The sequence below is a fragment of the Musca autumnalis genome, unplaced genomic scaffold (genome assembly GCF_047663935.1).
Source record: "Musca autumnalis isolate F117 unplaced genomic scaffold, ASM4766393v1 scaffold_4, whole genome shotgun sequence".
Lineage (NCBI taxonomy): Eukaryota > Metazoa > Arthropoda > Insecta > Diptera > Muscidae > Musca > Musca autumnalis.
The window spans coordinates 92,499,871-92,566,820 of NW_027411977.1; the positions used below are offsets into that span (position 1 = coordinate 92,499,871).

The 66,950-nt window shown below is 35.6% G+C and overlaps 1 protein-coding gene across 50 annotated transcripts; it reads right to left on the minus strand.

The window, feature by feature from the left end:
* Positions 1-10,675: 10,675 nt before the first annotated feature.
* lqf (epsin homolog lqf) lies at positions 10,676-50,747 on the minus strand. Of its 50 annotated transcripts, none has more exons than XM_073983379.1 (12): positions 50,060-50,739; positions 49,710-49,844; positions 37,156-37,290; positions 26,455-26,543; positions 25,714-26,375; positions 24,959-25,628; positions 21,550-21,652; positions 21,225-21,481; positions 21,041-21,133; positions 18,796-19,641; positions 11,602-11,638; positions 10,676-11,264 (listed from the first exon to the last, which is right to left on the minus strand). In XM_073983379.1, coding segments are annotated over exons 3-11 (2,751 nt in total). In that variant the 5' UTR covers positions 37,157-37,290; positions 49,710-49,844; positions 50,060-50,739; the 3' UTR covers positions 10,676-11,264; positions 11,602-11,608. The 50 variants fall into 50 exon arrangements, with proteins under 50 accessions (XP_073839480.1, XP_073839485.1, XP_073839481.1 ...); XM_073983384.1 differs by having other exon boundaries at positions 18,796-19,638; positions 37,156-37,217; positions 50,060-50,727; XM_073983380.1 differs by having other exon boundaries at positions 37,156-37,217; positions 50,060-50,727.
* Between the last annotated feature and the right edge of the window lie 16,203 nt (positions 50,748-66,950).

Sequence of the window (66,950 nt, forward strand, 5' to 3'; positions counted from 1 at the left end):
AGGAGTTTAGCCTTTCGCAAATTACATTAGGGAAGGTACCTGCCGCAAAGATAGTAAAATCATCCACATACGTTACAATCTCAATACGACTGGAGGGAGCGGAATACAGGAGAGGTGGAGATTAAACAGTTCCGGAGATATCACCCCACCTTGGGGAACTCCCTGTTTAATCAACGGGGCTTGGACTTCTTGTTCCTCATTTCTACGTACGACTGGCATCCACACATATAATTGATTATCCAACGTTTAAAATTTGGTCGCAGGGTTGTCTGCTCTATGTCCTCATGCAGAGTGGAGTGTCTGACAGTATCAAAGGCTTTTGATAAGTCCAGCCACCATCACTGTTCTATCACACTGCTTGCCCTGGTTGAGTCCTTGACTAATATGTGTGGAGATGGCGTGCAGCGCTGTTGTCGTGATGCGCTGCTTACAGAATGCATGCTGATAATAGGTCTGTACGATTCACCTTTGCTGGCATCCTTGCCTGGCTTCGTAGCGAGAGTACCCTGCCCTAAATCTAGACTTCGGAAACGATGTGGAGGCTAGCAATAGATTGAGAACTTTGGTGAAATACTCGACTCCTGTCGCATCTAGCTGTTTCAGCATTACCATGGAGGTTCCACATTGTGTGGAGGTGAATGAATGGACTGCGGTCTGAAGAAAGGAGTGACTTGACAACTCGTCATTTCCTTAGGACCAGTAGTGGAATTCTGTAACTAATTTTTCGAGTTACCGACAAAAATCGGTAAAATTAAAACGCAAAATTATGAATGAAAAGTTCAAATAAAAGTTGACAACACTCTTGCTATCGGAAGAACTTTACGACTGGTTTTTATTCGTCGCTAATTTAAACCTCGTTAATTACCGAAATTATAAGCAGTTACAGGCGAGTATACCCTCAGCCTTTAGCCTAACGAGGGTACATACACTTTGATACGACCGAAAATGTGCTTCATCGAAATAACGGTTTTAGACCCCAAGCATGTTTGGACGACACGTGTCTTCTCTTTTTTGGTATCCTATCATTCTGCGGCAGTGTTAGAATATGGTTAATAATTTTCGTGTCGCATAGTGTAAGTTTCAGTTTTTTCCTTTCCATGTAGACATTTTTGTCCACTGTATGGGGTTGGTATGTTATATCTTAACTGTACTTTCTCTATTGACGTCCTTCCTCCGAAAATTGTCTATCAAAAGCAAATAAACTATGTAATTGTAATATACGGAGCAGATTCATTTGCATAATCTTGCCGATATGTTGTGATTTTTGTGCTATTTACAAGCGGTTGCTGGCTATGATGCATGATGATTTAAGTAAATGGAGAGACCAAAAGCGGTCGGTGTAATACTGAGCACATATTTTAAGAGGTTGTTAAGTCTTTTTATTCCATATAAATATACATACAAACATGTATATGTATGAGCATCGGAAGTCAGCCTATTTCAGCGATGTAAAACCGTTCTACAAGTTGTGTCGTAAAAAGTAGGTCCCTTCCGAGATGTTTGTGGAAATATTTGCCGAAGGACCTATAAAGTATTTTATTTTTAGTAGGCGTAACAAAGTCCGTCCGTCAGACGGTCACAAAGATAAAGCTCGCCATATTTAAGAAAGAGCTTCATAACTTGGTACAGAAATTTATATTACTTCTACGATGTTTGGTATTGAAAATGGGCTATTTCGGGCCTACGTTTTGATAAACCGCCCATAGAACGGTGCCTCCCGACTTTTGGCATTTTAAATGTTTTAGCCTCAATAACCTACGGAAATTGCAGGTCTTCGTTGATATAAAATATTGCCGAAGAGAATGGTCAGTAAAGTAACATGTTTTGATATGGCCCTCATAGATGTTCACTGTCGCACTGTGGGCGAAATTCAAATCTACAGGGAAAAAGTCCGAAAACTGACCAAGAGCTAAGTAAAGCAGCGTCAGGCACCATACTTTTCTATTGCATACTTTACGGGGCGTCATTGTGTGAGTGCCCAGCAAACACAGAGTCGGACGTCCGACGCGTCTGCTCAAAGTCGGAATTTTTTCCGACGCGTCTGACCGACTTCGCTCCGAACTCTGTCCGACTAGTCTGACGAACTTTTTCCCGTCCTCTCTCCCCTTTCTGAAGGGAATTTTTCTATTTTCCCTTGTTCTGCTTTGGCAAAATTAAGTGCAAATAAGCAGAGAGAAAAGAATTGTACATGTTTCGTTCGCACATTGTAAATGTGTAATTGTTGATGTGCCGACGTTGATGCAGTACGAACGAAAAATTGAGTGCTCGGGTTTTAATTTCTGTATCGGAGAACAAATTTGGTTTGTTTTTGTTATGCGTGTTGATGCATGATAGTGTTTAAATGTTATTCATAGTGATCGGTTGCATACATATTTCTTTATTTTTATGAAGTTAATGGAAGTAAAGATTTTCTTCGTCAAACTTCAACACTATTCCGTGGAAAGTCATATGTTTTACACATATTTGTACATGGCTAAAGTTTCTTAACATTTTTTGCATGTGAAGACATGTATTTTTTCATATATTAATAACAATTGTTTTACATATTTCACAGATCGTGTTGACGAATTTGTTGTTCTCCACAGTTTGTTTTTCCACCAACTCGCGCATTTAACACAGCATAATATGATATTAAAACCTTTAATATGTTTATAGTTGATAAAATTTTATAGGATTTGGATAGGATATTTTCAACATCTTTAATGGGTACTTTACACGATATGTTTTTTACATATGAGCTGTCACTTTGCGTATACATTTTCTATATAAAAAGTGACAACCCATATGTAAAATACATACCGTGTAAAGTACCCATTAATAATAAAAACAAAGTCTGGCCGAATGCTTGTAAATAAATCAGAAGTTCATACGATAGTTCATCTGACTTCGGACCAAATTCGGTCCGAAAGTCGGCAAACACTTTCGAATTTCATAAGATTTTACTTCCGAATTCGGACCGATATCTGTCCGAAAGTCGGTAAATAAATCAGAAATTTATACGATAGTTCATCAGAGTGCGAACTGAATTCGGTCCGAAAGTCGGCTAAAACATCCGATTTTCATCGGAATTTCGGTCAGAGAACACGTCAACCACGCCATATGACTTTCGGTCAGAGTTCGGACCGAATTCGGATCCGAACTCGGACGTTTCATCCGAATTTCGGACCGAATTCTGTCCGAACTCTGATGTTTCTTCCGATTTTGGTTTGCTGGGTGCATGCTTTTTCAATGGGTTGAATTGTGTGTGTGGAGAGATCAACGTTAAATGATCATTAATGCAGTATTTTTTCAAACATACTGGCAGACCTAATACACCGTCTTAACATTTCCATACTTGTTACACCCTCAACATTTATGCTAGCTAGGGTATATACACGTTCATACGACCAAAATTGTGCAGAATCGAAATAATGGTTTTAGACCCCAAGTATGACTGACTTCCCCATTCTCAGATGCTTTGTAGTTTTTTAAGTTCGTCAAAAATTTCTTTTGCATACACATACATTTTTCTTCGAAAAAGTAACTAAATGCAACAGAAATAAAAATGATACATGTTTGCTTTTTACCTGCGCACAGTGGTTCAGAAATCGATTTTTCTGGCCAAAACCCCATTTTTGTTGCCACCGATTTTTAATTTCTATATGGATTTCGATAGTAATCATATTGAAACTAAGGAAAGCCAAAAATTAGATCAAAATATTGGAAGATGTGTGCGTTACAGGGATGCCAACTGTTCCGAAGTAAAAATCGCTACAGCCACATACGCACCATAGGTCTGTAGCGATTTTTACCTTAAAACAGTTGACATTCCTGCAAAAGCAGTTGTTTTTCTACGTCAAAAATCACCACAAGTAGCGGGAAAACCACCAACTTGGCACCCCTGGTGCATTACGTGCTCCTAAAGACGAAAAATGTGTCCCAATTTTGGAAAATACGTAATTTTTGCACATTTCTAGAAAAAGAAACAGCTATATCTCAGAAATTATAATTTTTGTTAGGTAGGGTTGATGCCTTTAAGAGTCGTAAATTTCCGTAGCGTTTACACGAAGTTAGCTATTTTATTTTTCCTCAGGTACTAAGGGGTCGATCATCGATAACAATTATCGTTGAGTGGTGTTGCCAGTTGTCAAAATTGATCCACGTATGGCAACTCTCAACTGAAGTTGCGAATCTCAGTTGACGAAGCGGCTGTTTTTCAGCAACCACCAATTTTCAGTTGCAGTGAACATTTTCGAAGAAACAAGAAGTAAAATAGAAGGAAAAATAAACATTTTGTTAACAATTATTGATTCTTTGCATCATTAATTAATTTTGTGTATCAATATGGTGAAAATAACGACAAAGCAGCAGTTCGAAATATTAATTGATAAACTGAGTGAAAATCCATACTTAGCCCGAGGAGTTCGGGAGTTTTGGTGAAACCAAAGCAACAGCGGATGAAGCGTGGAGGTCCATTTCGGACAGTTTAAACAGCCATGAACCTCCAACACGAACACCTGAAGAGTGACAGAGTCTGGATTCACTTTAAAGCAAAGTTGAAAAAGAAAATGCCTCAAAATAAAATAAACTTCAACGAGACTGGTGGTGGTCCATCCAGTGTTGCCGAATTTGACGATTTATCGTCATTTTGACGATTTTTTGGCCCAAAATTGGAAAATGACGATTTGACGATTTTATGGTCCAAAATGACGATTTTTCACGTAAGCCAGAATTGCATGAATTAAAAGGCGATAACTATATTTTTACCAAAATTTTACGAAAGACTTTAAGAAAATTAATGTTCCAAACTCGATTTTATGGGCTTTTTTAATCGGGTATGTAATGGAAAACGATTCGACTCGTTTTGCCATAAATCGAAACCGTATATCTCTTATTTTGGTGAATATTTTAATGAAATTGAAAATGGTTTTTAAAAACATTATTCAAATAGGGGACGTTTGCGAAGCAAAACTATATATGTCAACAAAGGCACCCCGATTATATAACATTTCGATTCTGCAAATCGAGTCGATTCGGTTTTCATCACATACCTGAATGTTTTATAGCTAATTCAAGACGAATTGGCTATATTTAGACACATATCTGCAATACAGGTATTTTCATAGTTTTTGTCTAACCTTCAAATTACATCAGAAGAAAATTTTCGTTTAGAATTGTTAATGGATGAAAATTTTCCTTGAAAATTGTCGAGATAAAATAGGAATTATATCTATATCGTTGTAAAAAAATATAAGTACAGCTTTCTTAACTTCCTACGAATGCCCTCTTTAAGCTGTAAGTCAGTTTTGAATGACAGTTTTTGTCGATTTCCGACAACCAAAATGAACGTGTGCCGACAAACATGGACGGTCACACTGTCAAGCAAGCGATCTGCCATGCAAAACCGGCAACGTGCACCCAGCTTCACCTTTCTGCATTACTGCAAACTCGATAAACATAGGGAAAACTATCATATTCTGAAAGCTGTTGTTATAGCCGTATTTAAGTGAGATTGGGTTAGATTTATTGCTGTGGGTTGTAGATCTTATGTAGTTTGTCTCATAGCCATACTATCTGCTAAAAAATCGCATTAGCCAAACCTAGTTTTGGACTATACTATGTTGACGATTTTTTGACGATTTTCCAAATTTTGTTGACGATTTGACGATTTTTTTGACGATTTCCAATCAAAAACTTTCGGCAACACTGGGTCCATCACAATAAGTGAATTTATCGCCTTTGGAGCGGACAGCAGCAAATCTTTTGCAAATGAATTTGGTGACAAAAGCAGTAGGTTCAGTTTAAGTACAAATGACGAACATCCTCCATTGGACCCCCATAATGTGCACATGTGCTCCATCTATATAGCCAACTACACCAGGGAATTTCGTTTTTGAATAAAAATGGTTTTTATTTTGCCTTTTTTCCTGCTCTGTCAACTTCGAAACACACAATTTGTCCTCTATCAAGGGGACAACTTCCTTCAATACTCTCGACAATGTAGATTGAGCCATGCAATTGTTGAAATCATTGCCATGGGACTTTTGGAAACTTCCGTCCGCAAAGAATCTCAACGCTGCGCACACTTTTAAAAGTGGGGGTATTGCTGTTGATCTGTAACTTACTTTGAAGTCATCCTTTAACGTTTCCACAACGTAAACTACGGCATCCTTTGGCAATCGAAAATACGCCTTAAACCTGAAATAATTTACTGATTATACAGATCTTTCCACATGATCATCAGCTTACAGGGCAGATGGCAATTCCAATGGATTCGACTTGTCCCTCAAATTTCTTCTAATAGATGCAATGTCCTGTACATTTTCATCATCAAAAAATAATTCCGCCGAACTTATCATTTTTTAGGACAGCAAATAAAACTTGACGATCCGAAGATTCAATGGGCAGGTTATATTCCAATCTTGGGTTATTTTCCAAATTTGCTCGAAAACTCAGCCAAAATATTAAAATATTGTCCAGAATACACAAAAGAGTTATCCAAAGCGCAATTATTTTTAAAATGTTTTTTTTTTTTTTTTTTTTGGCGAATAGAGGTCACAAGTTCGAAAAAACACTGTTCGATAACATGTTTATCGACCACCCAGTTGAGTTGACATTAATGGTACAACATTTCGTCTCAGTCGCGCAGACAACTGACAACGCAACTCAAGTTTAGTGGCAATACAAGATAGACCCAAAAATATTGACTTTTTCTCCAAATAAGTTTTTTGCCCATTTCGACACCTGATTATTATCCGACCATCGCCAAAATCAACAATGCCAAACCTTCCCCACTAATAATCTAGTTGTTTTAAATATTAAAACAGCAACAATGGGATTAAGCCAGACTATTTTGAAAAATCAAAATTGTAACAGCTATCCCAATAAAAAACGCCACCAATGTTCAATTATTTATTTTTGCAACAAATTGCTAATACATATACCTTAGTCGATGTTCAAAGTTAATGGGAAAGAAAATTGAGTTTATGGGCGAGGGAGTAGAGAGGAATAAGAGGGGGTACACACATCCATGTACTCGCAAATTCTGTTTTGTTTCTTTATTCTTTGCTTATTTTTTTTTTTTGCATTTTCTTTGATTTTATTTTCTCCGCCGGCAAATAAACAACAACGCATACGTTTGAATTAAAAACTTTTGTGATGAAAAATAAATTGAACAAAACATTATCTTTAAAAGTTAATAGTAAACATATACATATGTATTTATTTAATTTTAAATGAGCTATAAAGAACTTTAATTTAATTTCTATAAGCAATATCTAAGTATTGCCTTTGCATGATCAAACGAGAAAATGTTTGTGAAGAAGAATCAGAAAGATTACACAAACAAACATTATCCCTGCTCGATAATTTTGCAAGTAAAAAGTATTTGCAAGTTCTTGCAACTACTTCTCATTTCTTATTTACTGAAGAAGTTTGTTATCGATATTTCATTTCAAAAAATCGATTGCTATCGATATTATCGTTTATTTTTAATTGGAAATGAAAATTACGGAAATGTCTATGCTTTTGTTTACATTTTGCACAAGTAGTTCACAGAAATATATGGACTGTTCCCGTACTTTACTAAGTGGTAAAAGTCGTAAAAGTTGTAAAAGTCGTAAACGATTTTCATATAAATTTTGTGTACTGGAACGCAAAATGTGTAAAAGTGGTAAAAATTGTAAAAACTTTTTAGTTCTGGAACAGAGCTATAATAAAGGAGAAAAAAACAGTTATTTTTATTTAATAAAAATACACAAAAATACATTTTTCTTTTCCGAAAAAATTGTACTTGTGACTACGGACTTACTTTCTTACATCCACAAAACCGAAAGCCGCGAAATTTCTATTTATTTCAATGAATCTTAAGTGTGGTGCACTCGATCAGTTTTGACTGTCAGTTTTGCTCAAATAATCGGTTGCTTTCCAGTGTGGCCGTTCAGTTTTGTCAGTCAACAGGCAACCACAAAATATTTTGTAGTTGCTGGACAGTTTGACATTTATCGATATTTCCGAAAAATCGACAGTCAAAACTGGGGCCTAATTATGTGATTCGATATCGAGTTGTTTCGACCTGAGTACTCAAAGTTGGGATGACAACATTCGTTATCGAGTAAAATTATCGAGTAATTGAGCATAAATTTACGAGTAATTTCTCGAGGCCAAATTACCTATCGTAAACAAATAAAATGAAAGATTTCCTTATTGTTTTTTTGTTTAAAATGTAAAAATTGTTGTTTGTTGTCGTTTTATAGAAGAAAAACGATGTTAGTAAATGATTGGCAGCATTTTTTAGACAATATAACAAGAGAAATTGGGAAAAGTCCTTTGCAGTCGTTTTGAGAAATTGTGATAAATTTAGAATTAAAATGCATGCAATCATTAACCAAAAATTACTTTTGCAGTCGTTAAAAAATAAGTTGAAAAATAAGCATTTCTGGAAAAAAGAAAAAAAATATTTAATATTAATAGCCTTTATTGTATAAGGGAAGTACATTTTAAACATTTCATCCCCCGTTGTTTACCAAAGGAAATATTCTCTCAGAGAGGCTAATGCAAAACATCCACCAAACTCTCTCTCTCATTTATTTTGAGAGAGGATTATTAAGGTAGATGTATCAGCAATCCGTTACAACAATGTCAAAAAGATTTTGCAAGAATTAATAATTTTCTTATTTTCATAGCACAACTTCATTCCGAAATTATTATTGAATGTATTGTTCAACAAATTCCACAAATATTTACATTTTTTCATTCATAATTTAGTTTTTTTTTTGGTTCTTGCTTTCAAAAAACACCTTTTTTACATCTACCTTCATAATATTCCCTATAGTACACATAGGTTTTCACAGTTCGATTACCGGTTACTCTCGAAACATTCGATCAACGATTTCGATCGAATCTCGTCATGCCGCTTTTTTATCGTGTCAAAATCTTTTTCACGAGCAAATAGTCGATCGAATCGAATCACGTAATTAGGCCCCTGATCGTGTGTACCCCGCTTTAAATCGATTTCCCCACTACTGCAATTTAAGAACCACTAGTTTCATGCTCGAATACAAAGCAACTGACAATACTCTTGTGTCAGACACTGAAAATAACATATGAAAATTTTTTAGCTTTTAGGAGAGAGCGGAGGTGAAGGAGCTCCCTTTCTCCCTTCTTATCCATAAGCTCAAAACCTTTTCATGCAAATTTTCATAGTCTGGCAGAAGACTTATACCCTAGACAGACGACATCGTTAATTTGCATTAACTGCCTTAATTCAAATTAATTCGTACATTATCCACATTCTTAATGCACAAAATCAAAGGAAATTTAAACTGAATTTAGCAATTTCAATATGGCAATGCTGTTGAAAATCAATTGTCTTTTGTCAAATTTCCAGGTTTAAGAAAATAAAAAGGGAAAGCAAATCAGCAATTTTCGCGTTTCTTCAAAATAAGTAGTGGTCTTTCGCGAGTAGAATAGCAGCTAATCGTTTTTCACGCCTTCTAACAAATCTCTTTTTCAATTTTTATTTTCATAAAAAATTTCATTACCCACCATACCAATTCTATCGAAAATTATATCTTCCTCAAATGTTTTTTAAAGTTTTGCAATATTTTTATAATATTAAAAAGACTCAAAAATCTCGCGAATAAATTAAATTTATTTTTGCTTCATCGTGGTGAAAAGATCAAAGGTAGAAAGTGTATTTGTTTCGCATATTTTGGCGAACTTTTGTAAAGCTTTATGAAATGGTCTGCTGGGTACAAACAAACAACACAAACAGCTGTTTCATAAATGCAGATAGTCCCAATTTACATTGGGCGAGTTTACTTGCGGCAATTGTCATTTTGAAGGAGAGAGAGGTGAGGCATATGGTAACCCTTTGCCTCTCAGCACCCTCTCTCACCTACAAACTGACAATTGCCGCAAGTAAACTCGCCTAATGTAAATTGGGACATACTATCGTCTGTCAGGGTGAAAAATTAATTCAAATTAGGACATTTTTAATGCAAATTAACTCTGCCGTCTGTCTAGGGCAGGCCTGCTCAAGGTGCGCACCTGAGCTGTCGGTGTGTGTCAATTTTCTCACACACACAATTTAAAAAGAGAGCTTTTGTTTTTGTTTTGAATATTTTCAAAATTAAAAATCAGTCTCTATTGAACATTCAATGAGAAAGGTTCTGTTTTCGAGTTTGTCTATGAATTTATATGCGTACACTGAAAAAATGAATGAAGATACTGAATACGAATTTTTATTTGCCTAAAATTTTTACGGCAAATTAGAGTGTTTGGTTTGTCAACGCACTTTGGTTTGTCACGAACTTGATTTGCAACAAATTATAACATCAACAGTCACATTTGGTCAAAATAAAATAATTATTCTACTCTATATTTTGAAATATAAAATAAAAAAAAAAAAACTGTTACGATATTTCTCACAGTATACAGAGAGACAAAGGAAAATTGAAATTTGTGTATTTCAAAACCAACACAATTACAAAATGTGTTTGTATGTGTCTGAGCAGGCCTGGTCTAGGGTATAACGGAAGTCAGCCAGTGTTGCCATATAGACAGTGTTGTAATACGTGGTGCCACACCGCTAATACGTGATGCCATATTGTTATTGTGCGATGTGTCCCTAACATATACCTACCGGTAAATTAAAAAAAGAATATCCACATTAATTAAATACACCACTCATATGTACATATGTAGGCTTTCTTTATTTTTTTTTAGACTTAATGATTTAAGCTTTCTTTGTTTCGTTTGTTTGCTTTATCTTTTTCTTTAATTTATTACAATTATAATACTTATTGAATAAAAAAATAATAATTTATCATTATGTTGTTCTTTGTTTTATGTTTTGTTTAGCTTTCTCTCAATCTTTCCTTTGCGTTGATCAGTTTAGCTTTAACTGCATCCATTCTAGGCTACATTTTTTCCATAAAAAATATTAGTATTTTTTTTATTATTATTGAATTTGATTTTGTTAATTTATTTATATAGGCATTTACGTGTGTTTTTGTGTGGGTGTTTGTTATGTATGTATGTGGTGTATGTATGAAAGTGAATCTTCTAAAAAATTTCGATTAAATTTGTTTTCTTTTAACCGCATGTTAAAAATATAAAAAAATCATGTCGTATTTATTAAAAAAACGCCGTTTTAGATTTCCATTTTTTCACTTTGCTTTTCTTTTCCATCCCTCTTTACGGTTGGTGTGGCTTAACATTTATGACAAAAATGGATTCGATGCTGCAGCTTCTGGTTTTAACCAAGGCATATTATTGTTATTCTGTAAGATAAAGGCAAAGAAACATTTAATAGGTGTGAAATATAAAATGGATTAAAGGAAATATAAACAATTATTAAGAAAATTTCATGCAAATATTTTCTTATTTTTCTTGGTTTGGAATAGGGATGTTATGACAAATCTATGTTTATCCAATAACGATTAACAACTACTGCAACATCTACATTAAGTTATTTTTTTATTTTCATTTCTACAACAATTAACAGTTAGTATTAGTAAATTTCGCTATGCGTGTTCTACAACGGATATTGTGTAAAAAATAAATTCAGTTTGTTGGTAGTAAAAAAATTGTAGTTAATAATGTTTTAGTTTTTGTTACCCATTTCTTATTTAAGCGTCCAAGCTTCCATTGTTGGCTACAAGATATAAAATTGCAAGGAATATTTAAATTAGCATTAGCAGTTCGGATTTCTTGGTTTCGAAAAAGGTTTTTAAAATTAGTAAAGCAAAAGTTTATTTTTTTTAGTTTAATTTCACAATCAATAGCACGGCATTCATAATAATTTCAAAATCGTCACATAATGTTAAAGGAGAACACAAGCAATATTGCTTAAACTTAGTTTGTGGGATATGTTATGCATAGAAGATGATATCGGAAAATGGCATTGTAAATAATTTTTAATGACTAGCAGAAATAAACAAACTTTTCAAAAAAACATGAACACATTACTTTTTTTAGGACGAGGACGTAAAAGATTTTACAGATATTGGCGTATGTCCAAATTTAAAAATGTGTAGGAAAGAAGCAACATGTCTTATATTTTATTCATTTGCATCTGTCGATCATGAGCGGTATAACCTGTATAACCCTGCAGGGAATTCGAACCGGTATAACCCTGCTGGGCATTGGAACAATTAAAAAACTTAAGGTAACTCTCAAACCCTCAATTTTAACAACCGAGAAGAATGTCCACACGTTGTATAAAAAAATTAAAATTACAAAACGGATATTATTGTTCAACAGGAAGGTGATGGAGCGAGATCGGCGTAAAAACATTAGAGCTACCATGAAATATGGAATGAATGCGAGTTGGGTTTACTATGGTGCAACAAAGAAGGTGATACAATAATACCAACTGATGTCTTCATTTGCTGTCAAAACACATTTTTTTAATCAAAAATAAATATCAAATTTGTCGCTTCTATAAAGAATATCTGTATACAACATCTTTATTTAAACTTCGCGAGGAATATTTTACAGTTTTTGTTTACCTTTTGTGGATATTTCGCGCAAAAAATTTTGACAGCAAATGAAGACTACGACCTGAATTCGCCTTTTGGATCGCCTTCTTAAATTCGCCTTGGTGTTTACCAGAAAGTGGGGAAAAACCCCGTTAAAAATTCATACTATTGTGCCCAAATAGTCCTTGAAGGACATGCTATGATCCATGTAAAAGCCAAGCCTCATTCGGCACATACACCGACTGAAAAACAACAACAATACTACTCATGTTCTTATACATTTGTTTTGTTCTTGTTGCAGCAACGCAAATACATACATATGCTCGTTCGTATGTCGTTTTCAGTTACCAGCTGCTGGTTCCCCTGTGTCCAGATTAAAAAATGCAGTCTGTACTGACTGTGCCCAAAAAGAAGCACGATACAGGTGAGTGGGGTGGTTACCAGGGCAGTCGTGCGGTCCCAATCCTCACGCAGGGCATGATGCTCTGCTCCATCCATGGCAGCAGTACGGCAGAGAGAGAGAGAGAGAGAGTACGGCATGAACACTGCACCTTTGTTCTGCCTGCCAAGTGATCTCTCTAGATCATGAAGATGTCTCCTGACGTATCTGGGTGTGGGAAACCCGTCCGCTAGATTGAGGTTGGAATATTCAACTTTTTTCTGCCTTGTCAAGTGCATCAGTGTGAATGCTGTTCAGGCCTATCTGTTAGGCTCAGGTTTTCCCTCTCTCTCGATCATGAAGATCTCTTCTGACGTGTCTGGGTGGGGCAGCCCGTGCAAGCCCGTGCACTAAATGATGGCAGGGATGTTCACGGCGGTAACGCCCAAACAGGTGCTGCATCGACAACATAACGTTGAGCTGATGCACTGGTGAAATCTTCGGTTCCTCATAAATGTGGTCCACTGGTGTCTAGAGGAGGTACCCTATTGCAGTCCTCACTGCGTAGCGCTAAAATTTGCATACTAAAGTGGCGACGCACAGCTAACCACAAACTGCCCTATTGCTTTATAAGAGGTCAACAAGGTTTCTTTGTCATCACACCAAGTACTGCAGGCCAGAGACTTAAGGAACTTATCTCCCTCTGATCTTGTCGCAGACGGCAACGGCTTGTGTAGACTTCTTAAACATGCTATCAATCGTAAAACCCAATATCTTGAGGTAGTTAATGGTGGGGGTCAGGGCTCCATCGCCCATTATATTCGATGGGAGCCGCATTTCTGTCGTCTATGTGGCGAAGGGTGTGGTAGTGGATTTAGCCGAGAATATCTTCATATTCTTCAGATTAAAGTATTGCACTAAGTCTGCTATGTAGATATTTAACCTATCACATATGTCATCGACGATAGAACCCAACTCCAAGTTCGTACAATCATTCGCATACTTTACGATATATGATATCTCCGGAACTGTTTAACCTCTACCTTTTTGAAATCCCAGATCCTCCAGACGGCATGGACGTGGAATTTCGAAAAGGTACAGTTTAAACAGTTCCGGAGATATCCCCCGCCTTGGAGAACTCCCTGTTTCACTCTGCGGATCATAGACTGCTATTTCTAAATTCCTCAAGAGACTAGCATCCATACATATACATATGTAGTTGTTCCAACGTCACATACACGGCTGGAGGAGAGTCGTAATAGAACACGGTTTACGGTATCGAAGGCATTCAATAGGTTAAGAGCCATCATGAAATTTGGGAAATTTGCTCTAATTTCGGTATTCGACCAGCAGGTAGTGGCAGAAGCTGTGAAGATGCCCCGGAAAATTCTCAGCTAACCGAGGATCTGAACGAATGGGCAGCACTTTGAAGTGGTGATGGATAAATTTTCTAAACTCATGCTAATCACTTTTCCATGGTTCAGAAATGTAGGGTTATGAAGTCGGGTGGTCTGTTAAGGGAGACGATAGTAGGTAGATGGTCTGAGCCAAGGGAAATGACGGGTTGTCAGGACACATTACACTGTGAACCGAAATTTTGGGGGGTGGAAAATTCCTTTTGGGGATGAAAGCTCTTGGTGAATATTAACAGAACCCAGAAGGACAGATCCGCCGTGAGTCGAACTTTTGAGATATGGCGTGATGAATATTTTGCTGAAGACCCTATAAGCCCTCAGATATTAGCGTTATATCTTTGTCCGCAGTTGTTTTAGCTTATTTTTGAGATCACATTTCTTCAGCCAAATCAAATGAGCATTATTTTCGTAGAGCATTTTGACCTTCTATCTCGCTTCCTTCAATGTCCTTTTCGTCCTTTATTTTAAGAGCCGCTATAAAAGTACCACAAGATGACGTTTTTCAGCTTCGAAATGTTCTGCAAAAATGTCGGCCAATAAATGTTAGGTACGGCTCTCATTGACAACAAATCGATTTTGTCGCGTTTTCATGGTCGTTTTGTGCATTTACCCTGTTTTTGTTCAGAAAAAGACTATATTTTGTTTTTTGTATATTCGTTACAGAAAATACAAAAACACAAAACACAGTTTTTTTCTGAGCAAACAGGGGTAAATGTAAAAAATGACTATGAAAACGCGACAAAATCGATTAGTTGTCAATGAGAGCCGTAACTAAAATTTTCTGAGCGACATTTTTGCAGAACATTTCGAAGCTGAAAAACGTCATCTTGTGGTACTTTTATAGCGGCTCTTAAAATAAAGGACTAAAAGGACATTGAAGGAAGCGAGATAGAAGGTCAAAATGCTCTACGAAAATAATGCTCATTTGATTTGGCTGAAGAAATGTGATCTCAAAAATAAGCTAAAACAACAGCGGACAAAGATATAACGCTAATGTCTGAGGGCTTATAGGGTCTTCAGCAAAATATTCATCACGCCATATCTCAAAAGTTCGACTCACGGCGGATCTGTCCTTCTGGGTTCTGTTAATATTCACCAAGAGCTTTCATCCTCAAAAGGAGTTTTCCACCCCCCAGACTTTGAGCTTCATTTTGTTGCACAGTGTTATTTATCAAACTGGGTGTCACAATGGTAATATCTAGAGAGCTGTGGCAAACTCCTCATACCCTCGTTTAAGTGTCTTCATCTATCGTGCAAAACGTGGAGCTATCAATTTGCTCGGCCAGCGCTGTATCCATCTGGTCATTACATAGGACGGAATGTCAAAGCTCATGGTGGGCCTAGCACCAGACGGTTACTGCCCTCTAAAAGCGAACTAATATCGGGAATATAACACAGGGCACTTTAACATTAAGCAGCTCTACCTCGGCAGTACCACACATTACTGTTACCCCCATATATTCCATATATGGGTACTGGACAGACTGGTGTATTAGGAAGGCAAATCCTCCTCCTCCGCTTCATGTGCGTTCGTTCTTTAGAACGTTGTAACCATCGCAACGTAGCAAGCTACAGGTTGTTGTTGTTGTAACAGTGTTTTTGTTATGTTTATTTGTTCGTTCCTCTGTTCAATCTGGCTCTGGGTCTATCTCCAGTTCCAGAAAAGTGGCTGCTTCGATGGGATGTAGCCACAAATCCACTGGAGTTAGATGGGTAGGTTTGGCGGGGCAGTTAAAAAGGTGTTGTGTGTCGTGCAGGCTCATGCCGCATACTGGGCATATGTCTTGCACGGCGCGATCGATTTCCGCCCAATACGAATTTAGGCGACTGCAATATCCCGAGCGTAGTTGAACCAAAACTACTCTGGTTTGTCGTGGCAGCTGACGCTCCTCAGCTGCGATAGATGGAGGATGTACTCCGAGTATTTTATTCACACTATAATTGCTTAAGGCCTTGGCAACTGCGTCTGTGTGAATGCTATTCAATCCTGCTTGATATGCTTGTTGATCTAGGGGTTCTCTCCTGTATCGTTGGACCTCTCCCTCTAGAGCATGGATATCCTTCCTGATCTCCCTGAATGGGCCGGGCCTACCCACAAGATGGAGATTGGGATGGCTCACACAATAACATCCAAGCAGGTACTGAAACGAAAGCATCTCATTGTGTTGCTTTACAGGAAGAATTTTTGCCTCCTCATGTAGATGGTCCACTGAAGATTTGAGGAGGCACCCTGTCGCTGTTCTCAGGGCGGCATTCTGGCAAGTTTGAATCTTTTTCCAGTTCGAATCACACAATCTCGGGGACCAGACTGGAGCCGCATAGCTTACCACAGACCGACCTATCGTGTTATATGTGGCCAACAAGGTTTCTTTATCTGTTCCTGCTTTTCAACTTGTCGCAGATAGCTGTGGCGTGTGCGCACGACGTGAATGTAGTGTCGAATGTGACCCCTAAAATTTTAGAGCAGTTTGTGGTCGGAATTCTGCTACCGTCGACCACGACATTCAACTCACGTCCAAACTGCGCTGTCCATGTGGTGAACAGAGTGGCTGTAGATTTTGTGGGGGAAATCTGCATATTCCTCTAATGGAAAAAGGTGGTAAGATCGGTTGTTCATTCTCAGTCAGCTACAGGTAAGGTAATCTTTGTTTCCTGGATCGGCGACCATGATGTTCGTCCGACACAAAGTCTACGATTTCTCCGACTTTGTTGAGGAACCCATTGCAATTGATGCAACGGAATGATTCATTTTCGGTATGTGGTATTAGATACTGTATTTGTTATTGTTGGAGTGTCTCGTCCTATAATGCTGGGAAATGATCTGCCCAGCAAGCAGCATCATAACTCATATCGCATTAGTCCTGGAGACCGCTTCAGGTCATTCCCTACATCCATTACATCTCCGCCGATGTTGAAATATGGTGGACGCCGATCTAACAAAGAAACAGATCCATGGCACATTTCCATGACAGTTTTGAGTCTACGATAACGGCTAAGTATTTGGCGTGATATAATAGGGGTATTTTTTGACATCGGAGTCGTGGTAGATTGGGGATTGCGTATTTGGTTTTTGGAGTGAATACCAACAGCATCTGAGTTTTACCTGGGTTCACCTTTGTGCCAAGTTTTCACTGATTTCACAGCTCCGTTCACGATGTCGCGTACGAAAATAAACCAGAGACAAGTATCGTCACATCGTCCGTATAAGCAACCACTTTAGTTGTCATGTGGTCAAGTTTGACCTTCAACAGGTCTTCTATATTTAAAAGAACTAAAAACTATAAAAACAGGTCTGCTAAAGGTACACAGCAACATATTTGATTCCAAAGAAGTAGTTGAATAATGAGTGCAAGTGATTCCGAACAACATCTTTTCACGTTAGAGAAGTCATGATATTCATAAGGACGATTTATACCTCGAATAGCCAGGCGCAGACGAGTAAAGTGGGAAGTAAAATCAATGAATGTAAACAAACAAAACGATTCCCGTACCAATCACACAACGCCACAAACTTTTCAGCTTCTCTGAATCGTTTCATTCTCACAGCCATGGTACAACCAAAACAAACCCACAAACTTTTCAATGTAAAAAGATGAAAACTGTACGATTGCTCAAATGTACTTCGGCTATGCTTTGCCGAGTTGTTTCATTCACCACCGAAACAAAAAGATTTTTTGGCAAACGCGTTATGGTCAATGACACACTCAGTCACACACACATGTGATTGCTTAACAACCCTATAAGTTAGCATCAGCATACCACAGTGAATTTTATCAACCACCAAACGTTTTTGATTTATTCACATGTGTTTAGTACTATTTAGTTTTCTATCTGATCTTGTGAAGTTGAGTACTTTTCGCTAATCGTTTTGTTCGCACTCACGAATGTAAACAAAACGAAACTAAACAGCGAACTCCGCCAGCGTGGGTTATGTTTCGTTTTGTATTGTTCCTATGGAAAATACGAAACAATTGGAAATGTTATTTAAAGTATTTTTACGTACGTTGAGTAAAATACCGATGTTAACGCCTCACAGGAAGTGCGATGAAACGATAAAAGAGCCACAACAACACTTAAATGTGACGCCTTGTATTACAGCAGCTATGAAACAAGACATGACTTTGGTTGCGGGCTCGTACTTAGCCGAAGGTAAATACATATCATCTACATATTCACCCCGGTGGACTAGCGACAGTTCAGATAAAACTAAACTCTTCAACATCTTTTGTGTCTGCACCCGTGCCCTGATAGAAAACAACAATGTTTGTTGAATGCTTTCAAACCAACATGATCGTCGCTTACAAATTAGTTATTAAAATATATGCTAGCTTAAAAGCGCAAGTCATTACTCATCAAATCTGCTTAAATTTCAAATTTAAAAAAGAAGTATCTAGCAATAAATAACAAATAAAAACAAAACAAAGTAAAAGAACAAACCAAAAAATAACAATAAAAAACAACATAATAGCAGAACTCAAACAAAATCAATCATCAAATCAAATCATACTATATAATCCCATCACTTGCATTTACTCACTTCCAATTTACACTGGGAGCTATTGAAATCATTACCGGTGTCATAGAAACCATAACCAAATAGATTAGTGGCCACATTCGACTGTTGCTGTTGTTGTTGATTCAATGGCCGTATAGTAACTCCCGGGGTAGAAGCCAAAGTGGCGGACAAAATTTGACTATAATTAGAGGTGTATGTGTTAGATGCCGAAGATGGTGGCATTGAAGTCGACGACGACAAAGATAAATTTTGATTTAAAGTTCCAGTAGCAGCAGCATTTGATCCTAAAGACGTGTTGTATGAATAGGTATTGTTGTTGTCGAAGTGGAAGTTATTATTGTTGTTGTTGAGATTATTATTGATTTGATGTTGGTTCAAATTTAATACATCCGGTTGTGTAAATGAAAAGGGTGCAGCAGGTACAGAAGAATATGATGCAAATGATTGGGGAACAGGGGAAGCCGGCGAGGGAGATGACGGTGGAGATGACTTTAACGACGAATAAAAATCATTGTTATTAATGATTTCAACATGAGGATATAGAGAAGGATATGACAAATGTGTTGTAGTGTTATGGGAATTTTTGAATATATCCAAAGAATCCATAAAGGAATCATTGCCTAATGTAATATTGCGTAAATCATTGACAGAACTATTGAAAAAGTTGTCGATATTTTGATTGGAATTTGTATCAACATTAAAGGCATCATAATCACTTTTCGAAGTTTTCATTGTACTGGGATGAATGCTGTTAAAAACGTTACTATTACTGTTATAATTGAAACGATTTGTGGTGTTCATATTGGGATTTGAATTCATATTGAAATTTGAGGTTTTCTCATTAAAAGTATCAGCGAGACTGAACTGCTGCATGTTGAATGGAATGTTGGGAGTGGTATGGGGTTTTTTCAAATGACAGACGCCAAGTCAAACAATTGAAAGATTAAAAATTCCAATTTGAGTTTGTGTAGAAAAATTTGTAATAATTTAAAGATTTAAAATGCATGGATTTTTGTGTTAAAAATATAAAGAGAAAATAAAAATTAAATAGTTTCAAGTTAAAACAACAAAACACAAACAAAAAGAAAATGTTTAAAAGAAATTAGAAAAGTAAACTAAAATAATAAAAGTAAATCATTGCAAAACAAGACAACACTAAACTAACATCCCTTAAACAAATTCACAGTCTAAACAAGTACATCACAGTGGCCCTAATGTCTAAACATGCTAAATGCCTTTTTGGGGAAAATTGCCTTGCAAACACCTTTATCTGGCAAATCAATCAGGGCAAACATGAATAAAAATTCCGTGTGGAAATTGTTCCCTATCCCCAATTTCGTAATTTGTTATTTCCGTATTTATGTCCAAAAAGGGAATATTTTATTGGATTAGGAGAGAAGTCTCCCTTGTCCCGTATGGGATGTTGTGGAACAATGTTTCTTTTTTTTTTTTTTTTTTTGTTTTAGGAGAGAATATCCCATAATTAGGCGATTCTAGTAGTTTTTCCCACGTTTTTTAAAGAATTTCACATTTTTAAATTATTTTCTGTGCGGAAATTTCGTGGGAAAATATTTATGATTGTCCTGAATATCAATATTTTAAAATATTTCGCAAAGTTGTAGCTGGACATAATATATTGGCAGATATTTAAATATTTTACAACCATAATTGTTTAAAACATAAGAGTTGATGACATTTTGCTTACCCAGCAGGTTTCGAACTTTAGCCACCTAATCTAACCATGATTATGATTATTACAAAACCTACAATTGTCGGAATGCAACAAACGACAGCCCATCGATGTTAAAAAATCTATAGAAAAAGGAAACTGTATCGAAGATGAAATTCTTAATAAGGATTTTCCAAATGCAAAAAAATTGTTCGCGTAAAATATAAATAACTATGTAGAGTATAATTCATAAATATGTTAAAAATGTGCGTAATGTCATAATTAAAACATATTTAAGAGGGGAACTTAATGTTTCACCAAACCAAAATACAAAAAACTCACTAAAGACTCCCTTATCATTTTATGTCCCACTAACACTACTCACTCTATTAGGAAATTTTTCAGTATTGTTCATCTACATGTTCAAAAATGTGTGCCCATTGCCATAATAATTTTAAACCCCGATATAAAACGACCTCAACCAACTCACAATACAAAGCACAAACTCACTCTAAACTCCCTTACGAATTTATCTCACCGCTAATAAAACAGTTTATAAAGGTCATTAATAAAAATCATTATTTAAATTTCACTTACCTGTGACGCTGTAATATTACTAGCTGGTGCCCATGGATCCTGTTGCATAGTCATTTGGAAAGATTGTTGTTTCAGTTGATTTATGGACGGCACCTTAAAGAAACAAACACACACAAAACCAAATAATTTAGTTAGACACCAACGTAGGAGGGGGAATACTATTTATGTATGTTATTGAACTTACTGCTGGTTGTTGTTGTTGGAACAAATTTGTTTTTGGTGGTATAACAGTATCACTAAATGGATTATAAGCTGCGGCATTTGTTGTATTCTGGGGCACTGCAGGTTTTATTAAATTATCTAAATTGACCAAACTTGAATTTTCACCCAAAAATGATTGAGGATCTTTTAGAGGTCTCTTCGATGTAGCTCCTGTCGATGCATTAACTGTTGATGTATTTTTTGTAGACAGAGGATCCAAATCATCTAGGAGGAGATTAGCTGTAAAAAGGTGGAATATTTTTTTTCCTTAACATAGGGTACAACTAAAAGGCCATATTGTTACTTACCATTATTATTGCTGGCATTTGATTGTGTAGTGGTTGCAGTCAAAAGATCACCAGTTTTATTGCGATTTGTTATTATATCGAATTCATCTAAATCGGGTGATGGCTGTAATGGGAATATAAATTAAATAATTAATTTCAAGATATGTATTGAAATTTCATGTATATGTTTTAATAGAAAGGCCATAAGCCTTAAATTGGCCGTTAAGCCTGTTCGTCTATTTCCTCAAGGTACAATTTCATTTTGAATAACGATGGCCATAAATCCAAAGAAAATGTGGGAAAGTTTGTAGTTTCTCTGACTTAAAGAAGTCAGTATACTGGGGATGGGAGGGCTACAACAAGTATATAAGGCATCTATTCTTAGAGACACTCGGCAATACATTCAAATTTCACCTTTATTTGGAAATAATAATATTAAAAACAGTCAGAACACCAATGAACTACACCTTTTTCAGATGTAATTCGAATCATTTTAGTTGTAATTCGTAACATTTCATTTGTAATTCGATTATTCTATTTGTAATTCGTAACATTTTATTTGTAATTCGAGAATTCCATTTGTAATTCGAATTATTCCATTTGTAATTCGAATTATTCCATTTGAAATTCGAATTATTCTATTTGTAATTCGCATTATTGCATTTGTAATTCGAATTATTCCATTTGAAATTCGAATTATTCCATTTGTAATTCGAATTATTCCATTTGAAATTCGAATTATTCTATTTGTAATTCGAATTATTCCATTTGAAATTCGAATTGTTTTATTTGTAATTCGAATTATTCCATTTGTAATTCGAATTATTCCATTTGAAATTACAAATAGAATAATTCGAATTACAAATAAAATAATTCGAATTACAAATGGAATAATTCGAATTACAAATAAAATAATTCGAATTACAAATAAAATAATACGAATTACAAATAGAATAATTCGAATTACAAATAGAATAATTCGAATTTCAAATGGAATACTTCGAATTACAAATAGAATAATTCTAATTTCAAATGGAATAATTCGAATTACAAATGGAATAATTCGAATTACAAATAAAATAATTCAAATTACAAATGGAATAATTCGAATTACAATTTAAATGTTTCGAATTACAACTGGAATTCTCGAATTACAAATAAAATGTTACGAATTACAAATGGAATTCTCGAATTACATCTAAAATGATTCGAATTACATCTGAAAAAGGTGTATTCATGGTGGTCATATCGCTGCACATTTATATTGACTTTATGACCGACAGACCGAATTAATTTTACACGTTTTGTGGGCCGTAAGGTGTTATGATCACCGCCAATGGGCCATAAAGCCCATTGTTTATATTTGGAAGTAACATTTTTTAAGCAGAACATAATTTGGATATTCTAGTCAAGCATCCCGAGGTGCTTTGAGGCTCAGGGAGCAGGGCAGGTCACTTACTGATATCCTTTCCATCTTCACTGTTTGGCCGGAGAAGGAAGGCGGCACAGTAGATGGTGTGTATTGTGAGGAACTGAACATCAGTAACTCTTATGAACCATAACGTCAACTGCAGTGTTTTTCAGGCAAAAGTCTTTGCAGTGTAGAAAGCTACAAGTGGGAATGACAGACTTTACAGAAGAGATAGTGCATGCATTAGGTTGCTTCACTACTAAATATAAGACAGTCCAAAATTGTAGGTCAACTCTAAAGTACTTGTGGTATAATCGTTAATTTTTGTTGGGTTCCAGGCTACTCCAATGTTGAGGAATATAAGAAAGTTGATGAGCAGGCAAGACGAGGTTCCCAGTTTTCCGACCGCTCGAGCCACCGCTTTGCTGCTGCCTCGACAAACCCAGTAACCTTTACAGAGAAACCCTTAAAGTTAAAAGCCTGAATGTAAGGTATCGATAGAAGTCAATCTGGGCGACGATTTCAGGGCCTAGAACTGCGTACCTTCTCTCACTTCACAAATCAGAGATCAGAATTTTCGAAGGGGATTACTGATTAAATGGGAGGACAACAACATTAAGAATTTCAGGCAGTGTAAAAATATAGAAAAGAAAGAAACAATCAAAAGACACAGTCCTTGAAATTGTATCCCTCTCTCCTACTTTTCTTTAATAGATTCTGCGGCCCTGTTAACGTATTACTGTAGCCTTAGGTGGCTATAGGCGGGTCATCCTATACTCCGCTTGTCTCCGAGTGAAGTGGTTGCATAAAAGCAAACTCAGCTGCGCATCCTATCTTCTTCTTCTTTATTGCTTATTCGATTTTCGAATGTTAGCGATCATATTACAATTGTCAAAAAAATTACATGTTTATGTGTTTATAAATTATTAACAAAATAGGAAAATATATCTCTATTTCTCGCTATGCTTATTAAATTTTCGGCGTTCTGGAATTCTGTCCATTGTTGGATATTTTGTATCCATGACGTCTCTTTTCTTCCTCTGGTACGTCTTCCTTCTATGTTTGCTTGTAGTATTTCCTGGAGAATGATGTATTTACGGTTTCGCATAATGTGCCCTAGATATGCCGTTTTCCGTTTCTTTATGTTGTTTAATAATTCTCTTGTTGTATTCATTCTTCGCAATACGCATCCTATAACCTAACTCTAAAGCCACAAGTTGAAATTTTCATACGAAACGTTCAAAGAGAAAGCCGAGATGAAGAGGCTCTCCACCTCCGCTCTCTCCCCAAAGCTGTGAAAGTTTCGTATGAAAGTTTCAACGTGCGGCTTTAGAGTAACCTAACCTCCTCCAGAAAATGTAATGCAAAACGGCCTGCGTTAATGGCCTGTGTTTCACTAAGACGATTCGAATTCAAATTCGTTCGAATAGCTAACAAACTCCTGTTGTTATAGACAATTTTATTTATTTTTTTAATTTTCTCGTTTAGAATTAAGCTTGGTGATCGGAAATTTTTTGCAAGTGAAAAAGGAAAGCCAAGGACTCGAAGACACACAGTCACCAAATTACGTTACCTGGTTTCGCTGTTGGTTAAGCAGCTCTTCAGACGTATCGACTGTCGAATGGCTTCTCTGTCCTACGACTTTTCGTTTTTCAAATGCAATTGTGTTTTTATACATTAACGGTTATTGGGCCGTTGAAATGTATTTCTTCGTGACAAACGCTATTTTGCGCTGACTTTTATTTTTTGTTTGATTGAAAACACAAATGAATCAAATATTTATCAAAAAACAGAAGTTTGGTAGTAGTTCGAACGAATTTGTATTCGAATCGTCTTAATGAATCAGGCCATTAGTATCCCAGAATAGAACTTAAACTTAATTTATACAAAAAATAAAAATAAATCGACTCCAAATTGTCTGAAAAGGATTTGAACAATTCAAGGCGTATATTCCCTCCCTTTTTAACAATAAGGCTAATAATATAATAAATTATTAAAAAATATGTTAATGGTACAAACCTTAACACTTTGATTTTCTATACTCTTCCATGGATCACTGTTAGCATCATTAGTTTTGGGTGCCCAAGGATCATCGTTCACCAATGTCTTGGGTGGAGTTGGGGTCACAGATGGTTTATTATTCTCCGTTAGCCAAGCATCTACCGATGAAACGGCTGCAGCTGCTGTTGTTGTGGGTTTTGCGGTAGAAAGCCAGGGATCGACTGTAACAGCTGCAGCGACGGCATGAGCATTGCCATTTGTTTGTAGCCAACCCTCTGTCGATGAACCCGATGTAACTGACGGTGATTGTGTGCGCATACCCCATGCTTCAGCACCATTTGTACCATTGCTATTCATTGCCAGTGTTGCACCACCACCACCCATGACACCAACAGCTCCCATGTGAGCGGCACTTAATGGTGTGGAACGTGAAGCCGATGCTGGCTGCCAGGGATCTACAGGCGGTGAGGCTGTACCAGTCCATGGATCGGACATTTGACTGGCTGCCCTAGCAGGCGTAATCCAAGGATCCGTTGTTGCAGTTAAACCGCCAGCGGCTAAACCCAATGGTGGACTTGAAATACTGGTTGCTCCCAATTGTATATCCAAAAGATCCAGCAGATGTGATTGAGGTTCCTCTTGTTTTTTAGGTTGTTGTTGTTGTTGGTGTGGATGTTGATTGTTTTGCCTAGAATGCAATTCGTTTCTATATGAAAAAATGTTAATTATGTGCTCTTTTTGTGCTTTTTTTGAAACACATAAGAATAACCTACTTGAAGTCCTGTTCACTTTGACTCAAAGCCAGTTGGAGGCGTACATCGTCACTACGACGTTTAGCTTCCTCCTGTTCGGCTTCTTCACGTGACATGGCCATGGCCAGTTGTAGCTGTAGTTCTTCTTCGCCGGCTGTTTGAGGTCGTACCATTTCCAGTTCTGAGGTGGGTTTAGTGGGTTCCTCCTGCCAACCAGGTGGCATATCTCCTCGGGCAACTGGTCCATCGATATAGCCATCACTACCAAATCCACTGGGATACTGGGCAAAACGTTCCTTTGCCTTTAGGGCCTTAATACGTTCATTCTTCAGACGTTCATCATCCTTAAGAAGATTAACCAATTGTTTGGCTTTTTCACGCACATGATTACCCTGATCTTTGCCTTCTTCATGATAGACAAATTCCCGTAATGTCTGTATGGCGAATATGTTCTCTTTACATTGTTGGGCAACCTTTTCATTTCCAGTTTTGATGAGATATTCCAGAAGAATTAAGGCTTTGTAGACATGACGCCAATTCTTGCCATGATCATTCAAACGTTTCCAGATCATTTGCATAATTTCCGAAAAGGCTACAACATTGTTTGTTAGCTCGGCCAATTCAGCCATAATGGTGGCCGAAGGACCCCATGGGTCATTCGATGTAGCCTCTCGTACTTTAACCTAAATATAAAAGGAAGAAAGAAAGAGGGATTAATGGAGAAGTTTTACGCAAATGTCATGGAGGCTGGGTAATTCTCACCTGGGCATCGGAATAATTATGGGCTAAATTTTTGATATTGCGTCGTAGACCTGCCACATTGACTTGCATATCGTCCTTATGTTTTCTCACTTGAAAAATAAAAAGAGAAAAAAATAGACAAGTTAATTTTTTGTTTTTGTGTGTTAAGTCGACAAATAAAATTAGTACATAAAATTTTTATAAATTCAATAAAAGCTATGTTTATTTTATTTTGAACTGATTTACTATGAATTATGGCTGAAATATTCAACACCTCACGAACAAAACTATTCCCTTGAATTATTATGTTAAACTGAAAAATATAAAAAATGGGCCTATGAAAATGACCACTAATAAGGAAAAGCCTTACAAGTTGTTTTGTTTCTTCTTTTTTTTTGCAAATATTCACACTGTCTGACAGACACTAAATACTTTACACGTTGTGCTGTCCATTTACGTCACGTTTCGTACAGAATACAAAGTTTATTTTCTTTGCCGAGTAACAAACAATATTGCGCGTACCCACACCTCCCTCATTTGTTATATGAATTTGTTGTTGTTCGGATATGTTGAATATTTTCGTTGGGTATTAAATTCGATTGACAATTGTCCAATTAAAACATAACTTTTATGGATTATTGTTAAATAATTAAAATGGGCATTAGACATTTTTAAATTGACATGTTTGTAATTGAAATTTAAACATATTTGTTTCTATGGAATTGAGATAGTAAGGTTTGGTTATAAAAATCTGGATTTTTTTTTTTTGAAAAAGGGCCAATTTAATAATGTCTATTGTTTTCCTGTATCAATAAATGATTTTTTTAATAAATAAGTGTATGTATTAATATTACATTTTTTGTTAAAACCATTTTGTAACTATAACATAAATGTTTCGAGTGTAAAATTAAAAACAACAATAAACAAACAATTTAACATAAATACATAAATGGTGTTTCTGGAAAAAGTTTGCATTTAAATGAAAATGTTGATTGGAATTTCATTAGAAAACCATTGCGAGCGAGTCCAAATAAAAAAAGAAAATCAGAACTAAACAAAGTATGCGTGATATCTTCAATGTATTACGCCAATAATTGCGGTGATAGTGTGAACGACAATTTGGCTATGACATGAATCTGATTATGGTAGGTAGATTATCTTGTTTGTTGGTGGGTGGGTGATAACCAGTAGGTGTTGTAAGGGTTGCCAGATGATAAATACAACTAGTAAAAGAGAATTATACGGCTTTGCCGACAACTAAATTTCTCCGCCCATAACTGTAGAAAAAACGACAGTCAAGTGTTGGATCTAAATCAAATTCTTAAGGCCTCGACACATAAGAAGCATGGCATTCTTGCTGAAGTTATATGTGATAAAAGACTAAAGACCAAGTTCGACCTAATAAAAAGATTTCAGAATCACATTTGAATTATGTCGAACTTGGTCTTTAGTCTTTTATCAGATATAACTTCAGCAAGAATGCCATGCTTCATATGTGTCGAGGCCTTAACTCCTTCATATTACAAGAAACCACTTGTACAAGTTGTTTGAAAATTTCGGGTCACTATAGAGTTAAATATTGTAGCAATGTAACATAGAACACATGAACAACCTGCAGTAAAAATTATATGGTAAAAGACCTGATCAAAAAGACTACCCGCTATTAAAATTTCAGCACAACCAGAGAAATGGGCAGCAACTAAAATTTTAACAAAATTATAAAAGTGGACGTAAACAGTATTTCAACTTCAAAACGCATGCTTCTTCTACATGGACTGACTAGCTTCGGTTAAAAATGCAATATCTCAAACTCCACTTAAGCGAACATTTTGAACGTTTGCGGTGTGGATTCTTGAAGGAGTCGTCGCATATGCTCCAGTTTCGAACATATAACGTTGACAGAAATATTAGGATGGGCAAAGGTTAGACCCAAATCAGCCAGGTATTCCCTTCGTTAGTTGTCGTACCGACCAGCCATTTTGGTTAATCACCATAGAATTGTTTTAGCGCATGTTAAACATAGACTTGCCCACAACTGAACTTAAGCAAAAACTTAAAAAACTTTAGTGTTGGAAGTATCTGAAGGAGATGTCCAATAGATCCTCTTTGAACTTTAGGTACAGTTAAAAGGAATATTACGACTTAAAAAGTTTCGAACACATCGGATACATAATTATTAATTTATAGTTTTTGTTGTCAACGACAGGGATTTTTAGAGCGTTATATCAGAAAGAATTAACTTGCCCTCGACAAAAATGATATCAATGTAATGTGGATATTGCAAGGACTACCATAGGTAAAATACCGAACATCACTCAAATTGCAATCCCACGGCTAGGCGCCGGATTGTCTCGAGGAATCTTCGACTAGAATTCGTCACATCAGCAATAAGGTGTTTATGTTCGTATATTTATTTTACCATGGGAGCGGCAATATAACCCGGAATGTCTGGTTCGAGCTCTTTTCGTCCGTGCCGGTAGAATTGAGATTCCAAAATCCCACTTACACCCACCCACTTCAGAAGGAAAATGTTGCAACACTCTTTAAATGAGATCATCTTTGCTCTTTCTAACCTCCGACTTAACACAATATAAAAATTTACAGCAATATCGGTTCGAATATTTGACAAAAACCTCGCGAAATATACAAAATTAGGCGGTCCATGGGGGTAGGAAAATGTGACTAAAATATTCAAAAAAAAATCTTAAATTTTGGTGGTACATGGAACTTTGGCAAAAAGTGTATCACACAACCTACAAAATACCGAAAATCGGAAGGTACCGTTTGTGGGGACTATATGAAGACGTGGACCTATACTGACAAATTTTGGGTTGAAAGTTTTATATCACCAACGAAGACTAAAGCAAGGTCGCATTAGGCAAATATTTGCTTCAGCGAACTGCAGCGTGCGCTTAATGAGAGCAATTGAGCGTAAATAATGAATTGAAATGTATGCTTACTTTCTCTCAGTAAGCGCACACTGCCGGTCGCTGTAGCAAATATTTGCCTACTGTGACCTTACCTTAAGTACCAAATTTCAGCCATTTCAGTGGTATATTAAGGCTAAAACCTTGAAAATACCGAAAATCGGGAGGTACGGCTCTACGGAGGATATATGACCTATAACGAAAAATTTCAGGTGGAAAATTTTACACCCCCAACGAAGACTAAATACCAAATTTTAGCCCGTTCGGTGGGATATTGATGCAATATTCTTCAAAATACCGAAAATTGGGAAATGAAGACGTGGACCTATACCGACAAATTTCAGGTGAAAAGTTGTAAACCACCAACGAAGACAAAATACCAAATTTCAACCATTTCGGTGTGTTATTGAAGCTAAAACCTTCAAAATATCGAAAATCGAGAGGTACCATTCTATGGGGTCTATATGAAGACGTGGACCTATACCGACAAATTTCAGGTGGAAAGTTTTATACCCCCAACGAAGACAAAATACCAAATTTCAGCCATTTGGGGACGATAATATACCGAAAATATAGCCCATTTTCAATAGAAACTTCTATACCATATTATAAGCTCTATCTTAAAAATTGCGAGATATATTTTGATTTCAAAAGGCGGACGGACAGCCGGACTATTTCCACTTAGAATTTTATGCCGATGAAGAATATATATTATATATACACATATATATAAGGTCTCCAACGAATATTTCGAAACGGATATGTTAAGACTGTATGCTCCAACTATAGGGGCATAAGTCTTCTCCCTATTGCCTATAAGATAGTGTCAGGGATATTGTGCGAACGACTAAAGCCAATGGTCAACGAAATAATTGGACCATACCAATGTGGCTTTAGACCTGGCAAGTCCACCATTGACCAGATATTTACCCTGCGGCAAATCCTAGAGAAGACCCAAGATATGCAGATCGACACATTTCACCTTTTTGTCGATTATAAAGCAGCATTCGACAGTCCCCTCCGATCAAAGGTATTCCATGCAATGTCTGAATTTGGTATCCCCGCAAAGCTCATCCGGCTTTGTAAGATGACTTTAACTGATACTAGGTCCTCAGTTAAAATTGGAAAGAACCTCTCCGAAGAACTTTGTACCAAAAGAGGAGACAGCCTTTCGTGTGACCTATTCAACATTTTGCTGGAAAAGGTAATACGTGATGCAAATGTCAAAAGAAATGACTTGCCTATGCTGATGACATAGACATTATGGGACGATCAGTAAAAGGAAGTAATTGATACCTTTAGGAAGATCGAAGCAGAATCTGCGAAAGTGGGTCTGGCGGTAAACGGCGAAAAGACCAAATTGATGGTGTCGACGCGCAAAGCGTCCATAGAGCTCGGACCAACTGTGGAAGTTGGTACCTACAATTTTGAGGTAGTTAAAGACTTCGTCTACCTCGGCACTGCCATAAACACAACAAACAACATCAGTTGTGAAATAAGAAGAAGAATTGTATTGGCCAACAGATGCTACTATGCACTATAGGTAATTTGCCCTGTTTTTGAGACAAAAATTAATAATGACGGAATTAAAGGATTTTTTAACTTTTTAAATTATTTATGTGTAAAAGTGAGATAAAACAAAGATTTTTACAGATAAATTCGGATATAAGGAACAACGGTTATAAGCAACTTCGTATATAACGAACAAAGCTATTTTTTCCAATGTCATTTTCATTAGTTTTCTTATACACAACAAACTGATGAAAACGATCACGGTAGTAAGTAACACAAATTTTGTCCCCGCGAGTAGATTTTCCAACGAATTGTTACTACAGTTTTGTATATTTTTAGAATATACGTTAATAATATAGTTTTTAAATAGTTTTATCCCGGTAAAATCCTAAGTTTATAGGATTTTATATATCTATCCCGAGAGAGTCTTACAATTTGTTCACTAATTCCTTCCTTTCTCAATTAAAAGTCGTAGGTTTATGTTTAAACAAAGTAATTAAAGGAATTATATTTAGTTAAATTCATATTTAAAGTTTATTAACAAAGCGAACTCATTTTAATAAAATGAAATGGATAATGAAATAAATGAAAATCAAAGATGAATAAATGAATAAAATGCGAGTTTGCCGAAGCACGTCTTTACTCTTCTGCGTCGTTGTAAGAACTAACTTCAAGTATGAGTATGATGTATTAGCATACCAAATTTTCTCATCCCACATCTCGGCCATCCTGCAGGTCATCAGGGTTTACAATTTCTTCAATGTCTTCTTCCGCAATATAGTCGTTTGGCCACGGCTTCATAAATTCTGCACACGAAGTAGTTTGTTTCGGACTAACGAAGACCCCCTTCTTTGTAACGTCGTAGGTGTCCTTAGGTTTAACTTTAAAGACCCTATAAGGACCTAAATATTTCGGTTTAGATTTTACGCTGACGTCGTATTCTCCTAAAGATTTGCGCTTTTGATCGTAGTATTTCTTGGTCTCATTCTGCATCCAATCTCGCTGTTCGTCGTAGCACAAAAACATTTCCTTCTTCTTCAGCTTTTCATCTTTTTTTATTCTTATTCGCGTCCTTTGATACGTTGAGTTAATTTTGTAATCCACGCTCGTAAACGTTGAGATACAATCGCTTTCTACTAGTGGAAGTCGTCTGGAAACAGGTTTCATTTCTTCGTTCGTCGTCTGGTATATGCTGGGCTTGTACGTTTGAATCATATTCGTTACTTTTCTTGCCATGTCTTCACCAACAGATGCGTCGTTGTCCATATCAATTTTTTTACTGTCGTCACAAGACTCTATGACCATTATACGGTGTACCTTTTCTTCTTTTAGTGTTGCATCTTTTACCTTTTCAAACTTCAGACAATCTGGCGTAATTGTTATATTGGCTTGAGTACAAATATCGATTCCTAGTATCACCTCTACGTCGCTGCATGTATTTGGAACAACATGGAATGTTAAATCATATTCTTCGCCTTCTAATTTTATGTTGTAGTCAAAATTTCCTAGCGGTTTAACCCTATTTCTCTTACCAAATCCGACTAGTTGGAAATTCGATTTAATTAGCCTTGGTCTTTTCAGATGAATATACACTTTCTCGGAAACGACATTAAATTTGCTACCAGTGTCAAATACCGATGACCAACTTTGATCTCCAAATTTGATTTCTTTTCTCATTATATCATGCGATACCAATCGATGTACATTTGATACTTCTTGTTTCGACGGACATTCCTTGGAAATATGACCAAAGTCATTACAATTAAAACACTTGAGGCCTTTCGTCTTGTCTTTACAGGCTTGCGACATGTGCCCTTTTTCGCCACAATTAAAACAAAGCATCTCTTTTCTTGTATTCTCCATATCTTGCTTAACAACTTTGAGCGTGTTATGTTTTGCTTCTCCTATACTTCTGTGCTTCATCCACATGGTCTCGTAACATTTTAGTTTTGCTTTAAACTCTTTTAAACTTGTTGCACCGTAGAGAACCGTTTTATTTGATGTTGAGTCACGTATACCATCTATGACGTATTGCATTAAAGCACTGTCTTCTACTGATCCACGCGAAGCAAGCTCTTTCATGTTCAAAAAATATTCGTGAACATTCTCGTCTTTGGCAATTTTCCGTTCAGCCAGTAGTCGATGCAGTTGTGCACTATTCAAGTCCGTTCCGAATTCGTCGATAAGAGATTCCTTAAGTTTCTGCCACGACGTAATACCTCGTTCACTTGATACAAAAAGTTTAGCCAGACCTTTCAATGATTTCTTACCAAAGACGTACTTCTGGAAATCATCCCAACCCATTATGACAGCTGTTTCCTCAAATTCTTGAATCCATGATCTAATCGATAAAACTCCACTGCCATCAAATGGTCTAATTGATTCCTCAATATCGCGAAAATTCATTGTAAATCTTGGGATGTTAGAATCTGTTGCATATTGCGTCATTGCATATTCGTTATTTTGATTTTTGTTTACATTTTTATGTTCGTCCGTTTCTTTGAGTGAATTTACTCTTCTTCCCATCATTGTTCTTTTTCTCTCATTAGAATTATAACCATCGAATGTCGTAGCATACCTTTCTGCGCCCACGATAACTTCATTATCACTATTTGCATCCTCATTACAGTTGTCATAATCTTCGTTGTAATCACCAGCTTTAGAAATATCGTCGTCGTCTTTCAGCTTTGGTACCATTGTTCGATCCATCGTTTCACTTGTTGCAGAAGCAGCTTCTTCGTCGACGTCTTCTTCTTCATCAGTTTGGCAATCGTCGTCTATGTTCGCTGAACTTAACAGGCAACCTTTTTTCAAATTTGCAAAGATGTGTGGGAACAAGTCGTTAACGTCATATGCAATTCCCAACATGTTGCAGATTGACACCAAATCTCCTGCGCTCAAATTCTGTCGAACGTATTCTGCCTTCTTCTTATACTCATCCGTCGTTTCGTCGTATTCAAACCCATCGAACAATCTCAAACGTCCTCTGTTTCCACGATCTCCTTCGCTACCATACACAAACTTATGTAAAGCCACAACAACAGCTCGTTTGGCAACAGCCAAATTATTGCGAATTCTAGGAAAGTCACCAAGTGCAGCCATTTCAACGGTTATTTTGTTTCTTTTTCTTATTGTGTCGTTTTGTTTCCACTCGAAGTTTTTATATTCTCTCCTGAGTTCATACAACTTTCGCAAGAAGAGGGTTTCTCGTTAAACGGTAATTTTTTCTAATCTTCGTTCACGTCGTTTACATTTATTGTGTGAATAAATGATGAGTGATTATTTGATCTATAATTTTCTGTTCGTCGTTGCGTCGTTCCTTTTTTCGTCGTTTTTATTCATTTCATCTCCAAAACTTCTTTTTGCCTTTTTGACCGTCGTTACGTCGTTTACATTAACACGTTTACTTTGTTCTTTACATTACTTCGTCATACTTCTACGTTGTTTTTTCTCTGGGATAAGTTGCTTCGTTTCTGGTTATTTCGAGTTGACCATCGTCGTTTTATTTATTTTACCGGGGTTTGGTTCTTTTATTCCGAGTTGAGCCCCCAAATTTATAGTTTTTAAATAGTTTTATCCCGGTAAAATCCTAAGTTTATAGGATTTTATATATCTATCCCGAGAGAGTCTTACAATTTGTTCACTAATTCCTTCCTTTCTCAATTAAAAGTCGTAGGTTTATGTTTAAACAAAGTAATTAAAGGAATTATATTTAGTTAAATTCATATTTAAAGTTTATTAACAAAGCGAACTCATTTTAATAAAATGAAATGGATAATGAAATAAATGAAAATCAAAGATGAATAAATGAATAAAATGCGAGTTTGCCGAAGCACGTCTTTACTCTTCTGCGTCGTTGTAAGAACTAACTTCAAGTATGAGTATGATGTATTAGCATACCAAATTTTCTCATCCCACAATAAAGACGAGTTTAGTACTCCTTTAAACCGTATCAATGATTAATATGTAACGGAGAGATAAAATAAAGCTTACTACTGTCGCAGCGTTTATAGAAAACCACGGATATACCGAACAGTTTGTCGCCATTACTTATTTTACTTGCAATGAAATTGTAAACAACAACATTTTCTACATTTATTATTTATTTCCTCAAACCAAACTTCCACAATTTAAAGACTTTTTATTGAGAAGTAACCTAATAAAATCTCATAAATATCAAAAAACGGGCAAAATCGGGTTTTGAAACCTAGTAATACCAATGCAGAAGACTTTCAGTAATGTGTTCTAGGTGGCAAAATCACGGCCAAACACGGCCAATTTAGTATAAGTCTATATGAAGTGAGTTTAAGAAAAATAAAATATTTATTTCTGATTTTTTGTGTTTTTTGGTCGCTACCCAAAATGTTTAAGCTATAATATATATTAAATAAATTCCTCTCGCAATTGCCAATCTATTCCATTTTACATATATTTAAATTTAGTTTGTTTTTCCGCGGTTTTAAATACATTGAAATATGTCTTACAATATATATTTTTTTAGTTCTTCTTCGAAATTCTCACTTTGACTGCAATTTAAACCGCGATACTGAAGCTATTTTAAAAATATCATTCATATTAATAAATTTTGACATGTTCTTTTTTCAATGCCAACTAAAAAAATATTATTATTAAAAGTTGCAAAATCGACTTTTTGTCTCAAAAACTGGGCAAATTACCTATAGTGCTATGGTTTAAGTAAGCAATTTAAAAACAAAGCCACATCTCGGCAAACAAAAATAACACTATACAAAACGCTGGTACTACCCGAGCTAATGTATGGCCCCGAAGCATGGGTACTTGCGCAAGCAGATAAGGCAGTGCTTGGTGTGTTTGAGAGGAAAATTCTTCGAAAGATCTACGGGCCGATTTGCGTTGACGGTGAATACCGAGCTATATACAAAGACATGAATATATTTAAACGTATCGAGATGCAGCGATTGCGTTGGCTAGGCCATATCATGAGAATGAGCGATGATGAACCCGCTAAAAAAGGCGTATAAATACGGACCGCTTGGCGGTGCACGCTGAATTGGCAGGCCAAGGAATAGATGGCGCAAACAAGTGGATGATGAGATGAAAAGGCGCGGTATTCCAGAGTGCGAAGCAACAAATAGAGAGGAATGGATTTCTTTTCTTAGTTCGGCCTATGGAACAAATTTTCTGTAATGGGCCAGCTAGGTAAGTAAGTAAGAAGAATATATATTATATATACATAAGGTCTCCAACGAATATTTCGAAACGGAAATGATAATTATACCCTCCATATTATGGTGAGGGTATAAAAAAATAACATAATGGGCAGGTACCTCTTTCTGCTTGACCGATGTAGTCCATTTTCGAATGTTTGTCCACAATAAATCTTTATTCGAGATTTATTGTGCTCATCAGCCCGTCAGAAAAGGGACGGAGGGACATACAAACATTGCGAAACCTACTTGAAATTGTCTGAAACTGATTTATACTCGTACTTAACATATGTGGAGTCTAAAACAATTATTCTGAAGAGGTCACATTAAAGTGTATAATGTGCTCGCAAAAGGAACAGACAAAACTTCGATAGAAAACTCAAGTTCGAGTAGGCATATGTTTTGCTACATTCACACAAGGGACAACTATCTGGTCTTGAAACGCTGGCTCAAGGGTCAAACGCCGTGTTTTTAATGAGGAGAATTGTGATTGAAGTAAAGGTTATTGCCTGCCAATTTGAACTTGCCTTACGCCGGGGTGCTAACTGAACACGTGTCCATCTGTAGGGTATCAACATTATTAGAACGGTTCCTTATTGGTGGTAAGAAGGATATGTCATGGTTAACAATTGATTTATAGTGTGAAAAATAGTGCTACTGAAACCTCTTGACGAAGACCGAAAAAATACTCATACATTTTAGTTTTTTTTTTTTTTTTTTAAATTAAGTATGAACTTTATGAATATTTCGTGTATTTTGATTGATATGTTGTTGTAAAATAAATCCATCATAAATTTTATGTTTATAAATCTGGCAGTCTGGCAACCCATTGTAAAGTATTAAATATGTATTATTTGTGAATTGCTGATGTGTAAGGTGGATTTTATAACATAAAACAATTCATATTAGCATAAAATAATAGTATGTATATACATAAAATGTGTAAATACATATGTTGAAAACATAATCTGCATTGAAATGAACGCTGTGATGTGATGGATATAAGAGTTAGGATAGGGTAGTAGTATTTATGTGTAACGAGGGTGTTTATTCAAAATGAAAAGTAATAACAAAACTATTTCAATACGAGAACTTACTTTTCAAGCCTTCTTTTCTGTTCTGTTCTGTTTAGAAAATGGCTGTTGTTTTGTGAGAAAAGCTTTGATTGATTTAAAAATATTTGTTATTAGAAAAGTTGTTGTTTTAAACTTTGTTCAGTGCTCCAAAGCAAGCTGAGAGAAAGATTATAAAGTTATAAAAATAAATGTAAAGCAATTTTTATGAAATATTTATTTATAATTAGTACACCAACAATAAATACATTTTTGGGTATTTTTGAACAAAACAAAAAAGGTAAGGAGGGAAATTCATAGGCAAAGTCTATTTTGTATATGCAACAAAGAAATAAATAAGTCATTGAACACGTTTGGATTGAATAAAAAGTTAAATGCAAACTAAGAATGAAAAACAAATAAATTCACAAAGTTTTTAGGGAACACACTAATCGAAATAAAAAACTGTTTGCAAAAAAAAAAACATTTTACTCATGTTCTAGGGTCTAATTTTTATAGCATATCCTTCTGAAAGGCATTTCATTTCAATATTTTTTTAAATTTATGCTTTTTTCGAACATTGTTTTATTCGGACAAATGTTTTCAAATCTTTTTACAAAATCCTTGGATTAGCTAAGAAAAAAGTTCATTTCAACAATCATATGGAATAATAAAATAATATTCCGGTTCCAGAACCTGCAATAATCTACAAATTTTTACTACGATAACATTTTTTCCTTTATGATATCGAAAAAATAGTAAAAATTAAAAGATTCTTGCGGTTGTGGAACGGACCAAATATTTAAATACTGAATGTGCAAAAATCCTGCACAAATTATTCTGCTTGGTGAAAAAAATGTAAATAATAATAGATTGAGAGGTTATTTTCTTGAAAAAGCATCTGTTAATATTCGAAGGTAATTTCTAAAAAAACTGATTTCTCAATTTTAAATATTCCATTTAAACAATTATAAATACTATTTTTTTCAAAGCCAAGGTTCATTGTCTATGCCGTTTGTACGTTTGATTACTAAACTTGCATTTCCACTGAAATAATCGAGTGAAGCAAAACAAAAACAAGTTTCAATCAAATCACTTAACAGCACAAGCAAAATAAACGTAACAAGAATTGCAATGCATGAAAGAATGAAGAATTTTATCACTTTTCTTTTTCTTTAATAGACAATAATTAGACATTTGTTGTTAGAATACAAAATTATTTCAATCGCCATGGGGTCTGTCTGGTCACCATCCATCCATCTTGTGCTATTTGCGAAGCCCTAAAACTGTACAGCTATACATAATAGAATAAATCGATAAGTAAAAGCAAAGAATAACAGAAATAGATGGTAGTTTTGCAAAAGAGGGATTCAATGTTTAAAATCTGACAGACAGGCAAGCAAAATGCTAGCCACAGAGCTGCACTCATTGGCACAAGGGAACTCTCCCCACTTGATACTTTGAGGAAATATGTTTGGGGTCTATATTATGTTCATTTAAATAGAAATCAGGACTATTATCAATTTCAGCCTATGCTGGAACCTGTTGTTTCGCCGCTTACACCTTCCTTTGTGAAAAAAGATAGGAAAAGACGCCAGTACGAAGAAATCAAGGTATGCAGGATGTGATGATGTAAGTCAGAATGAAATCCGAACCAACCATGGCATCTGCATGGTCTTTAACCAAATCTGATCGGTCTGCACCGTAGGTGGCTTCTATAGAATAGAAGATCACCGTAGGTGGCTTCTATAGAATAGAAGATCACCGTAGGTGGCTTCTATAGAATAGAAGATCACCGTTGGTGGCTTCTATAGAATAGAAGATCACCGTTGGTGGCTTCTATAGAATAGAAGATCACCGTAGGTGGCTTCTATAGAATAGAAGATCACCGTAGGTGGCTTCTATAGAATAGAAGATCACCGTAGGTGGCTTCTATAGAATAGAAGATCACCGTATATGGCTTCTATAGAATAGAAGATCACCGTAGGTGGCTTCTATAGAATAGTTCACAGTAGTTGGATTCTATACAATAGAAGATCACCGTAGACGGCATCTAGAGAATAGAAGATCACCGTAGGTGGCTTCTATAGAATAGAAGATTGTTGTTGTTGTAACAGTGTTTTTGTTATGTTTATTTGTTCGTTCCTCTGTTCAATCTGGCTCTGGGTCTATCTCCAGTTCAAGAAAAGTGGCTGCTTCGATGGGATGTAGCCATAGATCCACTGGAGTTAGATGGGTAGGTTTGGCGGCGCAGTTAAAAAGGTGTTGTGTGTCGTGCGGGCCCATGCCGCATACTGTGCAGATGTTTTGCACGGCGCGATCGATTTCCGCCCAATAAGAATTTAGGCGACTGCAATATCCCGAGCGTAGTTGAGCCAAAACTACTCTAGTTTGTCGTGGCAGCTGACGCTCCTCAGCTGCGATAGATGGAGGATGTACTCCGAGTACTTTATTCACACTATAATTGCTTAAGGCCTTGGCAACTGCGTCCGTGTGAATGCTATTCAATCCTGCTTGATATGCTTGTTGATCTAGGGGTTCTCTCCTGTATCGTTGGACCTCTACCTCTAGAGCATGGATATCCTTCCTGATCTCCCTGAATGGGCCGGGCCTACCCACAAGATGGTGATTGGGATGGCTCACACGATAACATCCAAGCAGGTACTGCAACGAAAGCATCTCATCTGTGGTAAGCTATGCGGCTCCAGTCTGGTTTCCGAGATTGTGTGATTCGAACTGGAAAAAGATTCAAACTTGCCAGAATGCAGCCCTGAGAACAGCGACAGGGTGCCTCCTCAAATAGAATAGAAGATCACCGTAGGTGGCTTCTATAGGATAGAAGATCACCGTAGGTGGCTTCTATAGGATAGAAGATCACCGTAGGTGGCTTCTATAGGATAGAAGATCACCGTAGGTGGCTTCTATAGAATAGAAGATCACCGTAGGTGGCTTCTATAGAATAGAAGATCACCGTATATGGCTTCTATAGAATAGAAGATCACCGTAGGTGGCTTCTATAGAATAAAGAATTCGCCGTAGGTGGCTTCTAGAGAATAGATGAGCACAGAGCGTCTTTATAGTCGACCTCAAGTCAGTTTTCAAGTAATTTTTCATAGTCGATCTTATGTCAGTCTTTTAGACGAGCTGAAGTGAATCTTTATATAAGCTGAAGGGAGTCTTAACAGACGAGGTGAAGAGTGTCTTTATAGACGAACTGAAGTGAATCTTTATAGACGAGCTGAAGACAGTCTTTATAGACGAACTGAAGTGTGTCTTTATAGACGAGCTGAAGAGAGTCTTTATAGACGAACTGAAGTGTGTCTTTATAGACGAGCTGAAGGGAGCCTTTATAGACGATCTGAAGAGTCTTTATAGAGGAGCTGAGTCTTGATAAACGAGTGAGTCTTGATAAACGAGCTGAAGTGAGTCATTATAGACGAGCTGAAGAGTCTTTATAGACGAGCTGAATGAGTCTTTATGAACGAGCAGAAGTGAGTCATTATAGACGAGCTGAAGTGAGCCTTTATAGACGAGCTGAAGTGAGTCTTTACAGACGAGCTGAAGTGAGTCTTTACAGACGAGCTGAAGTGATTCATTATAGACGAGCTGAAGTGAGCCTTTATAGACGGGCTGAAGTGAGTCTTTATAGACGAGCTGAAGTGAGTCTTTAGAGACGAGCTGAAGTGAGTCTTTCATATTCGATCTTAAGTCAGTCTTTTAGACGAGTTGAAGTGAGTCTTTATAGACGAGCTGAAGTGAGTCTTTATAGATGAGCTGAAGTGAGTCTTTATAGACGAGCTGAAGTGAGTCTTTATAGACGAGCTGAAGTGAGTCTTTATAGACGAGCTGAAGTGAGTCTTTAGAGACGAGCTGAAGTGAGTCTTTAGATACGAGCTGAAGTGAGTCTTTAGATAGGAGCTGAAGTGAGTCTTTATAGACGAGCTGAAGTGAGTCTTTATGGACGAGCTGAAGTGAGTCATTATAGACGAGCTGAAGTGAGTCATTATAGACGAGCTGAAGTGAGCCTTTATAGACGGGCTGAAGTGAGTTCTTTTAAACGAGCTGAAGTGAGTCATTATAGACGAGCTGAAGTGAGTCATTATAGACGAGCTGAAGTGAGTCATTATAAACGAGCTGCAGTGAGTCTTTATAGACGAGCTGAAGTGAGTCTTTAGAGACGAGCTGAAGGGAGTCTTTAGAGACGAGCTGAAGTGAGTATATACGAGCTGAAGTGAGTCATTATAGACGAGCTGAAGTGAGCCTTTATAGACGGGCTGAAGTGAGTTCTTTTAAACGAGCTGAAGTGAGTCATTATAAACGAGCTGCAGTGAGTCTTTATAGACGAGCTGAAGTGAGTCTTTAGAGACGAGCTGAAGTGAGTCTTTAGATACGAGCTGAAGTGAGTCTTTAGATACGAGCTGAAGTGAGTATTTATAGACGAGCTGAAGTGAGTCTTTATGGACGAGCTGAAGCGAGTCTTTATAGACGAGCTGAAGTGAGTCTTTATAGACGAGCTGAAGTGAGTCTTTATAGACGAGCTGAAGTGAGTCTTTATAGACGAGCTGAAGTGAGTCATTATAGACGAGCTGAAGTGAGTCATTATAGACGAGCTGAAGTGAGCCTTTATAGACGGGCTGAAGTGAGTTCTTTTAAACGAGCTGAAGTGAGTCATTATAGACGAGCTGAAGTGAGTCATTATAGACGAGCTGAAGTGAGTCATTATAAACGAGCTGCAGTGAGTCTTTATAGACGAGCTGAAGTGAGTCTTTAGAGACGAGCTGAAGTGAGTCTTTAGATACGAGCTGAAGTGAGTCTTTAGATACGAGCTGAAGTGAGTATTTATAGACGAGCTGAAGTGAGTCTTTATAGGCGAGCTGAAGAGAGTCTTAATATGCGAGCTGAAGTGAATATTTATAGACCTGCTTAAATGAATATCTTTACAGACCAGCTGAAGGGAATCCGTATAGACAAGGTGAAGGCAGTCTTTATAGAGGAGCTGAAGGGAGACTTTATAGATGAGCTGATGGGAGTCTTTACATAGGAGCAGAAGGGAGTCTATATAGACGATCTGAAGTGAGTCTTTATAGACAATCTAAAGAAAGTCATTATTGACGAGCTGAAGAGTGTCTTTACATACGAGCTGATGTGAGTCTTTATAGTGAGTATAGATGAGCTGAGGCGAGCCTTTATAGACGAGATGAAGTGATTCTAGACTAACTTCCATTGTAGGTGGCTTTTATAGAATAGGACAAACCCGAAAGGAAAATAGTAAAACGTATCGCGTTACAATGGTTTCGTTGACCAGGTCATGATAATGAGATGGAAACCCAAAAGGGTGAAAGTAATATATCTTTCATCTTTTTCCAAAGTTGATGTATAGTGAAAATCTGGCCTATGATGGATTAGCCAAATTTCAAATCGCTTTGTTATTGCCCGATTATTTAATTAAGCATAGATACAAGTCATTCACTTGCTCCATATTTTATATATGATGGAATGGGAGCTTTGTGTCTTCATTTTGTGGAAGGAGGGTATAACAGCCTAAAATTTCCAATTTGGCTATTTTTTTTTTTTTTTTAATTTTGATGTTTTGTAGTAAAGAACAAGTTCAAGTTTAAGAATCAATTATTTAAAACTCATTTACAATGATCATTAAAGTCCAATACGAAATATCTCGAAAAGCTTATCCATTCAAAAAATCAAGGTTATTTTTCAAATTTACCTTCAATTATTGATTATTGATAAGTCGTTGCCTATTATCAATTGAACGTAAATAAAATCCCCCTTTGCAATTGCCGAGCTTTTTAACCACCATCACCAGCAGCACTTATAACATTGCTGTGTGAACTACTTTTTTGTACATACTTGGCTATTATGTACTACAACAAATAGTGCAAAATAAGCAATGTTATGACTCAACCTCAGAAATACCTACGAACATTTTTATCTTATCAAAGAAAAAAAAAATAAAATCAGTTTATTCTCTGCTAAACAAAGTACGTAAACATGTGAGAACTCAAAACAATTTCTGTGAAAACCATTACTGAAAACAAACAAAAAAACGTTAAGAATAAAACACAAAGAAACGACGAAGAAGAAGACGAAATTGTCTTTAATAAAGTTAAAAAATTTCAAAGCGAAGAAAGTATGTTTAGATGTGTGTAGATTTCCCTTTTAAATGACACACATCTGTATTTTGCTAAAGATCAATGACCAGCTATTTAACAAAGTCTCAAGGCAAAAGTCGTAAGTCAGAGTTTTGAAAGGCCGGTAATTTTGTGACAGACAGATAAAACAATAACACACTGATGAATAAAATCAATCTTGGTTGCATTAAAATAATTAGAAATGTTTCAAATATTTTATTCTGAACAAGTAATGTTTTCACAATTAATGTCCCTTAAAACTGAAAGCAAATTGAAATGATGATTTATTTAGATTTTATTTTCCTTATTCGAATTTATTCTCAGCGTTAAATGCAGGAATAACATTTGTATAATTTATTAATTTATGTCATCACACAAAGCAATTTTCGCTTGGGCATGTCACAAAATACTTTTCAAAACAAAAGCGGTCAACAAACGCCGAAGACAAAGAAAATTGTAAATTTGGGCTTTATATTGCCTGCAATTTTAGAACTGCAGGCAGCATTGACGCAACAAAATGACAGAATTTTAAACTCTCATATTGAATAGAAGAATAATAATAAAAAAACTTAGTCAACAATGTGATAAACATGTAGGTAAACATTAACAACACTTGGGATTTTGCGATAAGCAAATAAGAAAATGTTCCAGAATGAAAGCAAACAGCAAAATTGCTAAGTATTTATCAAAAAAATCGTTTTTTATTTTGTTTGAAAGTAAAAATAAAATATTTCTGGTACTGGTACTTTTTGTTTAGTATTTTTTTAATTTAAGAAATCATTTGGAAGTTTGAGGAAGCATAATTTCATTGAAACGAGATATACATACATATGTACGTACATATGTATTAAACATATAAAATAAATTCAAAAAAGTAATAGTTAGAATTTCCGGTTTATGTTTTTTACTACTCTAGTGAAAATGTGTTACACTGGCAGGTTTGTAGAAGTTATTCCAATATTGTACAATAACAGAGCTAACACTATACAAATGTTGCATATTTATACGCTATACCACAAGTGAACATTAAAGTTCGTTTTTTTCCTTATGCCGTAATTTTTGTTAGTAAAATACGAAATTCGTTATGGTTTGAGGAATGGTTAATATAGTCAGAATGGTGGCTATTCTCAATTCGATTCGTTTCCTCGGGAATTTTTTCTTTCTGTCGTTTCAACTTAAATTAGGGGATTTCAAGCCAAAATAATTTAAAACAAATTATAAAGTATGACTCGATCTTGATGATAGCGAACTATCCTCAACCAATAACTATAAATTGTTAATCCTGGAGGAGCAAACCCAAAAAATGGCACGGAAAATAAACAAACACCTTCAAAGCCTTTAAATAACCCGGACCAGACGGTATCATACCTTCAATGCTGCATAACGCATCGCAGACATTGAACTCACATCTGGAACACATTTTCAGAGCTTGTCTTGCTCTTCCAAAAGACTGTAGACCTATCAGTCTATCTTCCTTTCTTTCCATTGAAAAACTTAGGATGTTTGCTGGACCATAGAATCTGGGCCAAGCTTTCAAATACATACTGTTAAAAATCCTACCCACCATGTATACATCAATGGTAGAAACAGCACTGAATGAGGTCGTGAGTTTTATCAAGAGAAACTCAAACTACTCGTTAGGATTCTTTCATGACAGAAAAGGTACCTTCAACCTTCAATAACGTTAGGCTTGAATGTATCCATAATTCTCTCATGAGCTTAAGTGGTTCCAATACTCAAACATGAGTGAGAGTTCAATTCAGAAGTCTGTCACGAACAGTACACTACAAGGTGATGCCCTATCAACTCTACTGTGGCTTCTAGTGATAAACGAAATACTTAAGAAATGTTATAAAGTACGCATCAAAACAATCATATATGCTGACGACGTCATTATAATAGTTAGCAGAAACATCCTCTCTTTAGAATCCAAGGCTTTCTGCATAATTCTGGGCCATCAATTAACATGCCAAGCGAGGTCTACAAGAATTCCATTGGCCAGAGCTGGGAACTGAGACCATAGATCATCAATTACCATTGAAATGCTTTGAGCAAGACATCGTATCATTGTAAACTAAACGTTCAAAGAGAGGCATCAATAGCTCTGTTACCTTACGTGCAAGAATCTTCAAGTTTTACCACTTTTTACTCGAAAAGCGTTTTTCCACCATACAATTCACATGGGAGCAGTTTACAACTTTTACTACTTCTGCCGGTTTTACCATTTTCAAAAGTAAAGGAACAGACTAAATACTAATCACCGGTACCGTAAAGAGCACTGCACTATGGCCTTCAATTTGCTACTTAATTTTCATCGACTGGATCTTGCAGTGCAGAAACTGGCATCCAAAAGTACACGGCGATCAGAACTACCACTTGCATATGGGAAAGCCAATTGACCTAGTTTCAAAGAGTTCACTAATCACCGCTTCAGAGATTTGACCAACCCTTCTGATGTTCGGGTAGCAGACATCATCACTGCTGCAGTCGCTCGCATATACCTGCTTGTCGAATACCCGTACCCAAATTTCCCAGCAGTGGCGACGGGATTAGCAAATGAGTGTAATAAGCTTCGTCGAGATACAGTGTCGGTCAAAACTAAAGCACCCCCTCCGTACATTATTTTAAAACGATACATTTTAAGAAAACAATGTTATGAATTTTGTTTTTTATTTTACTTTTTATTTATTTATATTTTCATTATTGGAAACACACAAAAATATGGAATTCAGAATTTAGTAAACAAAAGTTAAAATTAAAAAAACATTATAGGTCGCAAATATAACCGGACAAAACTAGGACCCCTAGGAACCCTAAGTACCAAATTACAACTAATTTAGTAGGAAAATGTGGTTTAAATACTCAAAATACCGAAGATCGGAAGGTACCGTTTTAAGAGGGCCATACCAAAACATTAGCCGATATTGTTCATATTCATCCAAAAATGATGCTACAGCATCTTATTGTCAAATACAAAATCGCTTAGCTTTAAAAATTAGCAAAAGAACGATTCACAGAAGAACGGTAGACGCCGGTTTATTCAGTCGACGACCACCAAAATAAAACATTCCTATAGACAACAATTTAAAGAGCCAGACTGGAATTCGCCAAATGGTTATTCAAATGGGTCTGAACTGGAGTGTCAAAAATGAAGACTGAGCTGCTTTGCTATGAATCTATGTTTAATTTAAAGGATTCCGATGGCAAAAGGCGTGATGGGCAACGCCCATCTGTGGGGGCGGAACATATTGGTCTGGGATTTTTTTTTTCTGGGGGCAAGAGATTGGACCAATTTATAAAATTAATGGAAGTATGGATCGTTTCAAGTATCGTAAGTATTAAGCGTGATGTTGCCTTATGCTGAAGAAGAGATGCCACTTAGATGAACATTCCAGGAAGATAAGCCAAATGGACCGAAAGTGGTTAAGGAGTGATTACAAAACAATTCGGCATAAGTTCTTAGCTCTCGATTGGGGCTCATGGGTGATCGTTAACTCAAAAATCAACCAAAAAACTCGCAAAACCAAAGAAAACTTATTTGAAGACGCAAAAGTAGCCTAGGAATCAATATCGCCTACAATAATTAATAATTTAATATCCTCTATGCCTACAAGATGTGCTTGTGTCACCCAGAATAGAGGATACGCAACGAATTATCGATTTTAATAGTCTTTGTTGTACTTAACATTGGGGGGCTTTAGTTTTGTCCGCTTATATTTGCGACCTAAAAGGTTTTTGAATTTTAACTTTTGTTTATTAAATTCTGAATTCCTTATTTTTGTGTATAAATAAATAAAAAGAAAAAAAAATAAATATATAACTTGTTTTCTTAAAAATATTCATTTTAATACCCCGTTTATATATAACCGGATTTAACAAACCGACTGGGTTTTAAATGTCAATCCCATTGCTTATATTTCAAACAAATCCTTATAAAGAAGGTTAACCCTGCAAAAAGCTCTAATATAAACAGCATATAAAAAAATGTACTGAGGCGGTGCTTTAATTTTGGCCGACACTGTAGGTCGGTGAGCATAAGTGGAACCTACAGACTGAATCATCAGAAAATTTACAACACTGGAGCCGGAATAAGTTAGTTGTGGGCAACGGTTAAGTCACTCTCAAACTCAGGAAAGAAGGAAGAAGAAAAAATGTACTGAGGCGGTGCTTTAGTTTTGGCCGACACTGTAGGTCGGTGAGCATAAGTGGAACAACAGACTGAATCATCTGAAAATTTACAACACTGGAGGCGGAATAAGTTAGTTGTGGGCAACGGTTAAGTCACTCTCAAACTCAGGAAAGAAGGAAGATAGGACCTCAGTCGCTTTGGCGGCGTTACGCTCGCTGGCTGATCCGACGAGGTGCACAAGATGAGTACTACATTAGATCTTTTCCTGCCGGAGAGAAACCATCACAATTCACAATGCGTGATGTTGCGAATGTCCTCAGGAACACTAAATCATGCAAAGTATTGGGCTCTGATGGAATCTCCATGGTCATGCTGAGACAGCTGTTTAAGTCGGGAATCGAGTATCGCACCAAACTTCGCAACCTGGAAAATGGACAGGGTGGTTCCACTTCTGAAGCCAAGGATGCCACCAGAGGTGAATCGTACAGACCGTTGAGACCCTTGAGACTTTACTCACAACAGCGCTGCGCGCCCATCTCCACACATATTAGTCGAGGACTCAATCAGAACAAGTTGTTCGATTGGACAGTGATATTGGCGCTCGGCTTATCAAAAGCCTTCGATGTTGTCAAGCACTCTAAGCTGTTTGAGGATATTGAGTAGATTGAAGATTGAAACGTTGGATAATCAATTATATATGTGGACGCCAGTAGTACGTGGAATTTAGGAACAAGATGTCCAAGACACGTAGTTTGAAATAGGGATTTCCTTAGGGTGGGTTTAAATCTCCGAAACTGTTTAACCTTCAACTTTTCTGTATCCACCCCCTCCAGATGGCATTGAAATTGTAACGTATGGGGATGATTGTACGATCTTGTCGTCAGGTACCTTCTCTGATGTCATTTTGATAGGCTGAACTCCAATTTGACAAATTTTTTGCACGCGAGGAATTTTCAAATAACCGCCAATAAATCTGCATGACACAGCTATCTGAAACAAGGTTCTCAAGTCCATAGCCGGCAGCTATTGGGGTGCAGACAAATAAATCTAGTTGACCACATATAACGCGATAAGTCAGTCTGTGGTATGCAATGCGGCGCCAGTGAGGTCCGCGAGTACAAGCGCAACGCGATGGAAGAATGTTAAAACCTGTCAGAAAACATCAACAGGGACCCCAAAATGTATTCAATGTTCCATCTACATACAGATGGTATTTACCGGGTATTTATTTGGGTATTTACTATATTGAATCGCCAATACAACATCTTAAACCTAATTCCTGGGTTTAGGTTGTGAAATAATTTCAAAATGGATAGTTTTACAATACTTTAAGCAAGTGGTTTAATAGGTAAATACCCGAGTATTTATTTGTGTGATGTTGTATTGGCGATTCAATATAGTAATACCCAAATAAATACCACCAATGGGTATTTACACAATTTACCGGGTATTTACCCATTGGGTATTTACCCACTTTCCATCTCTACATCTACATGAGGAGACAAAGATTCTTCCAGTACAGCAGCGCAATGGCATGTTCTCGTTGCAGTACTTGCTAGAGTGCTACCGTGAGAGACATTCTAATCTCCATATGGTGGATTAGACACCCCACCCAACGTTACAAAAGAGATCCTATAGATCAGGAAGCCTATCAAGCAGACAGCAAATTCATCTTGCTGTATAAGGCATAAATTATGAATACATATTTAAACAAAAAAAAGTTTACAACTATCTCCAATCAACAGTGTGAAGAACTTGTCATCATTTTGAGATTGCGGCAATAAATAGCAAAATAAATTGCTCAATATAGTGGACAACTACTACTTTCTATTTAGCTAAACTATCAATGAAAGGCAATTTGAAAACGTTCAAGAGCATTCGGTACACAAAAATAGCAATAAGAAAAAATCCACATATTTCCGGTTTTAAATTTATAAACAAAGTAATATTGGCGACCGAGGGGGGAGGTAGGCGTAGAGGCAGATGGTAAAACAAAACAAAAAGAGAAGAAGGCATAAGACGAAAACGAAAATAAAGACATATACAAAACAAACCTAAAGAAAACCCAAACAAAAAACCACCTTCGTTTGTGTCAACTGATGCAGCAGGCACAACAGCAGCACCAAAGGGTGGGTGGGTGGTTGATTGACATTTTCCTCAAAAAAACTATAAACATATCTTAGACAACACACAATACAAAACCACATACACACAAAATACATTAGGAAAAAATTATTAAATGCAAAAACCAACAAAAAACTATAAAAGAGGAGAACAATTATTAAATTAACAACATGTTCAATATTTGTTTTTCTTGGACTCACCTGTATGCAGCAAACAAGAGACAGCAACAAATTATAATGAAAACAAAATTATAAAAAATAGACGGGCGTTACACTCGTTTGTGGAATTTCGTCTTTTGGTTTCTGTTTTACTTTGTAATGTATGTTTCTGGCCGACTGATGAACCCAATCAACCAAATCCAACGGGGAATGTGCAACAGCAAGGAGAAAACAAAATAAATAAGAAGAGGAATAATAATGTAATGGAATAGCGACCAGCCAAACGACGTTGATGATAATGATGGTGACGGTAATCGAACGTAATGAGACAAACGCTCAAACACACACGCACTAGGTGAAGTGAGTGTACAATGAATATTAGTGTCACTTACAAGCTGTTCTTCCCTGACCAGCTGTGTGAGTTTTGCAGTGCTGGAACGATCGACAGACTGGCTGGCTGGAGTTGGGAGGTAAGGAGTCAGTGGATTACAAACACTTAACAAAAATAGTACGCGTACAAGACCAAACAATTTGGAAATGGTGAAAATTGAACGGGTACTTGATGTTTGTGGTATATTCTTTCTTTAGGAGTGAGGCCACCACAATATGTTTGACAACGATGTTCACACTTGAAATATGGCGAGCCCACGCGAAGTTTTATTATTTGGTAATCGAATTTGTTTTACTTTCTTCATACAATCGCCTTTTATTCCTTGTTTTCTAATTTGTTTCTCCGGTTTTAAATTTGTATTTGGCTGTATTTTTTCTTTTCTTCACACTGATGACTTGTGACACAGCAAAGCAATAAACGAACAATGAATGAATGACGTTTTTGAGACGAGAAAAATACAATTTTTTTGGTTTTTTTACAATTACAAAATAAAGAAATCAACACAAAAATATTTGATATCTTCACCGAAATAAAAAAAATTGCACTATTTGTTTCTTTTTTGTCCTTCCGTTGTTTTCTCGAAAATTTATTGTAATTTTTTTCTATGACAGAAAGTTGGAAAGTTCGAAGTATTGACTATTGAGTGAATGACGAAGTCCGTCGAAAGACAACTTTTGCGGCATAACAACGGCGTTAATCTTGCAATAAAGAGGCATGGTAGTGACAACGAATAGTAACGTCACGTAATGGAACGTAACGGAATATGATAGGATTCATATGGTGAGATTTTGTCGAAGGCAAATAAAAATACTTGTACGTTTATATCAAGGCACATTTATAGAATGTAGAAGTGACAATCAGTTGTATTTTTACTTTTTTGTAAATTTGGTTTTTAAAATTTAATAGGGTCTACTCATAAAATCTGAAACTTCCAAATTTGCTACGATAAAATACTTATTTTCATCCTAAACGTGTAATAAATAGGACATACGACAGCTCTGGATGCTTTATATTTACACTTTTATTCAAATTTGATCTATTTTAGAGGATTTTCAAAATGTACTTATGTTTTTCTGAGAAAATTTTAAGAACGACCCTATTGCCAAGTTTACACTTGCGCTCTAAAATCCACTGGATTTCACGAAATCCTGAAATACACACCGGTGTTTACACTTATTTTTTTGTTGATTTGACCGTGTTTAGACATTCAAACTGGAAAGAAATTTTTTCTTCTCAATTTCTTTTAAAATGTTCTTGTTGTTTAGACACGGAAATCATGTTTGTGTAAATTTTATAATTTTTCTTATTCTTCTTCACACTCATATTCTCATTGCTCCGTTCAAAAACAAAGCCAAGGCAAAATTGTAATGAAAAGTAAATATGGACGTGAGTGATAAACACTTAATTACTTGAATTGCATTTTAATTTCGATATTTCCACTTATTTCGAATTGTTTTTGCTTAAAAAAAATAGTTTTTCCTCCAAAAGGTTTTTTTCAATTGTCTTCGCTGTTGTTTGTTTCTCGACAGAGAAAATAAAATGAAAGAGAATGCAAAAACAAATCTGCAGCCAACTTCAGGTTGTATACGAAGAAAAACGAAACAAAAAAGAATTTGCTATTACAGAGGTGTGTGTACCCCCTCTTATGCCAAGTTTACACTTGCGCTCTAAAATCCACTGGATTTCACGAAATCCTGAAATACATCCCGGTGTTTACACTTATTTTTTTGTTGATTTCATACATATCACAATGATCAAGGTAGATGCATACGCGCAGCTGATCGAACATGAATTTTCAAAACAAGTTGTTGCAAATTGAATTAGTCATCAAAAATATACGACAATATAGAACTTTACAACTTTATTTCGAAAATTATCGTAAAACTATCTATATATCGTATTAATTGTGTATAGAACCCGTTCCCGTACTCCGAAGTCTAGCAAGACTTACACTTCTCTTTAAACAAAAATAGCGCCGAATAACACCCTATACTACTGTTTTCTGCCATACAATTTTGGAATAGTAGAAACTAGCAACATGTTCATTATCATCTAAATACGATAGCTGATACGTTGATTTGCTGCAGTTTTTGCAATTTCCGTCATTTTTCGTTCCCGTATTTTTTAAGAAATTTGTATGGGGAAGCAATTTTAGACATTTCGCTCTTTTTTCTAACATTACCATTAAAAAAATACGAGAACGCAATGAAAAATGGCATTGTAACAAAGTAATTTAATATTTTTTCACATTGTTTAAAAATTTTGATTCTAAAATTTTTTGTTGCAGCAATTGACCATCTACCTTGTTTATTGTGATACGTGAAAAGTGTTTTGGTACTTTTTCAGTCACAAACAGGGTTGTATATCATGTGTACTGTGATTTCGATGTTGATTTCGCTGAAATCACGAAATGAGATGATTTCATTTTTGTATGCGAAATCATGATAATTTTTGCTTGATTCCGCACGAAATCACGAAACGCCTTCGAAATCACGAAAAGACGCCGAATGTAAACCAAACATTATTCCTCTCTACTCCCTCGCCCATAAACTTAATTTTCTTTCCCATCAACTTTCCCTGTATAAACACGGACTTTCAAACATATCACAATAATCAAGGTGGATGCATATGCGCAGCTGATCGAAGATGAAATTTCAAAACAAGTTATTGTAAATTGAATTATGCCAAGTTTACACTAGCGCTCCAAAATCCACTGGATTTCACGAAATCCTGAAATACACCCCGGTGTTTACACTTATTTTTTGTTGATTTCAAACATATCAATATGATCAAGGTAGATGCATATGCGCAGCTGATCGAACATGAATTTTCACAAGTTGTTGTAAATTTAATTAATCATCAAAAATATAAAAATATAGAACTTTACAACTTTATTTGGAAAATTATCGTAAAATTATCTATATATTGTATTAATTGTGTATAGTACTAACAAATGAAAAAATAAAAAAAAAATGATTTTATCGTTAAGACATCATAACAAAAAATTTTGATAGATAAAAGTTGTGCTCAGAACCTGCATAATATTAGTACTTGCAGTAGTTTTCCCGTTTAGTGCTAAAAATGCGTTCCCGTACTCCGAAATGTAGCAAGACTTGCACTTATCTTTAAACGAAAATAACGCCATACAATTTTGGTCTAGTAGAAACTAGCAGCAAGTATTTTCATTGGCATCTTATATGATAGCTGATACGTTGATTTTGACATTTATGCAATTTCCGTCATTTTTCCGTTCCCGTATTTTTTAAGAAATTTGTATAGGGAAGCAATTTTTGACTATTCCCTCTTTCTTCTAATACTACCATTAAAAAAGTACGGGAACACAATGAAAAATAGCATTGTAACAAAGTAATTTAATATTTTTTTCACATTGTTTACAAATTTTGATACTAAAATTTTTTGTTGCAGCAATTGACCATCTACCTTGTTTATTGTAATACGTGAAAAGTGTTGCAACTTTTGGTACTGTTTTAGGCAAAAACAGGGTTGTATATCATGTGTTCTGTGATTTCGATGTTGATTTCGCTGAAATCACGAAATGAGATGATTTCATTTTTGTATGCGAAATCATGATAAATTTAGCTTGATTCCGCGCGAAATCACGAAACGCCTTCGAAATCACGAAACGACGACGAATGTAAACTAAGCATTAGTCATAGAAAACATACGACAGTATAGAACATTACAATTTATTTCAAAAAATATCGTAAAATTTTCTATGTACCGTATTAATTTTGTATAGTACTAACAAATGAAAAAATAAAAAATTATTTTATCGTCATAATAATAAATTTTGATAGATAAAATGTGTGTTCAGAACTTGCAAAATATTACTACTTGCAGCAGTTTTCCCGTTTAGTGCTTAAAATGCGTTCCCGTACTCCGAAATCTTGACTTGAAGACTTGCACTTCTCTTTAAACAAAAATAGCGCCGAATAACACCGTCTTCTCCTGTTTTCTGCCATAAAATTTTGGCCTAGTAGAAACTTGCAGCATATTAATTGGAATTTAAATACGATAGCTGATACGTTAATTTTGATATCTCTGCTGGAGTTTTTGCAATTTCCGCCATTTTTTCGTTCCCGTACTTTTTAAGAAATTTGTATGGGGAAGCAATTTTTGACAATTCGCATTTTTTCTAACAGTACCATTAAAAAAGTACGGGAACACAATGAAAAATAGCATTGTAACAAAGTAATTTAATATTTTTTTACATTGTTTACAAATTTTGATATTAAAATTTTTTGTTGCAGCAATTGACCATCTACCTTGTTTATTCTGACACGTGAAAAGTGTTGCAACTTTTGGTACTTTTTTAGGCAAAAACAGGATTGTATATCATGTGAACTGTGATTTCGATGTTGATTTCGCTGAAATCACGAAATGAGATGATTTCATTTTTGTATGCAAAATCATGATAAATTTTGCTTGATTCCGCGCGAAATCACGAAACGCCTTCGAAATCACGAAACGACGCCGAATGTAAACCAAACATATTATTCAATATTTTCTTTGACATTTAATTTTCTATAACAACAATGTTGTTTTTGTAAATTTGTTAAGGTCTGGGTACATAAGCTGCCTCGCCTGGTTGCCCACCTTTCCTGCTTCATTTCTGACATAACATAAAATAAAAGAATAAAGAAGAAAAGGGCAACCTAGTTCGAAATTGGCTCGGCCTTCTTTATTCTTTTATTTTATGTTATGTCAGAAATGAAGCAGGAAAGCAAGGCAACCAGGCGAGGCAGCTTATGTACCCAGGCCTTAAGTTGTTGTAATTCATGCATATACCTTATATAAATTTACCTTGGTTTATATATAAGCGGATTTAACAAAACCACTGGGTTTCAAATGTCAATTCCATTGCTTATGGGTACTTTACCCGATATGTTTTTTACATATGAGTTGTCACTTTTCATATACATTTAGTACGGGAGAAGTGACAACTCATATATAAAAAACATATGGTTTGTTCCAGTACTGCACATTTCTACACATTTTTACTATTTTTTTCGATAACATAAAGGAAAAATCGGTTATCGGAGTAAAAATGTGTAGAAATGTGTAGTACTGGAACAGACCAATATTGTGTAAGGTACCCATTAATGGGTGTTTACTAGAGCTGGCAAACCATCGATATTCCCAACATTAGATATTTTCGATATGTTTTAAAATATCGATTGCTATCGATATTATCGTAAAGTTGTCATCGCCATTAATTTGGAGATGAAAATGGCGGAAATGTCAATGATTTTCTGGAAATTATGCTAAAGTAGTTCACAGAAATGGGTGCCACCGTGGTGCAATGGTGTGCACGCCCGCCTTGCACGCAGAAGGTCGGGGGTTCGATTCCCCGACCAGGCAACATCAAACATTTTTCAACGGTGGCAAAATACCCCTCAGTAATGTTGGCGACATTTCCTGAGTATTTCAGCCTTGAAAAACTTCTCCACAAGTGGTGTCTTAAGACACGCCGTTCGGACTCGGCGATAAACAGTAGGTCCCATATCATTGAGCTAAAAATGAATCGGGGTGCACTCATTGATATGAGAGAAGTCTCCCTTGTCCCGTATGGGATGTTGTGGAACAATGTTTTTTTTTTTTTTTTAGTTCACAGAAATGTAAAGGAGAATAAACAACTGATTTTATTTTATAAAAAAATACATTTTATTTTAAAGAAAAAAACCGAAAAGCAGCGAAATTTCTATTTATTTCAATGGATTTCAGGTTAGGGGTTTTTATTCCGATAATATCGATAGGAAAAACTATCTATCGATATTGAATTTTTAAATAATAATCGATATTATCGATAGTGGCATCGATTTTTTGCCAGCTCTAGTACACACGATCAGTTTTGACTGTCGATTTTTCGGAATTATCGATATTTGTCCAACCGTCCAGCAACCACAAAATATTTTGTGGTTGCGTGATGACTGACAAAAGTGAACGGCCACACTGGCAAGCAACCGATTATTTGAGCAAAACTGACAGTCAAAACTGATCGTGTGTACCCCGCTTAAGGTGTAGCGCATGGTACAATAAGAAAGGTAGATGCATCGGCGAATTGCTACAACAAAGCAACTTTTTTTGTAATGTAAACTGTCAAAATTTTCGCCAAATGGTCTCTTGTTGTCTCTTTTTATCGCTTGTGTTTGTCTATAAAGTGTAGACATGCTATCTCTTACTTACCGAATCATATGGTTTTTTGTTTTGATTTTTCATGGCGAATTCATAGTTTTTTGACGTTTTAGATTCGATCAGCTGGGCCATGGTACAATTACTTAGGTAGAAACATCGGCGAATTGCTACAACAAAGCAACATTTTTTGTAATGTAAACTGTCAAAATTTTCGCCGAATGGTTTCTTGTTGTCTCTTTTTATCACTGGTGTTTGTACAGTGAAGTGAACACATGCTATCTCTTACTTACCGAATCATATGGTTGTTTGTTTTGATTTTTCATAGCGAATTCCTAGTTTTTTGACGTTTTAGATTCGATCAGCTGGGCTGAGGCATCTACCTAAGTAATTGTACCATGAGCTGGGCTGAGGCATCTACCTTTCTAATTGTACCATGGTGTAGCGCCAAAAACAGCGGATCTTCATACCAGTGGTCAAAATGCGTTATCGTGAATAAAATCACATACAAAATGTAAACAAGCAATTCACAGTAATGCATTATTGTGAGCAAATTTGACGTTTGACATGATTTGATGTAACACCTTCTTATTCCACCATGATATCGATAGATAGTTTTGGTTATGGTATGTTTCTATGACCACAACAGCCACCGAAATGGCTGAAATTAGGTACTTATAGCCCGGTTACACTAGTGAAGGTTAACCCACTGGGTTTAATAGATCCAGTGGGTTAATCTTTGCTGGTTACAATTACCTTTTCGAGAATATAAATTGTCAGCTGATATTTGTTTACGTATACATACAAAATCATAAGCAAAATATCACATAAATATCCAAAAATATAAAATAAATAAAATGGAAACTATTGATACTTTAAAACAAGTATTTTTTCCGTATTGTGCAATAATAAAATGCTTAAATACTGAGCACAGAAAACATTTATCGAAAATGCAAAAAATGTCGTTTTTATACTTTTACGATTATTTGTATGAGATATCTTCTCTTTGCTTATATTAGTATATTGTTCATGCAGGGTTAAATTTTTTAAAGAGGTAGATTTTGTTAAAAATTCCCTCATGTAAAAAAAGGATTTTATAATTTTCGAATAACTTTAGATTTATAAAGATCCAATAGTAAAAGTCTAATACACGACAAACTCAGTCGCAAAAGCAGTTGCAACTTTTGGTACTTCTTGAGCGGAGTTGGATTTTTTTGTACAAACATCGAATATAACACTGCATTTTTGGTGGATTTGTGCCGGATTTAAAATAAACCTAGCCGTGAGCGGATTTAATTTTTTTATGACAAATCTGATCAGATTTGACCCGATTAAGCAAATAAATCCTCATAAAGTGGGTTAACCCGGCAAAAAGCTCTAGTGTAACCGTGATATTAGTCTTCGTTTGGGGGTATTAAACTTTCCCCAATAAATTGGTCGGTATAGGTCCACGCCTTCATATAGCACTCATAGAACGATACCTCCCAATTCTCGGTATTCTGAAGGTTGTGGCCTCAATATTTCACCGAAATTGGATATTTAGTCTTGTATTACTGCAGTTGCTGAAATTTTGTATTTAGTCTGCTTCATAAATGAAAGGTAACTAATTGTTCCCTTTTACTTCAATACATCTCGTGATGGAGGGTATATAACTTAACACCGTTGTTACTTGTTATGCCCTCAGCATTTATGCTAACGAGGGTATATACGAGTGCTATGACTTTTTTACAACCTCGTATCCCTGTATGATATTTTGCTGAGTTTTTACCTAAGATTGCATAAAATCTTAATTATACGGGCATGTTCTATTCACCGTGCACCAATTTCACATCACACATGCACTTCACCTGTGAAAGCAATTGCGTTTCTGTATTTCACGTGAAAAGAGCTTTCATATTTCACGAAATAACTTTGAAAAGCTTTATTAGAGCTTTCAAATTTTATCATTACCCAGCAAACCAAATGTCGGATGTTCGACACGTCGGAACAATTTCGGAAGCAAAATCGTACAGATTTTGTTCCGTTTTCTATACGATTTTTCGTAGGTGAATTCGTACAGATTTCGTAGAGAATGTCGGAAGTAAATTTGCCTTCGAATATGCTAATGTTTTTCTTCCGATTTCGGTACGATTTCGGATCGATATGTCGGAAACAAATTTCCCTTCGCACAACAATAACTTTTGTATATAGCAATGCAAAGGTTTTATTCAATTTGGAAAAAGTTTCATTCAAGTTGGAAAATGTTTCATTTAATTTGGAAACAAGCAACATTTTAGTTTGTTGTCGATAAACAAAATGGTTGGTCATAAAATTCGCATATACAATTTTTAAATATTTTAAATATAAATGCAGCATATAATAATTCAAGCTAGTGATGATAGACTCAACATATTCGTACCCAAAGCTTACATTAGCTGTGTCTTTTTACGTGATAATTAGTCCCGGTCCACACTAGAGTGATTTCATTGAAAAAATTGCATGAAATTATGCGTCTCTAGATCGACCTCCATAGGAAAGTAAAATCATAAAATTGCTGTTGTAGGGAATTCGATTTAAGAACACCTAATTTCATGAAATTTTTTTAATGAAATTCACGCTAGTGTGGACCGGGACTTAGTAATAATAAGTGTGTCTGCGTACTCGATAATTTGTAATAATTATTACAAATGTTTCTAAAACTGACAGTTGTATAAAGGAGAAGTTGCTGAAAAAATTGTTTCAGCAACATTTATTAAGTAAAAAGACACACCAATTGTTCTACTATAACTACAAAATGATAACAACAGTGAAAATCATTAGATAGATTTGAAATTATAATCTTCGAAATGGAATTCGAAATGGAATTACAAATGGAATGTTACGAATTACAACTAAAATGTTTCGAATTACATCTGAAAAATGTGTAGTAAGTTGTAATCAGTATACCAGTTTAAGCAATATAATTATAACAGTGTATGTAATATAATAGAACACGTGAAAAACGCCTGATTTAACTTTTGGACAATGGTTCAATAAATATCGTAGTGTTCGGCTGCGGAGCACTAAAAATTGTTGTGTTCCGACTGCCGGATAACTAAAAATCGTAGTGTACCACGTGCAAAACGTAACGTAGTGTACCACACATGAGTTTATTATGATTTGTGAGGAAAATGTAATATTTTACGTTTTTTTTTTTTTTTTGACTAAATACAAATTAAGAAATGAAAATTAGTAGAAAATGTGAAAAACATCTGACTGGTTTTTGCACAATGGATCACTAAAAATTGTACTGTGCGACTGTAGAGCACTAAAAATCGTAGTGTTCAATCGTAGTGAACCACACATATGGTTCTTATGCCAAGTTTACACTTGCGCTCTAAAATCCACTGGATTTCACGAAATCCTGAAATACACCCCGATGTTTACACTTATTTTTTTGTTGATTTCAAACATATCACACTAATCAAGGTAGATGCATAGGCGCAGCTGATCTAACATGAATTTTCAAAACAAATTGTTGTAAATTGAATTAGTTATCAAAAATATACGACAATAAAGAACTTTACAACTTTATTTCCAAAATTATCGTAAAATTATCTATATATCGTATTAATTGTGTATAGCACTAACAAATGAAAATATAAAAAATGATTTTATCGTTGAGACATCATAATAATAAATTTTGATAGATAAAAGTTGTGTTCAGAACTTGCAAAATATTACTACTTGCAGCAGTTTTCCCGTTTAGTGCTAAAAATGCGTTACCGTACTAAGAAATCTAGCAAGACTTGCACTACTCTTTAAACCAAAAAAAGCGCCGAATAACACCCTATTCTCCCTATTCTCCTGTTTTCTGCCATACAATTTTGGCATAGTAGAAACTAGCAACATGTTCATTATCATCTAAATACGATAGCTGATACGTTGATTTTGACATTTTTACTGGAGTTTTTGCAATTTCCTCCATTTTTCCGTTCCAGTATTTTTTTAGAAATTTTTATGGGGAAGCAATTTTTGACAATTTGCTCTTTTTTTTCAACATTACCATTAAAAAAGTACGGGGACACAATGAAAAATAGCATTGTAACAATGTAATTTAATATTTTTTCACATTGTTTACAAATTTTGATACTAAAATTTTTTTGTTGCAGCAATTGACCATCTACCTTGTTTATTGTGATACGTGAAAAGTGTTGCAACTTTTGGTACTTTTTTAGGCAAAAACAGGGTTGTATATCATGTGTACTGTGATTTCGATGTTGATTTCGCTGAAATCACGAAATGAGATGATTTCATTTTTGTATGCGAAATCATGATAAATTTTGCTTGATTTTGCGCGAAATCACGAAACGCCTTCGAAATCACGAAAAGACGCCGAATGTAAACCAAACATTATGATCTGTGTGGAAATTTTAGTTTTTTGATAGGCATTTTAAATGTAAATGTGTCCAACAGTTAGTGGCATAATAATGTTCATTTTTGTTTTCATAATTACACTATCTTAAAACATAAAATATTAAATTTTCCTCACAAATCATAATAAACTCATGTGTGGTCGTTACCTTATTGTTTTGCACGTGGTACACTACGATTTTTAGTTATCCGGCAGTCGGAACACTACGATTTTTAGTGCTCCATTGTCCAAAAACCAAATCAGATGTTTTTCACATTTTCTTTTAATTTTTATTTATTAAAAAAAAATATATATATATAAAATATTTAATTTCCATAGGAATCATAATAAATCCATGTATGGTGCATTACCTTATAGTTTCAAAACGTGGTACAAAACAATTTTTAGTGCTCCGGCAGTCGGACCACGACGATTTTTGTGCTTCATTCCACAAGAACTCAATATTGTTTTTTTTATATTTTTGATCAAATTTGACAGTTTATCTTAATTTTTATTATATAAAATTTAACCAAATATTTAATTTTCCTACGAAAACGTAATACCTTTGTTATTTTTTAGTGTTCCAACACGTGGTGCACTACGATTTTTAGTGCTCCGGCATGCGGTACAGTACGATTACACTGTGTGTAATTTTTTGAGTCATGTTTTATTAACCATATTCTGACTCCACAGTGTGATAGAACACCGAAAATGAGAAGACACGTGTCTCGCCGTTTTTCCCTATCTCATCAACTTTCGCGGTTATAGCCCTCCAAGAGTTTGAGGCTTTGATGTAAAAAGGTCCTGTAGTGAGGACTATATCTTCCAAACCGTTAGGAAATTGGAATTTATCTCGGAGGCAAAGTTGTAGCTCTTATCTTAAAGAACAAAAATGTGAACACATATAATCCATCAAGCTTCATCTGCAAGGTCAAAATCGCCATGGTCAAATTTCTTTTAAAATTTTTTCTCAAGTTTTGTTTTACAGCTTTCAAACCGATCAAATTTGAGCAAACACCCAACTACAAAAATGTACCTCAGATCACAATAAACATCTTTCTAGAATATACGAACTCTGTAGAAACGGATCTTAATGGTCAAAATAGCAAAACAATTTCGATTTTTATCCTCTTTTCTCGGCTTCTGCTCCATAGATACTAAACCGTTCAAAATTCAAGAAAACAATCAACCACAATATTATAGCAAAGGCATCAATAAACAATTGTCTGGAACATACGAAATGTCTATGAACGGTTCTTAATGGTAAAAATAGCAAAAATCTTTTGAAAATATCCAATTTGTATACTTTTTTCTCCGAATCTGGTCCAAAGATACGCAACCACCAAAAAATTAAGGATACATTCAACTACAACAAACAAGTTTCTAGAACAAATGAAGATTCTAGGAACGATTCTTCAAGCTCAAAATTCGATTATTTTAGATCATTCTTTCCTGTTCAGGTCCGTAAATAACAAACCTTTCACATTTCCTTGAGTTTTTAACAGTTTGTTATTTTCAAACCTGAGCAGGGGGAATGTTAAAAATAATTCATTTGTTCGTGAATTTCAGCCCTAAGAATCATTCCTAGAATCTTCATATGTTCTAAAAAGTTGTTTATTGAAATCTTAGGTACATTTTTATGGTTGACTGTATCCTTAATTTTTGGGCGGTTGCGTAACTTTGGACCAGAGTCGGAGAAAAAAGTTTAAAAATTGGATATTTTCAAAAGATTTTTGCTATTTTTACCATTAAGAACCGTTCATAGACATTTCGTATGTTTATTGATGCCTTTGCTATAATATTGTGGTTGATTGTTTTCTTGAAGTTTGAACGGTTTAGTATCTATGGAGCAGAAGCCGAGAAAAGAGGATAAAAATCGAAATTGTTTTGCTGTTTTGACCATTAAGATCAGTTTCTACAGAGTTCGTATATTCTAGAAAGATGTTTATTGAGATCTGAGGTACATTTTTGTAGTTGGTTGTTTGCTTCAAATTTGATTGGTTTGAAAGCTGTAAAACAAAACTTGAGAAAAATTTTAAAAGAAATTTGATCATGGCGATTTTGACCTTGCAGATGAAGCTTGATGGATTATATGTGTTTACCATTTTTGTTCTTTAAGACAAGAGCTACAACTTTGACTCCGAGATAAATTCAAATTTCCTAACGGTTTGGAAGATATAGTCCTGACTACATGACCCTTTTTACATCAAAGCCTCAAACCCTTAGAGGCCTATAACCGCGAAAGTTGATGAGATAGGGAAAAACGGAGAGACACGTGTCTTCTCATTTTTGGTGTTCTTTCACACTGCGGTGTCAGAATATGGTTAATAATTTTCGTGTTGCACAGTGTTATCGTTGTGTTCCGGTACAGTATCACTAAAATATTTTTTAGTGTTTGTGTTCCGGAGCGGTACACTATCGTAGTGTACCTATCCACCTTGGTACGGTACAGAACGGTACGGCACGATACCATAGTGTTTATTTTCGAACACTGGGAGAAATGCGTTCCTTTATATATATATATATTCTTGAAGAGAGAAATTATAGCTATCTTCTAAAAAAAATTCCAACAAATTCGGAGTGTGTTTAGTAGAGTTATTCAATGTTAGAGTCATTTTATGCAAAAATAGCCCATTTAACCCACATGTATAATCGAAAGCCCAACGGGAACGACCCCAACGAAAACTCTCCGATTTTTTTTCAAGATTTGTCCAAAGGTGGGGTTTGTTGCGCTGATTACGGAAATGTATAATTTTCAAGGGTCGCGGATCCGGTTCGCCGGTTATTAGACCCGAAAGACCAAATTTAAAAACCGGGTTAGACCCGGTTCTACTGAACCGATTACTGCAAAGTGGATATCGTTTGAAAGCTTACGGAAGTATCTAACACATAGTGTCGTTACTTTAACCGGTTCGCCTCATAATGTACTTACGCGGCTAATTTTTTATTTGACCGTTAGATCGAGATATCTCGAAAATGGTAAGTCTGTTTTAAGAATCATAAAGACCAATCTTGTAGACAATTATTGAATCTACAACTTTTACTTTAGCGGGCTTTTGCTAAGTATTACCGTTTTTGAGAAAACTTAAAAAACTGAATAATGCCTCCAAAAATGACCTTTGACCCCGAATAACTCGTTTTGCACATATGGGATCGATGGGGACTTTTAGGACGTTGCTTCTAATGGCCAACCCTAGCTCTCCATCAAAATTCAGCTTTGTGGGAATTTTTGCTATTTCCCCCTTATAAGCATGTCTATTCTGACCGGACTATAAGTCGGCATCTTCTGTATTTGAACTCAAATAACTCAAAACTACTCTAACGAAATATGAAAATAATCTTAATATTGTCAGCTATCTTTGTGTGAAATTTCAGTGAGCTAAGACCATTTATTATATCGAAATTTAATTTTTTGTTGGTGAGCGTTTTTCACCACAACCGAAAATGCATGTCTCTAAAGAAAAAAATAGTGGAGACATCAACATAATAATGTCTGTAATTATATTAAAATTAAGAAAATGTCAACTAAATTGATGCTTTGTTTGTAGAGAACAGTCGAAAGAACACTTTATCAAAAGAAAAAAAAAAATTAAAAATGATTTTAATTCTGCCATTTTTGCCGATGCCGACTTTAGGAACAACAAAATGTAAAGTTTGCCAGAAGTCGGCATGGGGTGAAAATCATGCGCTTTGTCCATTATTTGTAGCTCAGAATTATACAAAAATGTTAAATAAATACTTTAATGCCTATTAAAAAAATAGATTGATTAAAATAATGAGTTTTAAGTGATTTTAGGTATAATTTGAAGTGCCTACGTTTGTGGCATGCCGGCAATTGGGTAATAGTTGCCGACTATTGGAACAAACCACTTTATTTAAGCAATATATTAAAAATTTTTAAATGTAATATCGATTAAAATATGAAGTATTTGTGTAAAAGTATGTTTTTTGTTATCTAAAATAATAAAAACGGTCAAACGTATATTTTTTACTAAAATAAAAGGTGCCGGCTATTGGAACATGTGATGCCGACTATTGGAAAATGGTGCCGACTACTAGCAAAAAAGCACTATTTTATGAAATTCGCAGAATTTACAAGTTTTATAAGAAATTATTCAAAATTTGTTTATTTCATCGAAAAGTAGACTATATTTCGAAGCAAATATGCTTTATTTCATTACAATTGGAAAAATTTACTGGGAATGGCGAAAGATTGAAATTAGGAAAAACCTTAAAGTGCCGACTATTGGTACACCTAACATACATATTATGTATATTTGAAATATGGATGTACCTATATATTACATTATATAATCATTTGATTCCAGATGCCGATTTCCCGCTGATGATTTGAACTTTGAAGAAAATGTGTTTTATTTCACAACTAAGGAGAAGCGTTCAACGATGTTTCTATATAATTTTGTTCGTTTTAAAAGTGCGACTTTTTATAAGTGATTTCATTGTTTTCATTGGCTTTCGTTGGATTTTTTATTTACCTTTTCTATTCCATTCAATAAAACACCACCATTTATAAATGTGTGTATATCCCGCTTGCAATGAAAAACATACTGGTATATGACTGTAAACTTGGAACTAGTGCAATACTATGTACAGGTAATGCATAAAAAGTCAATTGGTGACCTCCTATGACATCCCCATGTTAAAGTTTACAATTGATTGCCCTGTGAGGGGTCTAAAGTGGAACCAGTTACTGTAACCCTAAGAATCGACGAGTTACTGATGCTGAACTAGTTCATCTTGCAAGCGGGACCCGCTTGCGACGAAAATTCCAATTGTCGCGATTTAAGTATTCCAGAAATAGTTATAATCAGTACTAGTACAAATATTGGCCCCTAAGTAATGCGAAGGGAACCAATTGTCACCTTTTTATCCCCAAGTAAACGAGGAGGCGTCAGTTGCGACTTAATTGACTTTACTTAAACGACGAGTTGTATAAATAATTCAAATTTACATTTTCTTCATAACTTCAATATAAATGAAGCATCCAATAACAGAAGCTAGTGTTGATGGACTGATTATCTTCGTACATATTATTCATATTGTTCTGGTATAAAAAAGGAATACGAGGGAAATATGCAAATCGCTCTCTTCTTCACTCTACCCGCTAGCAATTCCAATTGTCGCAATTTAAATAGTCCTAAACTAGAGGTAAGTGGTACTAGTTCACAATTGACCCATAAGTAATGCGAAGGGAACCAATTGACACCTATATATCCCCAAGTAAACGACGAAGCGTCAGTTGTGACTATTTCCCATCACTTTTTTTTATAAATAAACTGGTATATGACTGTAAACCTGGAACTAGTACAATACCACCTACAGGTAATGCATAGAGTGTCAATTGGTTACCTCCTATGACATCCCCATGTTAAAGTTTACAGTTGATTGCACTGTGAGGGGTCAGAAGTGGAACTAGTTATTGTAACGCTGAGAATCGACGAGTTTCCGATGCCGAACTAGCCCATCGCGCAAGCGGGGAGTTAGAGATATCCAGTGAGCATACATTGCAATGAGTTCCACATTGACATTTACGCTCCCTTGCTCTTAGAAAGCGCCCACTGGTGCATGTGTTTGTTTTTTTGTAGCTTTTGGGTTTGTATTTGTTTGCACCCAAACATATAATTTGTATGCATCCAAACATATAATTTGTTTGCACATAAACATATAATTTGTTTGCAGGACCAAAACATATAATTTGTTTGCAGGACCAATACATATGTTATGTTTGGGACTGCTTGCAAACAAATATATGTTTGCTGCAAAATATGTTTGGGACATGTGTCCGCCTAAAATTGTGGACAGCAAAGAATTATAATTATTCCGTTTAAGTTCAGAATATTTTATGGTGGAGGGTATAAAAAGTTCGGCCCGCCGAACTTAGCTCTTTTTTACTTCTTAATGTTAATTTTTGTTATGACCGAAAATTGTATTGCCAGTGAAAAGGGAAATCCGACGATTCTCTTCTATCTTCTTCCAGTATAGCAATTGCCCAACGTTCCTGCTACAATATGGCACTCAACTCATCTTCATGTCTAATCTCAACGAGCAATAACCACAACCCTCATCACAACTGCATCTCTACTTCATCAACCTCATCATCATCTTACCACATCATTATCTTCACATCAATACATCATCTTAAATATCCTTCCCTACCCTGACAGATGGCTGCGCATCCTTAAACCTAACCTAACCTTGCTGCGTTAGATAAGTAAATATCGAGAATTTTAATAGAATTAACCTGAAGAGATTATTCCCCTAATTGTAACTTATGTTGTTTTCTTTTCTTTCGTTTTTTCATAGTAGGATGTTTTTTCTAGGGGAGGGTTACTAACCCGACGCCCAA

Bases quoted from the DNA above. Each gene is read 5' to 3' on its own strand.
- lqf (XM_073983355.1), bottom strand. The intron at 21,653-24,958 runs GTTTGTACCATT...TTCCCATTACAG, and splicing joins TAGAAAATCAAAGTGTTAAG to CCATCACCCGATTTAGATGA. The intron at 21,482-21,549 runs GTAAGTAACAAT...ACCTTTTTACAG, and splicing joins AAATGCCAGCAATAATAATG to CTAATCTCCTCCTAGATGAT.